Raw genomic sequence first — 60,948 nt, 5'->3', positions numbered from 1 at the left:
CAAATGATTTGCAATAATAGTGGCAAGACCATTCAACAGGAAGGCGACAGTCTTTCCAACAAATGTGACTGTGAAAACTGGATGTTTGCATGAAATGAACACAGACCCTTATACCATACACAGAAACTAACTCAAAATGGGTGAAGGATCTAAACGTAAACACTTCTGGGAGAAAACATAGGGGAAAAGCTTTACGACAATGGATTCAACAATAATCTCTAGCATATGGCACCAAAAGTATAGGGAACAAAAGAAAGACAGACAAATTGGACTTAATAAAAATTAAACATTTTTCTCATCAATGGGCACTATCAACAAAGTTAAAAGGTGTGGCGCCTGGGTGGCTCAGTGGGTTAAAGCCTCTGCCTTCGGCTCAGGTCATGATCCCAGGGTCCTGGGATTGAGCCCCGAATCAGGCTCTCTGCTCAGCAGGGAGCCTGCTTTCTCCTCTCTCTCTGCCTGCCTCTCTGCCTACTTGTGATCTCTGTATGTCAAATAAATAAATAAAATCTTTAAAAAAAAAAAAAGTTAAAAGGCAACCCACAGAAAGGGAGAAAATATTTGCAAATCATATATTTCATGAAAGATTAATATCCAGAATATATAAAGAATTTTCAGTAACATTCAAGAAGCCAATAACGTAATTCAAAACTGGGCAAAGACTTGAATAGATATTTCTCCAAAGAAATACAAAGGGCTGATAACCACATGAAAAGATGCTCAAAATTGCTCCTAATTAGGGAATGAAATGAAATCAAAACCACATCCATTAGAATGGGTTTTATAAAAACAGAAAACAGCAAGGCAAGAATGACATGGAGAAACTGAACCCCTGTGCACTGTTTGTGGGAAGTAAAATAGCACAACCACTGTGGAAGCGGTATAGCAATTGCTCAAAACTTTAAAGATTTTATTTATTTGAGAAAGAAAGAGAGAGCACGTGCATGCATGTGCCCGGGGGTGGGAGAAGGGGCAGGAGGAGAGGGACAAGGAGGCTTCTCCCTGCTGAGCACAGACACCAACACTGGGGCTCCGTCCCAGGACCCTGAGATCACGACCTGAGCCCAAATCCAGAGTCAGGTGCTCAACTGACCGAGACACCCAGGAGCCCCATTTCCTCAAAAAATTAAAGATGGGATTACCATACGATCCAGCAATTCTTTTTGGGGGTATATACCCCAAATAATTGAAAATGGACTCAAATATTTGTACACCCATGTTCATAGTGGTGTTATCCACAATAGCCTGCGAGTGGGAGTAACCCATCCTCCATCAATGGATGAATGTGGCGTATGAGCAATGGAAGATTCCTCAGCCTTGAAAAAGAAGGACATTCGCACACATGCCATCACATGGACGAACCCAGAAAGTGGCCTAAGGCAAAAAAACCAGTCACCCAAGAACAAGTACTGTACGATTCCATTTATATGAGGTACCTAGAGTGGTCAAATTCATAGGGACAGAAGGTCAAACAGAGATGACCAAGGCCCGGGGGAGGGGGTGAGCAGGGGGAAGGAGAATGCAGAGCTCGTGTTTAGTGGGTTTCAGTTTCACCCAATGAGATGAAAAGAATCCTGGAGATGATCGCACTACAATGGGAATGTACTTGATGCCACAGAACTACTCATTTTTATTAAAATGGTTGGAAAGAAGAACCTGCATGGCTCAGTCAGTTGTGTGTCTGGCTCTTGGTTTCCACTCAGGTTGTGATCTTGTGGGTCATGGGATCCAGCCCTCCATCGGGCTCCCCACTCAGCGCAGAGTCTGCTTGAGAGTCTCCCCTCTGCCTCTCCCCCCACTCATGTGTGCTTGCTCTCTTTCTCTCTCTCTCTCAAATAAATGAACAATCTTTTAAAAAATGATTAAAAAGGTAAATTCCCTGCTGTGTATATTTTACCACAATGAAAATGTGATCAGGACATACTGTTCTTTCCACCCAGAGCCCCCTCCCCGGCCCCCCGCGTTCTTCAGGGTGCTCACTCCATTGTCTCTCTCATTGATAAGTGCTTCCGGATGGGACAGCCTCCTGCTCTGGATGGTCTGTGTGGTCGTCTCCCATAGGCCTGAGACCACAGCCCGAAGGTTCCTGGGTAGCAACAAGGACCCCTCCCCCAGGTCCCAGAGTCCTCTCCCCACCAAGAAGTTAGTTGTGCCTGAGGCTCTGTCTGGAGTCCTTTAGCCCCTTCAGGCCTACAGATGGGTGTGTGTGGGGGGGGAGGGGTGTGAGTGTGAATGTGTGACCGTGTGAGAGTGTGTACATGTGAGTGTGTAAGCACTTGGGAGTGTGTGCACTTCCCTGAACCACCTTGGTTCCAGATTTGGTCACCGGATCCCACGGAGAAGATGTTTCTTTCTTTGCCAGGCAGGCATGGCCAGAAGTGGCCTCATTTGACTTCTCGGGAGAGGGCGCTGGGCCCATCCCTCATTCCATGGCCTTCTCTCCTGGCTTTGGAAAGTTTTCTGAGCACAGTATTCCGGGCAGCTCCTCTCAGACCATGACACTGAATTATGGCTTCAAGCAGAGAGGGAAATTTCCCCTGCCAGGGCCCTTGTGCTCAGGGTCTTTCCGGTGCTCTCTACCCCGAAGGCCTGCCAGCTGCCTAGTGACAGCAGAGAGAGAAGGGAACTAGCAAAATGCTTGGCCTTCCTCCCACTCCTTCCTTTTCCTCACTGGGGCCCAAGGGGCAGGGGTCAGCCCAGCACTAAGCAACCTCCTGGTTGGGCTGCCCTCTGGCCTTCTGTCGGAGGGGAACACGGGGCAGGTGCACACCTCCCTCCAGCAGTCCCCCCAAACATCCAGCCCTGGGCATCCGTTCCCAGATAGGAGCCCCTAATCCTTAGCCTGGGGTCTCCAAGAACAACATAGGTGGGGGTGAGGGGTATCAGGACCCAAAAAAGAGAGCTTTATCTTTTTTGGCTGGGAAGGGAAGGCAGGACCAGCTGTGTGTGGTGCTCAGTATGTAGGAAGGACACTCCAGCTGAAAAAGTGGAGTGTCCTTGTCAGGGAGGCTGGGATGGAGGCCGGGCAGCGATCACAGGCACAGAGGGAGGGGTCTGGGCATTTTTAAGGAACTTGTGTTGGTTTTTATTTTAAATGAAGGGATCTTTAAAAGTGATCCTAACCGCTTCTTAGGATTCTGGTGTTTTCTTGGTCAGTCCGGGCTGTGCATTTCGGGTGCTTAAATCAAGTATGGAGGCAGCATATCCAGCAAGAACTAGCCGTCACTGGCAGCCCAGCCAGCACGGCCCCTGGGGCTGGGTGAGCAGGGCAGAGCCGTGGAGCAGGACGGGGAGCTGCAGAAGGCTGTCACCTCTCAGGACACCCCTCCCTGAGCCCTTCACCTCCAGGAGAGCTCCTACACCGGCTCTCATCCCCCCTCACTTCCAAGAGCTCCCAGCATCTCTTCCTCCATCCCTACTTCCGCAGATTCTTCCTCATTTGTCACGGAAGCGCAGGCCACAGTACCATTATCCAATGTGCAGCATCCTTCCCCATGAGCACGGACGCTTCACGAGACTGAGGCCTCACACAGATATTTGTGGAGGGACCGAGGAGCGCTGTGGAGTGGTGGATGAGTGGCTGTAGGTATGACAGGTCGTGTCTGTCTGCCCCAGACTCAGCGGGACAGGCTCCATCTGGGCCGCCACCGCTGTCCCCAATCATGGTGCTGAGTTCTGTGTCGGTCTCTAGGTCCTGGAGGTAAAATGACCTGTCTCCAGGTAAGGGGGCTCTCTTTGGCAGACACCAAAAAAGGGCTCTCAGCTGCATGGATCCTGAGCAACACCAGATAGCGGGATAGAAATCAGGATACCTAATGCTGTGCTAGGCATCTTGTGGGAATCGTCTTGTTTCTTCTGCAGGATGGACCTCAGATGGAGATGCTCTGGTCAGCCCCCTGGGACCATTCTGGGAACAGGCCCTGACAGTTTAAGGCCACACAGGCAGGGTGGTGATGCTCTGGCTGCACTAGGCTGTCAGTGCTGAGGATATTTCAAAATGGAGAAGACCAAAGGATTTGTGTGAGGGTTGGCACAGGGGGTATTGGGCCTGGAAAACCTGGACAGACTCCCATGCCAAATGGTGGTCCCCGGGAGGCAGAACGCTTGGGTGCCGGTCCCGGCTCAGCTATCTGCTGTGCTCCCAGGGCCTGTCCCTTTCCTGAGCCTCGGCCTCCTCATCTGTATAATGGGACCATGCAGGAACCTCTCCACAGCGTAGTGCCAAGCATTCAAAAGTCCAACACCAAGGCAGGGGTCACAAGGCTGAATGGGAGATGGGGACTTCCGGCCAACAAGAAGAGGCAAGGGAACACAGAGGACTCGAGCCCCCAGGGCCCATAGAGGCTGAAAGGAAAATGAGTTCGACAAAGATAGAGCATGTCCCACAGACCATCCCCTTGGGGCTCCTTGTCACGCTGCTCCTGGGTGCAATCTCCACAGAAAGGACCAGCACAGCCCCAAGAAGCAGACAGCCCCCTGACCTGGTGAATACCCAGGCCGGCCCGCGCTTCCTGTCCACACAGGAATACGTTTCTTTAGTTTTATTATTACAAACACACGATGGCTCTGCCACACCTGGGAAATCCTGGGCTCTGCATGCTCTCTCTCTCTCTCCCCTCCCTTTCCTACCTGGACAGGGCCACCAAGAAGCGTCCAAGCCGCGTGCAGGCACAAGACATGTCTGACAGAGCGATTCAACTCATAGCTTATAACGATGCCATTTCTCCAGTTGTGAAAGAGCTTTACAAAAACTGTGCCAGGACTCCCCCCACCCACCCCCATGATGCTGGACTGCCTGATCTGTGTTCTGTGAGCGCCACAAAACTTCAGCCCCCTTTTTCAGAGCACTTGGCACAGGCGGGAAAGTCCACATTCAGGACAGGTCCTTTTCAAAAGCGACTATCGGGCAGGGACATCCAGGTCTCCACAAGCAGTGGGTTAACAAGCCATGTTTGGGGAAAAAAAAAAAAAAAAAAAAAGACATCTCTTTCCCTCCTCCCTCCACCCACCCAGGGCTCAGATCTCATTCTGGTGCAGCCCAGGTACACTGAAGTGTGATATTTGGTTTCAGAAACATTCAGTCTCTTTGGTAAACTCAGAGAAAGTGGCGGTGAGCTGCCGATGTGCGTTCTTCCCATGTCCTCCGCGCTAATGTTTCATCCTCTCTAATAACCGCTGATACACGGGGGCTGGAAGAGAGAAGTTTCCTAAGTGGAAAGGATGCGTATCTGTCTAGGACAGAGCCACGTGCAGGGCCATTAGGTCCTCCGCCTGCTACCCTCCCCTGCCCCCCTGCTTTTTGGTTTGGGAGACGTCCTGTCTTACTCCACAATGGAACAAAGATCGTGATGTCTCGGTCCATGATGTAATGGGAACTGGGACTTCTGCCATCTACCAGCTTTGACCTCAACCACCATGTGCTCCTGCTAACGGCACATGCAATATTCCCAGGTTCCCAAAGCCAAAAACTCACAGCAACCTTCAAAGGCTGGTGCTCTTAGTATCTCCATCTCACAGAGATGGGAACTGGGTGTTCTGCGTCTGACCCCAAAGACCACACTTGTTTTATTGCACCATGGCATTCTCATCTATATACAGCGGATGGCAGGTTTGTGCCTGCGCAGGGGGGAAGGCCCGAGCACCTGTACAGAGGACTTTAAACCCAGGCCAGACTTACCTAGTTTCACAGAGGTCCGGGCGGCCTGAAAGAAAACACCAAGTGTCAGGTTTCTAGTGAAAGTTGTACCTGCCCCGGCTCGTGGCCCCATGGCTACCCCTACTCAGAAAAAATGCTGGGGGTGAGGAAGAGGAAGGGGAGTGTGTAGCTACTGGGTCCTAGAGGGCCCTCAGGTGGTCTTGGCAGCCCCAAACACAGTGTAAGCCCCAACCAAGTAGAGTCTGGGATAGATATTTCTGGGAGACCCCAAAGCCAGGCTTCCACCGAGAGTGCAGCCTAGAGTTTGGGGAGCTGGGGCAGCATAGTGGGTGGCCCTCAAGAGTAGGAGCTCAAGGCCAAGTCCCCTTCTCAAGGGTCACAAAGAAAACCTCTGTCCAAAAGTAAAGGACACATTCCAGCTCCAGGACTCTGGGTAACAGCACCTCCAGCAGCTTCTCTCGAAAGGCAAACTTTCTATAAGGTGCCCAGGTTCCTGAAGGGCTCCACCTCATGCAAAGTAGCAAAGGAGACTGAGTGGGGCTTCTAGGCCCTGGGCAAGCTGGGGAGCAGAAAGAGAAGCGCAGGAAAAATCGGAGACGTTCTAAGGAGGAAGCAGAGCTGAGGCAAGGAAGGGAGGTTCCCCCAACACCTGCCCTGTATCCAGATCCCACACCACTGGCTCAGAGAGCCCCAGCTTTCCCCAAGACAGGCCATGCCATGAAAAACAGAAGGGGATTTAGAGGTCCAGGCTCAGGCCAGGCAAGGCCCGGTAAGGTGAATCCGGGATGGGTGGCCTTCCTTGGACAGATGAATTCCAGAGCTTTATCTGTCCTCACCAGCAGTGGCTTACCCATGGAATGAGGGTCAGAGACCTCAGTTTAAAGGCCCCAGCTTTTGCTCACAAAGGAAATAGGGGCTGCCAGGGCTCTTTCCTCAGAACTCCACTCAGGCCAGTGCTAAGGATGCCTGTATGGAAGTGGGGAGAAGTTTCACAGAGTCCTGGGAAAGCACAAGGAAGGAAGACAGGAACCCGGAGAGCCCCCTGAATGGGCCCAAGCAGAGGACCCACGGCTGCTCCAACCACAGGCAAACCTAGAGGCATCTCACCCTGGAATATGCTGATGCCTGTTTGAAGATTTCAAGTGCAGAGTCTGCAAGTTCATCCCCTCGCTCCTGAGGTTTGATGGCTGGAGACAAAAGAAGATGCAACACTGGTGAAAGCAATGCTCTTAGCACAGCACTGACAGCAAGCAGGACTGAGGGGCACTGTTGGGCTTGCTGGTTCACGTTCTCCCATGGATTTTTTCCTTCATAACTTTCTCTAGTTCACAGCGGAATGTGGCCCATGGGGAAAGAACGCAAAGAAAGGTGAGTGTACAGTGCAGACGGAGGCTGGACCCAAGTTCAGTCTTGCTGGAGGTAAAGAGAATTCCCATCAGGCACGATGGCCTAAGACATGTGGGCTGGGAGTCACGTTCACCACATCTATGGGTGACAAATAAGTGGGCTGTGTCTAAGTGGGGCTAAGACCGGCAATTCAGCAAAAAGAAACGTGTCCTCTAGTTTCTAGCGCAGCACAGTGGAAACCCACACTCCCTAATTCACTTTTCAATCAGCTGCAGCGATACCATCCATGGAGGCCCTGGGTGGCATGTCCCGTGCTCTTATCTTTCGTTTTCCTGTCAAGCACCAGCTGCCATGCGTGCAGAAGGGTCAGCTGCAGGCTGAGGGGCATGGGCTAGATTAGGACCTTACCTGGAGGCTGCAGGACGCTGGAGATGGCGTAGACCACGCCGTTGGTGGCCATGATGTCAGCTTCTGCAACTGGCTCCTTATTGACATTCACGATGTTGTTTTTCTGGGAGAAAAAGAGACGACACAGACCGCATGGATCTTGCTCACTCAGTGTGAATTTCCTGAGTGCTCCCAGAGGCCAGATCATGTGTTAGACGTGAGGGATACGCTGGGGAATGGAACGGCCTCTACCAGCCACACGCCTTTAGCTCAGTGGCCGCGTTCTAACATCGGCATGTGGCTCAGTGCAGTGTCATCTACAGAAGAGCGCCCCACGCTGTCACGTTGTCCTCTCAGCACTGTGGGCTGAAGAGGGGGGTGTTACCACCCCACTTAGCAGAAAAAGAAACCAAGACCCCCCTGGGGTCTCCTTTAAGCCAAGTAGGTGTGGGACAGCGGGAAACAGAAGCCAGGCCTCCAGCGTCGGTGTAGGGCTCCTTCCACTTGTCCTCAGTGGCCCACCTTTCTTACAGGAAATGCACCCAGGTGTCTACCTCAGTCCTTCCTGAACAACTCATGGTCAGACCCAAAGGGGAAGGGGGAATGGAAGGCTGTGATGGGACCCCAAACTAGGAGTCAACAAGTCCTCATGTTCTGTCTCCCTCCTTGTATCCTCAGGCTCCAGAGGGAAAGTGGTAAGCAAAGGGATGGCTGAAGGTCAGGAGAGAGGGGCCCGGCACCGAGGCTGGGCTAGCCAGATTCTGGAAGATGGGTGGCTCCACAGGGAAGTCCAGTGACCTTGGCTGGTACAGCCAGGCAGGCCACAGGCAGCTTCACTGAGCTTGGCTGCCCATCTGTTCTCTCTCTCCAGTGAGGATGTCCCCTCAGGCAGCTTCAAAGTGGAACACGTGTCATCAAGGTGCAGAGCCAGGGGTAGCTCGCGACCGCGCATCTGAAGAAAAAGCCGCTAGGGACAGTCTGGGTCATGGTGGGGCTTGGTGAGCCCCCGATTTGAAGGGATGGGGTGAGAAGGGGACTGGGGATTGATCCCTCAAGATGCATGAGAAATTGCCCATCATCTTCTTAAGGGAAGAAAGACCTACTGGCCTCTCCCCTATGCCAGTCAGACGCTTGATTCCCCAGCAAATCTAGACGTTTCTATTTGTGTCTAAGCACCATCTCGCCTGATTTCCCCGAAGACCCTTTTCTCTTTTCTGTTTTTGGGCAGGATGTCCTCAGAGATCCAAGGTTCACCTTCGAGACTCTATGTGTGTATGTGTGTGTGTGTGTATGTATTTGTGTGTGTGTTTATGTGTAACCCTGGCCCAGGGGTTGGGAGGTGCCCTGGGGTCCCAGCATGCACAGCTGGCCGCCTAGTTCTCAGGCACACTCACCGAGCTGACTTCTAGCTTGTCCCCCTGGAGAGACTTCAGCCGCACCAGGGCCCCGATGCCCCCACTGACCAGGATCTCGTCGCCAATGTGGTATTTCAGGATGTTGGCCAGCTCCTTGGCATTGCCTGCAGGTTTGTGGGAAAGAAGGGAGAGCAGAGTTCCTTGTAAGCCTGGTAACCAGCTCCGCCGTCTAGAAGGGCCGGGAGGGGAGGCAAGCGGTGATGGCCGCGATGTAGAACTCTGCGACCAGGTGAGGAGCACACGGTGGGTGTGCTCAGCCCATTGATGGGCTGCCTGCCGGAGGCTCTGGGGATAGAGGCACACATCTGTAGCCGTGAATCTGCCTCTGTAGTGGGGAAGGCGGGAACGGCTGGGTTAAGCAAGAGCTCTCTGTACTGCCGAGAAGGAGTTAATCCATACTCCTCTGTGAGTATGACTCATTTTTCCATGAGCTAAATATTTGCTTGGAAAGTCAGGAACCTTTCCAGCACCGGCATCTGGGACATTTCATCATCAGCGTGGCTCCCGACGGTTATAACACAGTAGTGAAATATTTACACATTCTGCCCTCAAATGCATATTCTGGGGCAGCCGTTTCCTGCAGGGAGAACTTAAAAGACTCAACAGCTGCCGTCTGGGGGGGGGGGGGCCCGTGGAGCCGATGAGGTCAGGGCTAAGGGGGGCATTCCCTCCGCAGCATCCCTCCCTTCACGTCTCGGCATTCCTTCCAGCCCACATCAGCTTCTCCACCAACTGGGGAGACCATCCGATTGCTCATAAAGGTGCACAGGCATTTTCCAAATTAAGTGTGGGAGGCAATTCTTCGAGTTGCCAGCTGTCCTCTCATTTCCATCACGGCTGCCCTGATACTCACATTCCCAGCCAAGTGGCTAGATGTCCCCCAGGGCTTCTGGATGCCTATTTCTAGCATCTTGAAACTAAGAGCGGAGGAAGTTTTGAAAGCATTTTGGAGAGTTCACTTAGGTACAGACAAATCCACATTAGTGCCGCGGAATGGAGCCACCAGGTATCATGTGGTTTCCAAACACCCCACAACTTGGCAGATGGGAATTCCCATTCTATAGAAATCCCGCCTGGAACTGATGAACCATGCCAGCCCCCAGGGCAGGGGGCCTCCTTCTTCCAAGACATCTAATACCTGGATTGACCTCTTGCGCCTGGCTGGCCCTCTATCCCCCAGGAGCACTGGGGGTCTTTTCCTGCCTGCAGGCCTGGCAGAGGGCACATGTGGGAAGTTTTGTCCAAGCCTCCTCCTGCACAACTGAAAATGAGAGGGAAGTGAGCAGGCTCACGGCCATCTGGGGAACATTCCACTCCTGCTGGGCCAGGAGAGGCTGGAAAGTTTATGTTCAGAATGAACTTCTCTCCTTTTCTCAGGAATATACATCAGCATCAAAGACACAGGCATTCGTTTGCAATCAAGACTATTAAACAGGACACAAATTCGGCCCGCAGCTGCCTGCAGCCTGAACTTTCTGAATAGAACGTTCCTTCCTGCCCTGGGGCTGGAAGGAAGGTGTAGATGAGGCATGCCCAGAGGGTGGCCCAGGACCTTCCTCCTCCTTCTCTTCTCTAGCTTCCCTCCTCTTTCTCCTCAGGTTCACCTTTGTGGGAGGGCCCAAGTGTGCCCACAGGCGAGCACCAGAGCTCCACACGACACCCGCACCCCGAACCCTGTCATCGCAGCCATCACCAGGGGAGGACGTGTGCCCAGCACTGCCGGCAACACCTCATTGACTCCACACTCCACACAGCAAGGCACCCTCATTTTTCTAATGGGAAAACGGAAGCTCTGAGAGGTTGAAGGACTTGCTAGACCTAACTCACCTGGTGAATGCCAGAGCCAGGAATTAAAACTGCTTTTAGGTGATCCAGGAATCTAAGCCCTTAAGCACTGGGGTTATCTCTCAAACATCCTCAGCTAAATTTCTCAGGGCCAGGAAGAGCTTCTCTGGTAAAGCGTTGGCCCTGAGGGACATTTCACACAGGTAAATGGCTTCATTATGGCTGTCCTCACAGGTTCTCACGGGGAAGACATGTCTCAGTGACGGGGCTCGTTGTTACCCACTCAGTGTCTCTCTACTCTTCTCTGCCTTGCATGGTACCCAGGGAGACTGACCGCTGTGACGCACGCCATCCAGGGTCCCTTGCCACCTTCTCATGGCTGACAGGAGGCCCACGCAATGGGCCTGTGGGAGGAGAGGGAGGCTGAAGGACTCCTGGCCCCCTTGTCTTGGCTCTGCCCGCAGCTGCATGTGGGCTCTGGTTGCTGTCCTGTGCCCCTCCCCTGAGCTCTGGTTCCCCGTTCCCTCCTCCCCCTGGCCTTCCCCAGCCCCGGGCCTGCGGTGGGAAACACTTTTCCCTGGGTGTCCTCATCCTTTGCTGGTCCCTTACTCCTGCCCACACTTCTGCAGTCTCTCCATTAGGTTCCTTTCAGTCAAACCCTTGGTAATGAGCCCCCTGTTTCCTGCTGGTCCCCTGACGATTCCAGTCACGTCAGAAACTATGCAAAATATACTTCGCTTGGTCTTTACCCAAGAGTTTGTTCAGCTCTTCTGGTGGCATGGCTTGGAAGGCCTCATTTGTAGGAGCAAAGACTGTGTAGACCCCTTCCCTGTTGAGCACCTCCGTCAGCCCAGCAGACTGGATGGCGGCCACTAGCATGCTAGGGAGACACACAGAGAAAATGTCACCTGCCTGTGATAGGGAGGGGATACCCACTTTCCCAAATATCTCCCCACTGCTGGGAGGCAGACCCCAGAACTAGAATTTACACCCCCCTTGCTGGTTTTCACCCCTTGCTCATCATGCACAAGGAGGGAAGACTCCATTCTGCATATTTTCTCCATAAATGTTCAGCTCCATCAAACAGTCAGAGGTCAGAGGCTGGGGGTGGGGGGAGCAGGAAGGAAGAGGCCAAGCCACCAGGTCCTAGGGATGTGATTCAGGGGAGTGCAGGGGGTGGGGGCCTCCTGGCTCCGGTGTCACAGCACCCAGGGGTAAGCAAGCAGGTCAGAAATGGAGAAAGGGGGCAAGAGAACGAAGTGACACAGGGAGCTTGAGAAGGAGCAGCAAGGAGTCTTCAGTGGTCCCAAGGAGATATTGTGCCGACTGAGACTCATCCCACACTCAAAACGGGGTGCTCTCAGCTTACTTGGGACCTCAATATGAGAGTGTGGTATCTTTCTTGCCCTTCATATGAAAATGCAGCCCCCTCTCTGTTCCCAATGATGTGGGGATTACAGTCCCAGAAATAACCCTTCTTCTCAACATAAGCTTCCAGTGTGAGCCTCGCCCTTCCCAGATCCCCAGGCTGGAAGGTCACCAGGACACCGCCAGTGTTCATGGAACCCCCCAAGGCAGTAGGGAGCTTGACAGATAGCTGAGACCCAGCGTCCTGACCCTTGGCAGAAGTCTTCCATGGCATGAGGCGGGTTACCTGAAGCGATTGTCCCCCTTTAGGATGTCCATGACAGTCCCCATCGGGGGGGTGAGCATTCGGTCCATGGTGAAGAGCGTCCCATATCTCCCCCTCTTGTCGTGGGCAGCAATGCAGCTGTTCTCGATACACAGGCTCTGTATACCAAAGAGGGGCAGACATAGGTCATCCACCCTAATGAGGCCTCCTGATGTGCTCCAGGCACACGCTGTGTCTTCAACCGCACAGAGCAGTGAATGTGTGCTAGAGCGGGTCATTACAGGGAGGATAAAATGTCATGTTTTCTCCAGGAAAGGAAAAATAAAAATAGTGTTCCTTAAGGAGAAAGGGCCACTGGGCCCCACTGGAGTTACAGAGAGGCCCCACGATGAGACTGTCCCAGTACACGTGAGGTCCATCGGCAATGATGAGATCAATAGATCAACTCTACTGAATTGTTGACTTTAACAGATGACAACTGTCTTTAGTCACTGGTACTGGCAGGTCCCAAGGAATACACCTGTGTTGTACTGTGCTTTCTGGCTGAGAGTCCACAGTAACCGTTGAGTTTGAAGATAGAAAACAGACAGGAGAAGGGAAAAGAGAAACTTTGGGACCAGGGAGAGCTGTGTTTCAGTTCAGAAGGCTTCTCTTCGCATAAGCTAAGGATTCAAAATCTCCATCCCTCTGCCCCTGTTGATCACACTGAGCTCGATGTGGACCACTGCCTACCTAGTCAGCTATATGCTACATACCCACATATATAAAATTTTTTTTCTTTAATACAGCTTCCATTTCTTAGAGCTGAGGCAAAGAAAGAGCATGATTCAGGAGCCAGAACTTACATTGCGATAAACAAAAACTCTCAGTTTTTTGCCACCCAGAGTGTCCAGGGTCTGTCCATGATACAGATACTTGGAAGCTAGCTGGTCTTTAACCATGTGATTCAGAAGCAAATTCCTTGTATGTGCATCGATGTTAGGGGTTCCATCTGCAAGAGAAGGTGGGTTCGGTCCAGAGGCATGCTCCAGAAAGGAAGAGAAGGGGAGACAAATGCAGTGGGAAGCCCAACCCTCCTTGCACTTGAAAATGGGAGATTGAGAAATCCAGGGAGGCTGCCAATATTCCTTAACATCTGGCATCTTCTGAAAATCAACCAAACACAAGAGGGTCTAGATAATTGAGGGTGTCTGGAGTTTTGCCCGTGGAGGGAGGGGGAGGCACAGACACCCCTTGGCCCTGTCTTCCGCCTTCCCCTCGGCCAAGGCTCAGCTGTATCCTCGCTCTGACCTTCTGCCGATCACATGAGCAGTTGATTCTGCGAATAAAAAGGCGCTCTCTGGCCAGCTGCAAACTCTTGGATTGGATTGATTTGAAGACCAGACCCCCAAATGCATTCTCTGCTCTGCCAGATGATACAGCAGAGCCCCTGAGGTTTCGGGTGAGCCGGTGGAAGCACTAACGCTGGCGGGGTGCTGTCCCTCTAGGAGGGTGCTGTGGAGGTGACCCGCTCCTGGGACTGCCCTCACCACGTTACCTTTGAATACAGAATTCATGGGGGCCAGGAGGGTCAACTGCTCCTTTCCGGAGAGATGAGTGCCAAGGCCAGCCTGTCTGAAAAGGTCAACGGCTGTGGAAACATCAGACTCCGCAGCCAACTCAAACAGCGTCTTGGCTGCAAGGAAAGAGAACGCAGGTTCAAAAGTTACAAGTGCTGTTTTCATTTATCCTCCGTCCACCCCACAGCATGACGCACGCCAGCAGGAATGTCATCTCGTGAGTCAACAGCCCTCTCAGCCCCGCAGCGGCACAGCGGGCTCGTGTCATCAGGCCCGTGGTCCCCTAGGTCTCCCTGGGCAGGGCAGGGAGGTGAGGAGTGGGAGGCAGAGGCCAGTCTCTGTCGTTGCCTTCAGCCAGGGTGCCGTCTAAGGCCTGCGGCAAGACAGCGTGGTCTGTGTGGTGGCTTCTGAGGGTCCCATGATGCCAGTGACCACACCCACAGAAAGCTCACTTCTGGTTTGGTTTTCTTCTGTGAAATTGCTTCACTTCTGGGCAACCGACCTCCCTGGAATTCCAGAATGGGGCTAGCCTGCTGCACAAAGCCCAAGCCAAAGTCCACTCTGTCATTTCTCCCAGGCTCAGTGAGATGGCGGGTGCTCAGAGGCCAGCAAATGGCCCTCTGCGCCCAACCAGAGCAGGCTGATCTCCTGAACGGCTTCTGGGATTGAGTCAATCCCTTCCCGGCTCCCCTCAACAGCTCTCTGATGCCTCCAAAGTGACGCCTGGACACCTAGGCTTGCGGCTCAAGATTCTTCACAGTCTGGCCATGACCTGCCAGCTGCACAGGCCCTCTCCCCTGAGGGGCTGTGAGCTGGGTGCTTGCAAGGAAATGACCCCCACGATCTCTGAATTCCCCCAAGGACCCCAACTGCAGATGGCAGAGGGGCCAGCAGGCCTGGCAGGATCATGGCCTTGGAGGCCTGGCTCACCTGAGTCCGGGATGAGCAGCTCATCAATGTAGTGGATCACACCATTGGTGGCCAGCGTGTCTTTATTGGAGATGATGGCCTTCCCATTGATGGTGAGCATGTCCCCGCTGCAGCCCACCTCCAGGGTGGTGCCCTCCAGGGTCTCCATGGACATCCCTGCAACGATGGCTTCTGCACACATGGCCGACTTCAGGATGTGGTTGTTCAGCAGGTCTGGGGACCAAAACAGACACAGATTAAGGGCCGTGCTGGCTCTAGGCTAATCTCAGAGGCCAGCTCACAGCCACCATGACTGTGAGGATTCTGTTCTCTCTGACACGGACCTGGAGATGAGGCTGAGGACTGCGCCACCTACGGCCTCCTCTCCTCCTGCTGCTGTCCCGAGTCAGCAGGCAGACTGCCTGAGTCTGAATCCCAGCTTGGCCACTTACCCGCTATGGGGCCCTGGGCAAGTCATGGAGCCCCTGGGAGCCTCAACTTCCTCCTCAGGTCGAGATAAGCCTAGCATTCATCTCCTGGGGATGGTGTAAGGAGGACCTGAAGCCCGGAATGTACCGCACCCAGCCCAGTGCCCGACAACACAGTCAACACCCAACAAACATTCGCGACTCCCTTATTAGCACCTGAACTTGAGACTGAATTCTATTAGTGTCTGACCCTCAAAATGAGTTTACCCTCAGACTTTTTATCTACTGACCTTTAGAAAAACCTGAAATTTGATAGGGAAAGATGGAAACTGTAGCAAATGAGAGTTCTAGATTATCTGCGCATTTTACCTGTTTTTGTTCATTTTACCCAAGGGCCCACTAGCTGCCAGGATCTGTCTTCAGGCTCAGGGATGGTGCTCCGTCAGACACGGTCTTTGGCACTCCCCTCACTCTACCCGTAAGTCATAAGTAGAGTTTATTTCCTTGTCTGAGTGGCTCTCAGGGACAGGGCAGAGGCTGGGGGTCCTGAGGAAGCTGCAAGGAGCAGCGGGGGGACGTGACCCCCACCAGGCGGGGCAGATTCCTGGACGGCCACTCCCCCAGGTCACCAGGGCCCTTTCCCTTACAGTCTCACCGCAGAGGCAAGTTTCAATCTGTGCTGAGCGTGGGAACCCAAACCGCACCGTCACGGACAGGAGGAAGCTCAGAAGGCCTACAGAGGCACGAGGCACGGGGCTCCCACAGGAGTGTCAGGGGCCTTGAAAGCCATTCGGCTGGCGGGAAGGGAAAGGACAGGCAGGCTGCCATGGAAACGAGGTCTCGGGGATTTAGCTTCTAAGGGAAGGAAGGTAAAGGCTGGGTGGGGTAAGGGTGACCTGCTAGGGCCACGGGGAGGGAGAGCAGGGCCAAGGCTGGAAGCCAGTCTTCAAACAAGGCACGCCAACCCAAGGCTACTTCTTGCCTCTCTGCCAAGCCACCAGAAACAGCCGAGCCTGTGAGGCTGGACTCCTGTCCCTCTGCCTTTGAGCCAGCCAGTGACGCCCCTATACCGAGGGCCTGGTCTCACAGCAAACGGGTTACTGAGCAGGAAAAGGCAGTGTGCAAAAGGAATAAATTACGGCTGCCTTTTCTTACAGCAAGAGTTCTGATATCTTCAAAGATGAAAACGTGTTCTGTACAAAAGCAGTTTAAGGGAGAACACAGCTCCAAATAGAAAGTTCAGTATGCGGAGATGCGCCCACGTCCCAGCTCCTTTGGGAAGCCTCGGGACCCCTCTGGCAGCACGTGCCCCACCCCCGCCCTCATGCCCACCACCACGGGGGCGTCTGTGTCATAGCGCTCACCGCTTCAGATCCCACGACCTGTTTTTAATTCCAACCAGGCTTAAACTTCCTTGCAGACAAGCCTGTACCACATTTCCTTTGGGGACCTGGGTTCATGCCACAGGCCAGGCACGGAGGCACTGTGACATCTGGACACAACGGATCCCCATCTGTGCTTTCAGAAAAGTGCCCTTGCCAGCCCTGCGTGGCTGAAGGGAGAGCATTTTGCACTTATCGGGCCTCTGAAATATAGTAGGTATTTTAAATCGCACAGTTTGAAGGTGAGTTGAATAGACTCCAAGGAAACGAAGTCATCCCTAGATTGTATTTGGGAGTAATAAGTGTGTTTGGGTACACAGAGGACCAGGGGGCTGCTCCTCTCTGCAGGAGATGCAGGGGTCAGTGGCCGAGCCCGGCCTTCATTCCCCTCCCCTCTCACATGTGCTGGGTCCTTCCTTCTCCTCCAGCAATAAATCAACGTACCCCTAACCAAGCAGCTCACTGAGGAGGCGTGGAAGGACCCAGCTCTGAAGTCAAGTCAACTCTAACTGGTTATTAATTTCATTTTGGATTATCCACGAGGTCCCTGGCCAGACAGGAAGAGTTCAAGGGTCAACACGATGGCCCCATTCTAAGGACGCCAGGACCGGCCATCTCCTCCCCACACTTCCAAGCTGCTGCCTGCTTGGCAGACTTGCTCTGGTTTTGAGCATCTTTAGCTCTTTCTGAGTCTGGCCAGGGCCTGCTTTGGACCTCCAGCCTTGCCTTGTTCCTCAGCACAACTGCTGCCGGACAAAGGCTGCTGGGTTCTCTCCTTGTCCCTCTGACCAGGTCTCTGCTCTGGCCTCTGCAGAGACAGGGCCCGATGGGAGCAATGGGACAGGATGGTGCACAGACTGTACATCTTGTGCAAGAGCAGGCCTCGGGTTCAGTGTGGCCGTTCCAACGGCACTCAGGGGTGCTCACCTCTCAGGGCTTCTGGGTCACCTAGGATCCTGTTCAAGGTTTCAGCAGGGATCTTCTCGAAGGCCTCGTTGGTAGGGGCCAGGAGCGTGAACTGGCCATCCCCTTCCAGCACGGTGTTGAGCCCAGATGCGGCCACAGCAGCCTGCGGGGCAGGGAGAGGAAGGAGAGTTGCCTGAAGGCTCTGGGAGGCTCTGTAGACAAGAGGCAGGCGCCGCCTCACCAGGCCTCCTGTGAAGCGCTTCAGACTCCTAGAAGAAATGACAAGACGCCAAAGCTCACCTCTCTTGGTGTCCTCCGGGGACCTTGTCAGGACTGAGCCCCCACCACTCTGGCCATTTCTCAATGACTTCCTCTGCCTGCGGCCTTCCCACCCCAGGCTTTGGCCTGGCCATTCCCTCTGCCCTTCCTCCTTTCTTGGCTTCTCTGACTCCTATCCCTTCACTGGGACTTGATTATAGTTATCGCTTTTCTAGGTAGCCAACTTGGCGTTGCCCCCATGACCATCCTCCCCCCACCCCGCCGCTGCCCTCAGACCAAGAAGAGTCCGTTGTACGAATTTTCAGCTTGTGTCCTCCTTGCGTAATACTTAAATAGCTCTGGGCAATGCTCCTTCTGTGAGCTCCAGGAGTGGAAGGATAACATCACCCGTTTCCACAGAGGAGTCCTAGGATATTCTAAAAGCAGAAGGGGCCTCCCGCTGCCCCGGGGTTGGGGATACACCCCTTGGCCCCGTCTGCAGCCCTGCAGGCTCTGGCCCCTGCTGCTCTGCTGCTTCCATGCCACACACTCTCGTTGTGTACATTTCTTTGTTCTGGCCCTGCCCGCCTCCTTCTTACTATGCTTGCCCCGGAGCCTTTGCCCTTGCCTTCTGCTCTGCTCGCTGTGCTCCGACCCCTGCCTTTCACGTAACTGGCCATTCTCATCCTCCAGTCCTCATATCTGAATTCACCTCTTCCAGAGACACCCTCCCTGACCACCCAGTGCCAACAGGGTCCCTCGGCTCACCACTCCCCGACTCCCCAATGCCTAGCCCTGTCCATGGCTACCTCGTGTGCATCTGGTCTGTCTCTCGGGAAGAACGAAAGTGCCACGGAGGACAGAAATTTGTCTGTCTCATTCACCTGTATACCCCCGGCAGGTAGAACACCGCCAGGCCAGGAGCGGGTACTGAAGTATGTGTTAGCGGAAGGAAAGATGGGTGTAGGGAGGCCCCAAGGGGAGGGAGAAGAGAGGGAACATTTGTCAAACCTACAGTAAGAGGATGTTACTCAGTGGGGGTTATACATGGTTAATCAAGAGGTGCCACCAACTTTGTGGGGACGTATCATTTCCTCGCAGACCCCTGACCTTGAAGTGACCCAGAAGGAGAGCTGAGAGAGCAGGGTTCCCTGCAGAGCCACTTCCTGAGGCCACATCCCTGCTGGGCCAGCCCCAGGGTGTTTGTCTCTGTGTGTTGGAGATCTCCAGGGGAGGAGCCTCCGCAACCCCCCCTTGGTATCCTTTGTGGTCAGGAAGTTCTCCTTGAATCAGGGCAAAAACCCTGACGGGGCAGCCTGTGTTCACTTCCTCTGAGCAGCCACTGCCAAGAGCAATGCCAGCTTGCCGCTCCAGTCCGAAGACAAACTCATGCTGGGCAGGGCTGAAGGAATGGTGTTCTGTGGCTGCAGAGTGGGTAGAAGCCAGGCCAGAGGTCAAACCCAAACTCCCTTGACCTCTCTGCTTGTCTGGGATCCAAGGAAACCTGAGGGTGGCTGGGACAGGGGTCCCCTGGAGACACACGGTCCAGAAGGTCATGAAGCCTGGCATTATTCTAGTCCTGCATATGGAAAGTGCCCCTGGGGAGTGGGGGAGGGCCCTCTTACTGCTGGAGCCCAGAAGTGCAGGCCCAGGTAGCAGAGGGCTCAAAGGGACCTGCGGTGCTACAGACTACGGGACTTTTGGGGGGAGTCACAAAAGGACAGCCTTAAAGAGGAGAGGATGGGCAGAGGGAGTTTCCCAGCAGTGGATTAAGATGCTCCCTCGTGGTCAAACTCAGTAATGAGTGGACCATTTGCGTTCATGGGCTCTTAGAAGAACAGACTGTATGTCTCCTAAATGCCCATGAAGAGACACCCTCTGCTTCTCCTGTGGAAGAAGGCCCTTTTGAGAGGTCCTGTGTCCCCAGGCGGGGTCCTCTCCCACGGCAGTCCCTCACCCGAAGGGTCTCAAAGGTGTCTTCGATCTCGATGATCTGCTGGATGTTGTTGGTGACGGTGGAGATGACCTTGTCGATAAGGTGCACTACACCGTTGGTGGCGTGGTGGTCGGCTTTCAGCAGCCGAGCACAGTTCACGGTCACGATCTGTGCAGAGAAGAAATGAGGATGACCAGTTCACCTACTGAGGGGTGGGCCCGAAGCCTCAGCAGGGGAAAACAGGGCAGCATGTGGGTTCCACAGCCATGGAACCGGAGGGCCCAGGAAGAAATAGGTGCAGGAGGTGGGGATGACCTCCAGCATACCTCACCCCAGAGCCAGCCCCACGTGCAGACTGGGCCTGGGCTCAGGGTGGATACAGGGCAATGCTGGGTCCCTGGGGACTCCCTACCCCATTGGGATAATGGTGGATCTGGATGCCTGAATTCTGGTACATGGAGGTGAGGGCCATGCCGTGTTTCAGCTCATCTGTCAGGACCCGTCTGTTGACCATGTGGTAGCGAAGGGCATTGAGCAGCTCGATGTTGACGTTGCTCACCAGGGAGTCCAGTACTTCCTGGAAGGAAGGCCAGAGCGGCAGTTAGGGGGTGGTTGACCACAGGAGCAAGAGGTGGCTTCCTGCTACCCTGGGAAAGTTACTGTGGAAACCAAGGACCCCTCCTCAGTGAACATAACGTCTAGACAGTTGGATAGGTGGGCACAGGAAGCCATCTAGTGAGGTATAGTTTAACTCAAGTTCCCTGACTTCATCTGAGGCCTCAAGGAAGAAGCTTCGTGCAACAGTGGAAAACCGCTATACAGTGTCTCACTTCCGGCCCACCAGCCACCCCTCTGGGAAGTAAGGTGGTCATCTCACAGCTGGCAAGGAAGCCCAGGCCTCGTTGCTGGGGGCGAAGATGGTGAAACTGCCGGGCCCTTCCATCTCGGGCCTCAGCTTCTCCGTGCGGTCCGTGTACAGCTGAGTCGTGGTGGATCCAACGACGCCCAGTGTCTCATAAAGGTTCGAGAGAGGTAGGGCTGCAGGGGCAGAGCACAGAGGTGGGACGGACCTGTGGAGCCTGCCCCAACCAGACCACACCTTCCCTGGTGTGCAGAGCGCATGAGACCTCTGCAGGACAGGTGTGTGGGAAAGCCCAAGGATGGCCACCATGGGCCAGCTGAAAGCCTGTCACTTTATGAGTGACAAGTTGCTTTTTTTTTTTTTTTTAAGATTTTATTTATTTATTTGACAGAGAAACATAAGCAGGAGGAGCAGCAGAGGGAGAAACAGGCTCCTCGCCAAGCAGGGAACCTGAAGTGGGGCTTGATCCCAGGACCCCGAGTCCATGACCTGAGCCAAAGGCAGACTCCCAACCAACTGAGCCACCCAGGTGCCCTTGTCACATACTCCTTAAAGCAACTCTTTAAAGGGGTCAAATGCCTCCCTGCTGAGACTCTACTAATTGGTCATTTTTCATCATTTTAGCCACAGGAAAATGAAGCTTCTGTTCATAGACATATAAGATTATTTATTTATTTATTTGGCAGACAGAGATCACAATTAGGCAGAGAGGCAGGCAGAGAGAGAGGAGGAAGTACGACTGCCGCTGAGCAGAGAGCCCGATGCAGGGCTCAATCCCAGGACCCTGGGATCATGACCTGAGCCAAAAGCAGAGGCTTTAACCCACTGAGCCACCCAGGAGCCCCTGTTCACAGACATATAAAAATTTGAAAGAGAGAGCACAAGTCAGGGGTGGGGCAGAGGGACAGAGGATCCCAGTCAGACTCCCCACTGAGCTCAGAGCCCCATGCTTGCTCTTAAGGACCCAGAGATCATGACCTGAGCTGAAATCAAGAGTCAGTTGCTTAACCAACTGAGCCACCCAGGCGTCCCGTTCATAGATGTTTACATAATACCAGCAGGAATATACACCCAAAATAGATATTCTAGTTACAAACTGGGCTTTTTGATTTATCTGGTTGAAACTGGTTTCCTAATGGCCTCTACTGGAATGAAAGAACATTACAAATCTTCCAGGTTCTTTGTCTATTTCCAAGCAATAAAATGTTATTTCCTAAAAACCCAGAAGTGGCCCGAAGCATAGAAGGCCTTCCCCTCCCACAGGCCATTCTCCTCTCCCCACCACATAATTCCCACCTGCCCTTCCACCCCCTTATGACCTTGGCACCAACCAAACTGTCCTTTCAAGTCTGTCCCACATTCTCAAGGAATAATTACCAAATTTCAAAGTTTAAACTCCTCCTCCGCATAGTCCCTGTGGGGGCGGGACGGGGGGTATGCTTAAAGGAAATCCTCTGATAAAATTCTTAGGTGCCTCGGTCTTTGGCTCCTCTGGCCAGGCGTGGTTCTCTGTGCTGGTTCTGGGAAAGCCTGCCTGGTTGGCCACCCTCCTCCCAATGGACTCCAAAGGCTCAAGTTCCAACAGAGGGAGGAGGGGGTGGCTCGGTGCCCCAGCCCCGCTCTCCAGCTGAGCGGATCAGAAATGCTGGGTGTGGTTAGAATCCCTCCCAGCCCAAGACAACAAGGCCAGAGCCCAGGCCCAGCTGCTTCTGCTCGGAGGCGAGCATGGGCAGGTTGAAATTGGAGTCTGCCACCAGCCACGTAAGAAGGTCAGCTTGCACAGAAAGGAGCAGTGCAGGAAGCTCCCTGCTCCCAGCTTCCATCCTCTGGCTCTCGTGTGGCGCCCCGAGCCAGAGAACATGCAGGGAGGGTGTCCCTGCAGCCCTGTCACCTGTACCCCCCTGTGGATGGACTCTGCTGCCTGCTATGTGGGGGCTCCTTCCTCCCTGCTTCCTCCCCCTCCCAGCACCAATGCCGCAGGCCTGGCTTACTCACCTGCGGGACAGCCCTTCTCTCCTGGCACCTTCTCGTATCCAGGACAGCACTCATAGCTGATGACTCTGCAGTGAGACAGACAACACACGTGAAGGCGACACAGGGCTTCCCTCCTCTTCGCTGTCCTGGGGAAGTGGTGCCTCCACAGACAGAGGAAGGGAAAGGGTGGTAAAACACCCTGCTCTCAGAGGAGACCATTCAATCAGCTGTATTGGTGCATCATGGTGTTTAGGAGCAAGGAGCTTGTCACTCGTCCTCAGCTTTGCAGAATGTTCCCAAGGTTGCCATCCGTACAGCAATCCTGCTGGGACTGCGGCAGCACGTTCCGTAGGGGGATTAGAAAACACCCCCACCAGGAATTTGACTCCAGCTTCACTCACGGTGAACCCCATGGTCGGCGTTCTTGAGAGGCAGTGGGGAGCAAGGGGGGTGCTTCCCTGGGCCTGCTCTGGCTGACGCTGCCACTAACCTGCTGGGGCCTCTGCTGCCAGCCCTGTCTCCTCCCTGGGTCTCTGTGCCCCCTCTGGAAAACCTATGCGTGTATCCCGCAAAAGTCATTGGACTAAATCTCCCGTGCTCATCTAGACTTCTGATTTAATAACCAAGAAGGACAGCATAGAGATCATCATCAAGCTTTTCCGTCTTCACAATCAAACCTTAAAACTTTTAAAATTAAGACAAAGCTCCTTTGGGGTGTTTTTTTTTTTTTCTTTCATTCTTTAAATTAAAAACAGAATCTTAGTAACAACAATGCTATGGTTTCAAATTGAAAATGTACAAAGGATGACATAGCAGAGTGTGCCCCATTAAACCTCGCAGCCCTCAACCATCTCATCGTCCTCCCAGGAAGCACCTGCGACTGCCCGTTTTGCTTAATGCTTTGGTATCTGGATGAAAATGAGACTGGCACTCTACAGTGTTAAACTTTGAAATCATTCGGCAGAAAATCTTAAAACTTTCTCTTCGCCCAACTCAGGCCAGTCCATTATGGAACATCTGCCATCCTCTGGAGGTCTGAAACACACAGCTTCAGTGAACCCACTATTCTGGAAGCCCAAAAGCCCGAGTTTCAAATCGTATGGCAAGGAAGTAAGTGATCAAAAGGCTTACAGCTAAGAAAGACTTGCTTCTTATCGACTCCCCGGGTTCTGTGTAAGGCTAGCCCCGCACAGGCAGGGTGAACACAGCCTTCTTTGACAGCCTTTGAACCAGGGCCAAGTGGCCACGTCCTGTCCCTTCCCTTCCTGTACAGGGATTCACCCTTTTTGGGACAGGAGACAACTCGGGCTTGAACTGCAGCAGGTTTGCCCACAGAACTGCCTACCACAGGGCTCTCCCAGGATGTTTAATGACCTTGCCGGAAGACAGGCAGGCAGAGGGGGAAGAAACAGGGCTTTGGGGCCAGGCAGGGTGCTCTCAATGCACCCAGGACATTCTGCTCTTATTAAATGACTTGGAATCATCTCAGGGGAGCCCTGGTGAGTCATGAGAAGACACAGCCGACTTCATTTGTTATCCAGGGGGAGTTTCAGACACTGACTGGCTAGGAGTCTCAGGCTGCTGGGGAGCTATTGGAAGCATTTTGCCAGAAATGGGTCCTCCAGCAAATCGCTGCGGAGTGACAAGTCATGCGCCTCCCTCTCTGCCCTGCTCCTTGCTTCCCTCCGCCCACCTCATCCTCCTTTTCTCCAGCTTTCCCCCATCCTGGTCCTTTCTAACCTTTCATCTCCATACCCATAAGGGCTCTACTTATAAGGGCTAAACAGACTCAGGACTTCCCTTGACTGACCCACAATTTTATTTTTGGAGACTAAAGTCATCTTCTGCCATGAAAGTCAGATTTGACCGACAGGCAACCTTCAAAGGCAACATAGTGTCATGGAAACAATGAGAATTAGGGAACTTGACTTGTGACCCATTGGTAACTAGTAGAGTGACCTCAAAGGTACACTTTTCTCTCAGGGTCTCTGTTGCCTTATCTGTGAAATGGGGTGAGGTTAAACTAGATGGTCTCCAAGGTTCATTCCAAACTCACACTCATGATTCTAGTCACTAGGATTCTTTCTAGGGGGCAGAGAAACTGTCTTTCAAAGGACAGTTTCTGCTGGCTTCTCCCAGCTAATCCTAGGGAGAGCTCCAAGCCTCAGGCCCATAGATCCAGTGGACACCCATGCGTGGGATCCCAGGGCTTCTCTGATAAATACCAGGGCTCTGGGCCTGGCGCTGCAGAGGTGGAATTAAGGTCAAGTCTGCCAAAGCTTAGCATATTTCTAAAAGTGCCTGGCTGACACTTCATGGAACTGGAGAAGCACAGTTGGAGGATGGGTCTTCTCCTCAAAGCCCTCCTCATCTCAGGGGTCTCCCGTGCATAGGGGTGCTGCATACTCTATGCCTTGGAACTCCCAGCTGGGCTCGCCAACATTTCTTCTTCCAGGGTGTCAGCTTTTGAGTTCTATCTCAAATCAAAACAAAACGAAACAACCTGAAGAGAGCTCCACAGCTCAGGCGGCCTCACCAGAATTTCACTGAGGACAGAGAAAGCCAACTCACCGAGTGTGAACTTTATAGTTTCTGCGGCTCCATGTGTCTGTGCGTGGGGTGGGAGTAACTGGTCGTGGGGTAGTGGGGAGAAGAGGGGTTGAAGAGCTGGAGGAGGAAGAGATCTAAGCAGACAAGTCTCAGCGTGAAGAAAGATACTTAGGTTAGAAAACTGCAAGGGCTCTCAGGGGCAGAAGGGTTTCTTAAGATCACAACTGGGTAGGGGCAGACTTAGGACCCCCCCCCCCCAATTTCATCAGGTCTCATCCCTTTTCCATTGCTCTTAGCAGCATACAGGGGGCAAGCAGAGTAACCTGACACTGAGAGGACACAGGTGCTCTCTTTGGTGTGGAGGACAGAGCCCTCCACCTCGTCAGCCCCCTTTCCATGTGGGCTTTGCACCCGTGTCCCACAGCGGCTGGATGTGGATGGCACAGGGCAGCGCACAGAGGTTGGTCCACCAGCCGAGGGCTTTTCCCTGGTTAATGAAGTGTGGCTCTGCCAGGAAGCTTTCTCCTCATCCCCCACCCCACTTGCCTCTCTCTCTCTTCTGCCCTCCTCCTGCCACAGTCTGGCATCCTTGGCACTCCCCAGGTACGAGGACATCAGCCATGCCTCTCACCCCCAGCCTGGTAGCCTTCTGGGCTGAGATGCTTCCTTGGCCAGTGGTTTCCCTACTGTCCCCACAAAACCAGGCCTGCTCAGAACCTGTCTGCATGGCAGAGAGGCAGAGGCAACTGGAAATTACAGACTGAGAAGACAAGCCCATTGAGATGATCTTGACCAAACCTTTCTGGATGAGCGGTGCCTGCTCACAGCCCAGTGTGCTATTCCCCTTGGCTTTGGCTGAGGAAAACATGGGTGCTGTGAAGAGATGGAGCTGGGGGCCATCACAGCCTTCTCTAGGATGAAGGCAGGAAGAAGGGAAAACACAGGAGCCTTCATCTCTGTCTCCCCAGTTCCTTGGCCTCCCCGTGCAGAGAGAACCGATCTATTGCTCTCTGAATCGCATTCCACCAGGGAAAGCTGCTCTGATGAGAGGCTCTGGGCTTCTTCTTGACCCAACACAGTCAGTAAGTAAAAAACCTCAGAAAAAGACTATCTCTAGGACAATGAGACATGACTATTCTTTTTTTGGTTTTCCCAATCAGAAGAACCATTTGAGGAAGAAGGTGAGGGAAGGTGACCAATCTAGAAGGGCCTTTAAAGGAGGAAGGAGAGACAGTGTCAATCCAGGGTCTAAAGATAGAGGTGGCTAGGAGGCTCTCTGCCAATGGCCTCCAGAGCGTTACTCACGATCAGATACAGACAGAAGCATTGCTAGTTCTTTCCTCAAAATGATTTTCCAAGAAGTTAATATAATAAATTAAAACAATCACTCTCTCCAACCACACTTCACAGTTCCGGCCGGTTGTCATGGCTGTAAATGTCTAGGGACGAACCAGACTCTGGAAGTAGGTGGAGCAAGGAATGCAGTCTGAGTGCCAGTTTCTCGTGACAGAAGGTAAACCACTCAGCGGGTCATGATTTCCAAACAGAGTCGCAGAGCAAACACAGCTCCATATCGTCTAGACACAAAGCCATCCCCCATGGACTGCTGACCTCGCCTGGTTCCTTTTCTGCTCTCCTGGCCTTGGAAACTAAGCTGAGCTTTTTTGAGCTTCCAGCAGAAAGTCCAAATCTTGACCTCTCTGATGAGAAAGGGCTCAGTTGGGTACCTGGGTGGTTCAGTCGGTTAAGTGGCTGCCTTCTGCTTAGGTCATGATCCCAGAGTCCCAGGGTCGAGCGCCACATCAGGCTCCCTGTTCAGCCAGGAGTCTGCTTCTCCCTCTGACTACCTCCTCTTGTGCTCTATCTCTCTCACTCTCTCTCTTTCAAATAAATGAATAAAATCTTTTAAAAAGGTGGGGGAGGGTGCTTGCTTTGACCTCATGGCCAGCACCAAAGGCCCCATCATTAACCAGGGTCCAGCTTGGTTCATGAGAAGACAGAGACTTTAAAAAATGTACTCACATGTTTGGTGACAATCTGTGTGTATGGAGTGGGTGCACACATTGTGGGGGCGCCTGGACACTTACTGTGTCTCCTGAGTTCCCATGCCCTTTTATCTGACCAGGAGTCCCCTTGTAGCAGGGAGCACAACGATCACCAGACTGGGGGTGAGCAACCAGAAGGTGGCTGGTGAGTCTAAGCTAAAGGGCCTCTGTTGCCCCTCAGGAGACCTTGTCTCTGGGACCTTCAGGCAGAGATTTTAGGGCTGTAGAGAGCGATGTGGGACAGGTCACTCAGGCCCTACAGGGCTGCTCGCTTGTGGATCTCCCCATGAGACTAACAATAGCTGCTACTGTTTACTTTCCCTGGAGACATCAGGCCTGCCCCACTTCCCAGCAGATGACTTTGAGCACATTCCTTAGCCTTTCGGAGTCTCAGTCTCCCCTTCTGTAAAATGGGCTAATAATAATACTGCTCTCATAGGGTGACTATGGGAATTTAATGGGTTCACATATGAAAAGTACTTCACAGATGCTTGATATTTACTAAGGGCTCAGTTCTTGAGCTTTAAAAAAAAAAAACACTGCAGGTATAAACTTAAAAACTGTAGTTAGATTAATAACTTCATTGAAATCAATATCCTGCATGAGACCACTGTTTATGACGGTGTGATAAACAAATTCCCCATAAAATGCAACCTACAGAATGCAACAGACAGGGCCTACATTGGTTTCCCATTGTTCTGGTAACAAATAATCCCAGATTTAGTGGCTTAAAACAACACAAATTTATCATCTTACAATTCCAGATTACAAATCACAAAGCGGCCTTAATGAGGCTGAAATGAAAGGCTGTATTCCTTATTTCATTTCATTCATGAAAGGCTCTAGGGGAGAATGTATTCCTTGTCTTTTCCAGCTTCTGGAGGCTGCGTGCACTTCCCGGCCTGCAGTCACATTACTCTAACTTCATCTCCTTCTCTGACTCTGACCTACCCGCCTCCCTCCTACAGGACCCTTACGACCACATACCAGATAACCCAGGATAATCTTCCCCTCCCAAGATCTTTAACCTAATCATATCAGCAAAGGCTCATTTTCCTAGTTCCAGGTTCAGGGATGAGATGTGGACATCTCAGGGAGTTGTCATTCTGCCTACCCCAGGGCAGGACCCCAGATGCTGCATGGATGCACGGAAACAACAGAACGAATGTCAGCTAAGCTGCCACCTTGGAGGTAACAGAGTGGGACAGAACCTTCAGGCAATCCTGCGCCAGAACACCACTAAGGTGGTGTTAGGTGGATGTCAAATCTGTTATTCTGAAGCACATTATCCAGAGGGTCCCTGATGGCTGCACAAGGAATAGGAAAGAAGGAAGGAAGTGCTGCTCCCGGTGTGGGGAGAGCCTGGCATCCCCGGCTGGCTCCTCACCATGCTCGTGGGAACAAGGCTGTGGGGGACAAGACAGGGAGGAAAAGGAGGGCTCTTCTTCTGCTTCAGAACAGATGTCCCTGGGGGCCCTGCCAGCATGAGACCCTCTGGCAAGGGCTTGGCTGGCTGAGGGACAGGCTCAGCCATACCCCAGTGACCTCTGCCAGAAGTTGAATCTCTACGCTTTAATGTGGAGCTGGAGAAGTATGAATATCGAAGCCCTTGGGCAGAGCAAGGCCGGCTCCTAGAGGAAGGGGTGTGTCCTCCTGCCAGCTCATCTTAGCTTTGCAGAATGGCTACTGAGCTCATGAATGTGTTGCTGCTCATGAAACCATTTCAAGACTTCTGGAACGGACAGCTACCGCCCCTACCTGCTTGTTCCCCAGCTGGCTGTGCCTCTGCCACGTGTCTGATGTCTGAGCCCCAGCGATGACTATTACCTCCCTGTGATGTCAACTCCAACACGACTTGGCGGTGAAGCAGGCCTCCTTCTCGTGGGGCTCACACAAAGGAGGCCTGTCGGGAGGCAGCAAGGCTTCCTGACCACAGTTTCCTGCACCTCGGCTCAAGCTGCTGCACAGAAAGTTTTTATGGTTACCGATCAGACTGGGGCCTGGAATCACAGAATGGGACGCTGGCTCTGGCCAGGCCCTCTTTTGCTTGATTAGCTATCGTATCACCCTGAAGCTCTTTGGGATCTGGAAGAAAAGCCAATGTGAATTTCCAACTAATAAAATTCACTCGAGTCGCTAAATAGGGGCCCGCTGGTAACCGCTTCCTGTAATAAAATCCATATGGCAGGCTTGACAAGGAGCACCAAAGACTCAGGTTCTTCTCTCTTTGGAAATGCAGAAAAGCCACTGTCAGAGGACAAGCTAGGGTCCTGTGGCCAGCCCCCTCCCTTCCTCCATGGAGTTGGGAATCCAGGGCCTCACTGAAGCAGAGACATAGCTCCAGGCACCTGGATTCTCTGTGGGACTGGACACTGCCAAGTCTTCCCCTCATGGCCCTGGGCTTGGTGCCACTTGTCTTCTTTCAAATTTAAATTCTTCTTCCAGACCTGGGCCCTTAGGCAACCTATGTTGCCTCCCGCCCTGGGACACTTTGCTTTCTTGTACCCCAGCACACACCTCTGCTCCAGCTTCTTTCCTAGAGTCTTGCTGAGAAAATTCTCACTGCCCAGTGGACCCCATGCAGAGACGATCCTATTTGCTCCAACCGCAACTATGCTCCCCGTTTCCCAGTCTGGTCTTCACCCCTTCACCCCAATAAATGCACCTTGGGACCCATTTTCACGAGGGTGATGTCAACTCCAGCCCTCCCCCCACTCCCTTCCTGACCAGCTGTGGCACTGAATCTCTGGGGGACAGATGGCAGCTCGCTCACGGGCCTCAGGCCCCGTCCATGAGTGAAGGGCAAGGCTGTTCCATCTCAGCTCCCCGACAATGAGGATGAGTTCCCCTTTCCCCCACCCCGAGTCCTCTGGCCCCCTTCCAAGTGAGCTCCACCTTCCCGATACTGCGTGTGATGTTCCAGGAAGGGACCCTCTTGTCCTGGATCATGAAGTTTTCATCAACTCATGCTTTCCTAGCCTCATTTCCTCTTTTGGAAGTCGCCCAAAGCAATGGCCACCTGGACGAATTGAAGGTGCCACACCAAGCCCTGGTGGCTTTGTCAGACCAGCTCAGAGGCCCTGATGAGGCTCTGGAGGCTACCTGACCCTGCTCTTTCACACCCACTGCCCAATGCCTCTTCACTTTCTCTCCCAGGCTCCCCCTGCGCTTACTGGTGAGACAGCAGCACTCTCTCAAAGCCAAGCCTGCCCAGAGGGAAGAATGGGTCAATACCGCTGAGCGGCCTGTGCCCCCTCCTGGCACCCAGGTGGAGAAGGATGTAGATGCCAAGAGCCAAGAAGCCAAAATGGCTCGTCACCAACAGTGGTGTCAGCCAGACAAGTGCCGAGAAACATTAACAAGTTACTGTTAACAGGGCAGGCAAATGCTTCCACACAAGGCCACCCAAAATACCACAGCCCGTGCCACCCCAGGGCCAGCTTGATGTCAGAAGTAGGTCTCATTTCTAGGGAAATCAGGACCAACAAAAATGGGCAATTCTTGAAACCTAGGACTCTGAGATGGAGAAGAGCTGTTTGCTTGGTACATGTCTTTGGTCACTTTCTGAGAAGCAATTACATGTGGCCTCGCTCTATGTTTAGTTAAGTAATTAATTAACTGAGTAGATGATATACACACAGGGGGAAAAATTAAGCAGCACTAAAGTCTTTTTATGTGTGTTTAGCTGGGGGCACCAAAGAAGAATGTATGGTGTAGAATTCGCATAATCTCTTTTTGTCCACAGCAGCAAGAATAACTGCTGGGTGTTGATTCCCAGAACCCAGAGGTGTGTCCTCTTAGCTCACTCAGCCTTTACCTTTGAGGTTGGGCATGGTCAAGTGGGCCAGCAGTCATGGACCCGCCCTACACGAGCTCCAGGGGGTTGCTGGTCTCTCTCCAGCTCTGCCATGATCCCCAGTTCCTCTTGATTTGTACCCAGAACCGAAGACAATCAGGGTCAGAAGTTGGACTATTTATTTTCTACGTCCGTTTTAAGGAAAGAGCATTTTCCCTTCCCTCAGCAGGTTATGGAGTGGGAAGAGATGTCTCCTCAAAACCCATGTCCCAGGCAATACATTTACAAATCCCTAACAAGGGAAGGAGTTCAAGACAGTGACTCGGAGGCTCTTAGCCCTCCTGTTCTGCAGACAAGAGGAAGGTCAAGCCCTCCCAAGTGGCAGAGCACTTTTCCTGTCTGCAACTGAGAGCCAGCTTTGAGATCGGTTGATTCTTGGTGCCCAAACAGAACTAGGTCACCCAGGAATTCTGTTCGAACATGCACGCCATTCTGTTTCCACCAGGTTGCAGGGCCCCTGGGGTCAATGACACCTCCCCGGATGCTGGCACCAGCAAGGCCTGTGGGAGGCACGCTGGTCCCCATGCCACAGGCACTGTCCCTTGGGTCCACAGGGCACAGATCTATGAGAGCAGCAGGAAGCCCTTACTAAGTAAGCACTTACTACATGCAAAGCCTCTCCTTCAGCTTGTGGCTGTGTCACTGCATTCAGGACTTGAGGCTATCCTGGATCCCATAAGGAAGTCCTTTCTCATCGGGCACACGAGGCTACAGCTGTGAAGCAACCTGCCCAGCTAAGGGGCAGAGCCAGCCCTGGAACCCAGGAGGCTGAGCTGAGGCTTTGCTGTCTCCTAACATGCCTATTTCTAGGCACACCGTCTTTTGGGCGTGTTTACCTTAGGACTGCAGAGCGGGAGCGGTGTGTAAGTTTGCCAACGGGCTTTCCTTTCTAGAGGTTCAGGCCGGGGGCACCTCCGCTCACTTGGTCCCACTTAGGAAGGAGAAGCACGCACACTCACACAAGCGCAACCCCCTGTATCTCATGCTTCTTATAATCCCACATCAGTCCTGAAAACTGTATCCAAGTCTTGTCAGGAACCTTAAAAATATAACCCCCCCCGCCCCCGGCCAGCTTACTGAAAAGGCCACTCCCAAGCACACAGCAACCTGACACGTCTGCACAGGCACCCTCATGACTCCTGCTGCGGCCTAACCTTCCAGAAGGCCGGCCCAGGCCCAGGGCCCCCCTGGCTGCCCTCCTCGCAGCGTGGCTACACGGTCTCGAGCGGCCACAGATACTCACGTGGATTTGCCACAGATTTTCCTCTGGTACCACTGCTTGCAGTTGGTGAAGTACTTCTTGTTGGTGCCAATGAGCTTCTGCACAGCACACACGTTGGGGCTGAGATGGAAGCAGCAGTGTTAGCAAACTGGGCAGCATGCCCCCCTACCACCATGTCCTCCCCCACCCCCAGTGTGGGCCCTCCTGGGTCATCAGAATGTTCTAGACATGAAGAAGGTATACAGTCATTTTAGGGTGTTTTTTTTTGGGGGGCGGATAGCTCAGGGGTAGACACCCTCTCTAGCAATGTCTAGGCCCCCTGCAAGTTTCCTACCATATTAAATACTGTCTAAGTGCATCTCACACGCTGACATGGTTTCATGTAAGGGTCCTTCTTCTACACAGATATTTGGTATGCATAGATAAAAGCATCTCAGAATGTTTAGGACACATGCGCCAGATGGAGACAAGGAGCAAAGGTGTATGTCTGCTAAGCAAAGCAGCTTTGAGAGAAAGCTCCCAACCTTTCGCTGTACCCCCAACCCTGGAGCCAAAATGTCCACAGGCTCTAACCCGGCCTCCCGGGACATGGCCAGCCTCACGGTCATGAGGGGAGGCCAAGGTCTGGACCTGGCACCTCCCAGGCAGTGCCACACAGACGTACTCTGCATCCCTAGGCCAGAGGCTTAGCTCTGAACACAACCAAACTGACTGTGGTCAGGACCTTCTTAGGAGATGCTCTTCCACTTGACTCTCTCTGTTATTCATACTCAGGCCCCATCCGAAGTCCGCTGTCCCCAGAAAACCTTCCTCCAGGGCCCCAGGGGACACTCTTCTGTGCACATCTGACCTGGAATATAGCCCTTGTTTGATGCTTGCTACCAAACAGAATCCAACACTGATCAGAGAGGATGTATCTCCCTGCCCTCCAAAGAACAGGGTTCCCTGCCTTGTTCTTTCTTTTATGTCCCAGTTGGGGCCCTAGCCCTGCGTCAGGGTGAAGAGAGACTTCAGAAGGACCTTGTTGAAAATACTGCTCCTGGGACCACCCACTTAGAGGAGTCCACGGGAACTCTGGAGAAGCTGATGGCAATGTCCACAGTTCTGTTGAGAAGCCTTCCTTCCCATAGCCATGGGGGTTTGTTTTTATGTTTTTTTAATCCATGGACCAAGTCATGATCTGGGCCATGCCCAGGGCATGTGGTGGCGGGATTGTCATTAGGAGCCCGTGGCGAAAGGAGTCAGCTGTGGCTATGTGGTGACATCTGTGGGGGCGGGGGGGGGGGGTTGTCTTCCTGCCTCGGGTCAGGCTCATTGGCCAAAGCACAAGTCAGAGGAAAGCAAAGCAAAGAGTCAGAGGCTTCCAGAAAACCTCTGCGTCCTGAGAAATTCAGGTGTGACTTTTACATCTCAGTTCCTCTGTTACTTTAAAAATGCACTCCGTAACCATACTTGCTGCCAGGAAGACACGGCTCCTTCAGTGAGAGCTGCACCTGCCATCCCTGGCCTGCTGGCTGCGGGAACATGGGCAGTTCTCAAATGCTCAGAGTTGGGTTATTGTGTAGGAGGGCACACTGACACTTTGCTTCTCTGCTGTCTGTCTTCTCCCATGTGGATGTCACCTCTTGTCCAGTTTGTGGCTCAGGGGACACAGGTGAGTGGCCCAAGTAGGCCCACTACATAGCAGTGAGTCGACGTAGGGGGCAGGACAGGGGAAGTTAAGGGTGGAGAGCAAACCCCAGGCCAGCAGGGAGGTAAGCCCACGTCCCCTTAGCCCTAGCTGGGTCCCTCCTGAGGATTCTACCGGAAGCCCCTTTGCCCCTCTGTCTGCTGCCTGAGATTCACAGGTTACAGCCGTCCCCACATAACCCCGGGAGAGTCCCCATTGGCCACACTCCAGCCCTAGGTACTGTTTATTGCTGTACAATCTCAGAAGCTCTTCTATGTGACCGAGCAGGAAACAATTACTGTCGATGAATTCCCTGCAACTTTCCGTAGGCGGTTGGCGAATCTTCAGTGAGTCTCTTGTGGATGTGGTTCCAACATTCCTCTGCGGAGTGAGTTTCCACCGCTGCAGCCCTTTGAGATAGGAGCGGAGGCTCACAGCAGGGTGGGAGGGGTGGGCTGTATACACAGGAAATCAAGGCTGAAGTCTAATCGAAATGACCTCGCCATTTCTGGGCCTTCAGCCTTCAGCACCACAGCTCTGCTGTTCCAGTTGGATTTGAGAATCAAGTGCTCCAGGAAATCCAGCCCAGTTGGGGAGGCTGGTAGAAGTGCGAACGCATTTTTATTTCTCTGTCAGTATTTTTGTCCCTCTCTATAGCAACATGGGTGCAGCCGGGAGTCAGGCGACCATGTCACAGTCTCTACGCTCCCAGTAGCTCTCTGCACGGGAACTAAGTCCCTCCCTCCCACTAAGCTGCAGTTTCTCCATCTGTAAAATGGGAACACAAACTACAGATCTCCCATGTGGTGGTGAAGATGCAAGCAAGCGGGGTGGGGGGGATAGAGCGCTGTGCATGGGTGAGGCACACTTGCCAGCTGTGCGTCAGGTCTTGGAGAACACCGCGTGGCCTTAAAACAGCAGAGATTTTTCTTCCCTTTTCACCACTTCTTACTGCAAATGGAGGGTTGGGGCTTGAACAAGGTCATGCGTTTTGCACAGGGCGCCACACCCATGTGCAAGGCCACACAGTCCCGTGGTACTTCTGGGGGCACGATGGTCACAGTAAATGCAACTGTGCTTACAACCATTTTGTTACAGTTCATCGGCTAAAGGCCCACACTTTACAGCGGAGGGGGTACAGGTGTGACTTCTCAGACCATACTGCCAATCACAGATCTCTGCAGGCCTTTCCCGAGACACCCCAAGAACCAAAACAACAGGATCAGCCTGCAGAGGCACGGGGAGGAGGGGTGCAGAGGAAGTTGGTCTAATATCCAAAATTCATATTAAGGAGCACTTGCTTTGCATAAATAAATAAATAAATAAATAAATAAAATAATGCAGTATTTTCCAGGTGGTGAGTGTCTCTTCTGGGCTCCCAAGGCAAGGAGGATTTCTGCAGAAGTGATTCTTGGTGGAAGGATGCCAATGCCCTTGGGGAAGCTTCATGTTGGTGTGCACAGAGACACCATTCTGGGGGGGCAAGACTGCTATCCGGATCCTCTCCTGACTTAGTGGCTAAGATACAGAGGGAACAGAAACTTCCCAGGCACACTGTGGCACCCAATCAGAACACGCTTCTTTAGCAAGAAAGGCAGGAAGACAGAGGTGAGCTGGGCATAGACAGTGAGAATGCCAGGGACACCCATTTGGATTTTAAGCCTCAGAGACCCCTTAACTTTCTGAACTGACCCTCAGCCTTCTGCACACACAGCCCAAGCCCAAGGTGATTCTCCCCTTGCCCTAAAGACCCCTGGACACTCCCTGGTGCTCTGCTCTTTCCAGGAGGGCACTGAGGCTGCGGCTCACCCTGCAGAAATCCCCCTCCCCACAGTCCTGTGAACCTGATGGGCCAAGTAAGCCCATATATAAGGCCACAGGCACGGGATACAAGGATGACTACCCCTGAAGGGGGCAGCCTGTACGCACCCCTGGGGTCCTCCTCAGGGTGGGGAGCCACGGCTTTGTAAGGCCTCTGAAGTCAACTCTAGTCACCCTTAACAGTGAGTTTTGACTTGAGTACACATCTGCCCGGTCATGTGGCAGTCTGGGCCCTACTGAGTTCAAATCCAGACCCAATGGCACCTGAGCTCCTACTGGGGCCCAGGGACATGTGGGCTACCATGTCCTTTACCCACATAGAGTTTTACCTCATTGTGAAAAAAGAGTTGGCTGTAACTCTTTTCAGGTCGGCTGGAAGCTATAGCCAAGCCTGGTTAAGTGTGAGGCACAATGGTTTAGTTTGGGATGTAGAAATACTAGCCATCCCGGTCTGGGTCTGCGCCGGGATCTTTACCAGGTCGGACCCTCTGCCTGGGTTTGCCTCCTAAAGCCAACACATCCGCAGTGTCTCAAAGGACTGTCCACAATGATAACGTCCCACACTTATATTCCCAGCTATTGTTTCAAGGCAGATTCTAATCTTGGCTCCAGGGTCTAGTGCAGGACTGCAGGAAAGTGAAGCATCCTCTCCAGACTCAGTTTCCCAGTCTGTATCACGTGTGTGAGGGGAGGAGATGCCACACTGCCACTGCCGTGCCTTGTGGTGGGCGCGGAGCCTGGCCAGGTGAGCAGGAGCTTCCGGGCTTTGGACACTGCCAGCTTGCATGGCCCTGTGCCACGTGTGGAGACGCCCTCTGGAAGGACCTGGCCTCACTGGAATCTGCACCCGGCTGGGTGGGCTTCCTCTCTGCCCTGTGGCTACCTTTCCACCGTTATTCTGGGCAGAGCTGCCAACTCCCCCCCTCCCCACCCCCTTCCGGGGAGAGGAGGCTGAAAGCCCTGGCCGTCTATCTGTCCAGCCCTCTCGGTCCGATGGGGAGTGTTGCTGGTCAGCTCGCCCGTCCCCTCCTCTGCAAGTAGCCTCTCCTGCGGGCATGCCCTCCAGGTCCCCCACCCCGCTCTGTACACCCCGTGCAGGGCCTGTCCCTCCGGGTGCCGGCGCGCCTCCTGCTTTCCGTTTGTGCTTTGTCCCGCGCGCCCCCGGCCCGTCCCACGGCCACCCCGAGCGCTGCGGCCGGCTTACCCGTGCTGGCGGCCCCGGAGCCGGCTGTGCTGCAGCACCAGCTGGTACGGCGACTTGGCCGGGCCCGCCAGGGTGGCGACGGGGCCCAGGGCCAGCGCCAGGGCGAGGGGCAGCAGCTGCACGAGGAGCGCCATGGAGCGGGAGGACGCGGACATCGGGGAAGTGAGAGCGCCGCTGCCTAGGGCCAGGTTAAGTAGGCGGCGAGCTGGAGGGAGCGGCCACGAGGGGCGGGGAAGCCGGGCGCCCGCCGCCCCCGCCTCCCGCCCGCCGCCCCCGGCAGCGCGGCACCCATGAGCGGCTCCCGCAGTTCCCGCACCCCCGCGCTCCCCGCGCGGCGCCCACCCCAGGGGCCAAGGCCCCTCCGGCGGGCGTGGTTGGGTGGTGCTGGCGCAGGGGCGGCAGGCCGGCTCCTCACACCTCCCTCTCCTCCAGGCCTGCAGAGCCCCATCCCTGAGATCCCTCCCTGACCTCTGGCTGCAAAACTCTAGGGGAGCAGGGCACTGGTGATGCCCTCCGCACTCCCTTCACACTTGTCTGTGTTTCTGGGATGTTTCTGGAACTGGCCTCACCCTGGCTAGCTAACTGAAAGACAGGAAAGGAGTAGCACTTGGATTGACAGAAACCAAAAAACTAAGCTACCCTCAGAACCCCCAGAATAGGGTGTTGGGGGGTCTGCTCATCTTGGTGCACACTCATTCGCTTTCCTTAAACCTCTCTTCAGTACTCTGGGCCTGAAGGACTCTGCAAAGAGATGGAAGGGACTAGATTTCTGCCTTGGAGGAGCTCAGAGCACCTCTGCAAATAGTCACAGGGGAGGGGCCGTCAGTATTCACCCAAGCACCTATTAATCACCCACTAGTTGCTCCCCCCACCCCCAGCACTGTTGGCCCTGGGGAGACAATGAAGGCCTGGTGATTGACATCTGGGCTCTTTCTGAAAAAGCTCACAGTTGGGAGATCCATGAGCCAACAATGTGCCATGGAGAATGGCAGCTGGAGCCTTGGGAGCCCCAAGGAAGCACCTGGCCCTGTGGAAGTGACATCTGGTCTTAGACCTGAGGGTGAGAAGGAGCTGGTCAGCAAAAGGGGGCACGTGTTCAGGGAACTCAAGTTGTCCTGTTGGCTGAACAATGGGGAGGTAGAGTCAAGGAGAGAGGAAGCTGGAAGACTGTGCTGCAGGGCCCAGACCCAAGCTAAGTGCTCGTGGTGGGAAAACGGGCAAGTGACATGATCAGTGTCAGGAACAGGCTGAGAGAACCTCAGATAAAGCAGGGCCACCCTGGAGGCAGGAATGTCAGGTGACTAGGAAGGGGGCACATGAGAGCGGGACCATCCATGGTAGAGATGGGTATGCAGAGAGGGGGGCCAACTCGAGGGGTGTGGAGGAGGTAACCGACCCAGCAGGACCTGGAGGCTGTACGTAAGGAGGGGTGGGGGAAGAGGCAAGATGTCTCAGGTGCTCTTGGCACACACATCTCGATGGGTGGGGACGCCGTTTGTACAATAAGGGACAGGGATGGAGTTGCAGGTTTGCCAGGAGAGGGGAGGTCTGACGTGCTTGTGACTGATTGAGGTAGAGTGTCCCACGGACAGCAGGACGTAGGCTGTGGCTCTCTGGGAGGGTGGGGGTGGAGAGTCACATGTGGGAGTCACCCTGGGCACACATGAAGCTGAGGCTGTGGGAGAGCATGGACTCTTGGGGAGGGCAGAGAGAGCAGGAGGTGGGTGATGGCCGTGACGGTGAGGGCGCAGAGCAGCCACAAAGCTGGTGATGGAGTGGAAGGAGATGGGGAGCGCGGGGCTGTCCCTGGGCAGGGGGGCCGTCAAGGAGGGGCTGTTCGCAGTACTGCTGCCCACATGACAGACCCAAAGAGCCTGCAGTGTTGCAAACAGAGAGCCACTGGGGACTTGGCTGTGGGCAAGAGGATGGCTGAAGCCAGATGGGGTGGTTTGACAGTGAGCGGGTGGGGTGGAGATGCGAGTACAGAGCATAGACAATTCGCTTGAGAATCTTGTCTGGGAAGGGAAAGGGAGAGTCAGGATCGGGGTCAGGGGAAGACAAAATCAAGAAAGGCTCAGACATGTTAGAATGCTGATGGAAAGGAAAAAGAAAAAGAGGGATAATCAGAGTAGGAGGTGCAGGGAGAGTCATGGAGCAGAACAGTTGAGGGGATGGGGGCAGGGGCACCTCCTACTTAGGACAGTAGAAGCTATTGGGGGCCTGACGTGGGAGGACAGATTTCAGGGAGACTTCAGGGTAGCACTGACTAGACTTGGAAACCCCATGGGCACTAGAGAGTAGTCGTGAGGCAAGTGAAGAGGCAACCAAGGCTTGTAGCTGGAAGGACTGGATGTATGAGGAGCACACGGGGAAGGTGTATTGGGGTGCCAGTGGGGAGGCACCCCACTGGGAGGCGTGACCCCGGGTGTGTTCACATCGTGCCCCCTGAGCCACCTGCATTTCCAGGTGGAGAGGTCCTGGAAGGAGCTGCCTTCACAAGGCTGGAGTGCTGGGGAGAGGCAAAGACAGGAGATGCACCTTGAGTCACCACACTAGCAGGTGGTGGCCAAAGCCAAGGAGTAGACGAGGTATCTGGGGGAACCTCCGTTGGAAGAGAGAAGGAGGAAAAGCAAGGAGAGGGGAAAAGAGGAAGCAGATCCAAGCCCTGGGGACGATGCATTTGAGAGGCTGAGGGGCAGGCAAAGAAGGAACCCAGCAGGGAGACCAAAGGAGAGGAGGGTTTCAGAGAGCCCCATCATTGCCAGGTGGGGCGGAGAGCTCCGGCGGGATCCTATCACTGAGTGGGTTCTAGCCTATCACTGGCACTCGGGAAACCAAAGACCAGAAGGCTGTAGAGAGTTTCCTGGAACCCTAGTTTATATCTTCTGCATTGAAGACTAGGGAATGAGATGGGGTGGTCTTGGCCTGATGGCCTTTCTCCCCACCCCCATCTCCCCAGAATGAAGGGGTGGGACACTCACTGTCCTGGCTAGCTCTGGGAGGGAAGGCTCTGTCACTTTGAGGAAAATATTCCTTTGCCTGTTTCTACCCAGATGAGGCTCAGTCTGCTCGCTGGTGAGCACTGTCAAGCACATACCTCAGTCAGGAATAAGTGAACTTTCCCGAAAACAACCTTCTGAGAGAGGAGAATGTCTCTCCTGCTGCCTTAGATTCTGGGTTCGAGTCTCCAGGGTTTAGCTCCACTTGATCTGTGAATTCTTTCCCTCATCGTGGGTTTTATTACCATTTCCTTTTTTCCCCTGCAACTTCTGGGAAAAAATCCAGAGAACAGGATAGGAAGAGCTATTTTGATGATTTCCACATCAAGAAATCCTGTGTGCTGACTCTCTGCTCAGCCAGGGGTCACACAAAGAGAGAGGTGTCTTTGGCAACGACCCCACTCAGTGAGTCAGTCTGGATGGCTGCTCGGATCACCAGCTGGGAAGGCTGCATTGGCTGGGCTGAGGTCTGAACACATGGCAGCCTCCATTAACAAGCATCTGAGCCTGACCTACTGGAAAATAATTCCTTTGTAAATGTGGGGTAACAATAGGAAGTTTCTGGGAAGGAAAGCGGGGAAGTAGCCTTTGGCGATCTTGCTTGACAGTTCACCTTTGTCACTGGAGTCCCCACACCAGGTCCCCCGAGTAGATAGCCAGCCTTGCCTGAGTAATGGCATCGGGACAGCAGAGCTGTGGAGTTCAGGTGCTGGAGGCAGGTGGCCTGAGTTCAAATCCCAGTCCTCCTACTTATAAACTGTGTGGCCTTGGGCAAGTTATTCAACTCCTCTGAGCTTAAGTTGCTACTTATCTCATAGACATGCTAATAAAATCTGCCTCACAGGACTTCAGCGTAGATTACATTACATAACTCAAGTAAAACGGCCAATAAATAGGAGTTGCTTGTTCTCCCTGGTAATAGTTCTATATAATAGAAGCCACTGATTAGCAAGAATAGGAGCAATCATGTGAAAATGATCATTTAATTAATTTCAAGAAGAACATTTCTCTGTTTCAACAAGACTGCTTGGCCGAGGACATGAGGAAGCCTTCAAAGAGATCCAAGCTAAGGCTTGAAATTCCCCCCGGGGGGCCAGAGCCCTGGCAGCATGTGGATTGTAGGGAAGATGCCTCCTGTGTATAAGGACCCCAGGACCCCGCCTTCCCGGCCCAGCTCTCCCTGTAGCAAGATTTATGGGCTTTGGAGCAAGCCAGGTAATCTCTGTAAAACTTCCCTCATCTGTAAAACTAACATTCGATGACTTGAGTTTTTCCATGAGCTCAGTAAGAGATTACAGCGGTATTTCATTTACTGTTTAGATGTAGGAAAAAAAATTCACCTTCATGCCCACCACTGTCCCCTCCAGAAAACCATAAAACACAGAGCCCCGCGAATGTAAACATGTTCTCCCACCAGAGATAGCTGCTCTGGGAGTGTTTTTGTTCTACCGGACAACATGCAGCCGGCGGGAAAAGCAAGGGTCCTCCATCCCCGCCGACCTGGAGCCAGCCAGGGCTCACACAGCTCACTAAGAGACCGCTCACTTGGAAAGGATTTTCTTTTTCTTTCCATGTCAGAAAAACCGAAGAGAAAGAGCGGCTTGTTTGGAACAATAATTACTAGACTTTTTCAGGCACTTTATAAAAATGACTACTTTCACATTCTGTGGCTCATGTAACATTCCCCCCAAACGGTTTCGTTTTTGAAAAATCACTCTGTTGTGCTTGACAACAGGCCTTAAACATCGGGATGAATTCGTGGTTTCCAACAAGTTGGCCACAAAGAAAACCGACAGAAACTGGTTTGGGGTCTGCCGGTGGGAGAGCTGGCGTTGGCACCCTGGCCAAATTCATACCTACCTCTTGCCATCCTCCCCAGGGTCCCTGGTGATGCCCGTGCATCAACGCGGACAGACGAGATGGTCAACATAATGTCCAGAGGACACTCAGCCTTTCTAACCTGCCACCTTGTAGCGAATCAGCTCTTAAAATTCAGTACCCTTAGACTTGCTGGGGAGAAGGAAGGATGGGTTTTGGCACGAGATATCTCACTTAAAAGAGTACGCGAATCGCATTTTGAGGAAAGTTTCCATTCTTTGTACAACACACAGCATTTAGAACAGTACTTTACACACAGCAATTATCTATCCCCCTAACAAACAAATGCACAAAACAGCCCTGTTTTCAAAAATTAAGGGGTGACTGCAGTGCCATTTAGGGAATTCAGATTTGGGTTGTCAAGGGTTTTCCACGACGTTGTCACTGAAAATGTGTGCATCTTGTTGGTGCACGAGGATCTTAGAGCCCCTCTCCCACTCCCACTCTCCCGCCCCCCATCCGACTCTGCCTTTTAACAAGATCACCAGGTCATTTGTGTGCACAGCCAAGTCTGAAAAGCACAGGCCTACAGGGTTTTGGGTGAAACAGGTAAAGCTCAGATAAGTTTCAACTACAGTTCAACTTATGGAAAGCTTTTCAAGAAATACAGACACTGACCAAAAGAAAGAAACCTGAAAATGTTTACCAGTGACATGAGCCCATTGAAAATGTGGCCTGGTGCTGCACCGAGGCCCAGGTGACTTTGTGAACGAAAGTCAAGGTGCTTGGGTGACTGGCAGGTGTACCCCCCTCCCCCCACCTCCAGCATCGTCCAGCCATTGGATAGTCAATGTCTTCCACCACTGAACAGGGAAAAACAATTGTGTTCTGCAGGGTCACTTGCAATTCTTCTTGCCTTTCAGAGCCTGCAAAGGGCACCCAGGTGGTCCACGGGTTTGCCACAGCCAGCACTGAAAACAAACCTGCGGCTTCAGGCTCTACATTTGATGGGGGCAGAAGAGCTGTTGCAGCCCTCAAATGGCATGAGGCCCCCAGTGTTTACTTTCCTAAATGACTTGCTGTTTTCACAACTTCTCCAAACACTGGCTTTCTTAATCAGGGCTTGCCAAACGCTACTTGTTGGTTAGAACCCAACTTCATTTTCCAGGGAAATGGATTTTTCACAAGAGAGTTGCTCTGATTTGGCTCGTATAAAAATGTCCTGGAAAAATAATCCACAGGCACTTTTGAGGTTGCTTCAATCACCTGACCTCAAATACTTTCGAGGATTGTTGCCCACAGTAGGGAACTTGAGACAAAGCAGACCCATGCCTTTCCTCGGTGTCCCTCAAGTTTTCCTGCTTGGAGGACAAAGGCCTCACGGAACAGACACCACCCAGTGGCTATGCATTCCAAACTCCAGCGAGCCCCCATGGCTCTGCTTCACTACTGTGCTCTTGCCAAGGGCACTGCCCGGGGCTGGAAGCCCAGCAGGCACTTTTGCCTCTCTCCTCATCCTGCCCCTCCATGTGCAAATGTCCCCCAGATCCTCCAAGCCTTTCTTCCACACCTCTCCCAGATGTCTCTATTCCTCCCATCTAGCGCTCCAATACCCCACTGCCTCGCCTCCCACCAGCGGCAGCCCCTAGCCAGCACCCCAGCCATCTGCCTTTCCCAACACTGCCTGTCTTATCTTCCCCAAACATCCCTTCTCCCAAAACATTGCTCTCCTAGGACACTCCCAATGGCTTCTAATGTTTATGAGATAAAATCCAGACTTCTCTGCCTGTTTTCTTTCATTTTAATGGGCATTTTTTCCTTTCATTTTAATGGACCCCCCTTTTTTTTCTGGTTAAAAAAAGAATGCACGCTGATGATACAAAGTTTGGAAAATACCGAAAAGGCTAGATCATAGAATAAAACGGATCCATCCACCATCTCTACACCGAAAGGTACTTTTGATGCATTGCCCTTCTTCAACTGTGCCTGGCCTCTACAGGTCTCTGTAGAATTCCTCCTTGTGATGGACTTTGCCTGCTTTCCCACGGTCCTGGCATGAGCCCTGGCTCCTGTGGGACACGCAGCCCACACAGCCCCGCTTCTGCTTTCCCTAGGCAGAGCACTGGGCTCCTCTTGGCCCCCACTTTCCTGTACCTGTATACTCTTCTGCCTTTAAGAACAGCATTGCTACTGAGAAGCTGTGTGCCCCCAGCAGTTCCTTAACCTTTCTGAGCTGTTGTGTAATCATCAGGTCTTCCTTCCTTGGCCTTCCCACTTGAGGGAGGCTCTTCCTTCCCATGTCGACTGGCTATTAGCCCTTGGGTCTGCCGTGACACTTGTTACCCAAGTGTTTACACGTGCGCTTCTTTTAGAACTTCAGCATAACTCAGCACAGTCAGCATTTACAGATTCATTAATTGACTGCTGTCTATGTTTTAGAAAGGCCAGCCTGAACCCCTTCTGGTGCAATTCCCACCCATTGCAGTTGACTGGTCTGGGGAAGGCGGGGACTGACACCGCTCCACGTGGCTGCTCCCCCCACCGACAACTAAGATTTGCCAGTGTTCTGTGGCCCTCTGGGTCAGGCAGAGACCCAAGGGGCTAAAAGAACAGTGGTCCTGGCTCCCCTCCCCGTCTTCCCCAGATGGGGTGGGTGTTCAGTCCCCACAGGAAGGACTCCGCTTCTCTGGGGCTGGGTGCTCCCAACATCAGATCCTGATTCTCTGACTGCCCCCCCCCCCCCACACACACCCTTGGTAAATGCAGAGAAAGCCTCCACTTCCTCAGCCCCATGCTGTGCAAGCTTCAGAGACAGAAAGGGGAAGAAGTTAGAGCCCGGGCCTTTCTGAGAGCGTGTTAAAAGCACCTAAGAAGGGGCGCCTGGGTGGCTCAGTGGGTTAAAGCCTCTGCCTTTGGCTCAGGTTGTGATCCCAGCGTCCTGGGATCGTCCTGGGATCGTCCTGGGATCGAGCCCCGCATTGGGCTCTCTGCTCGGTGGGGAGCCTGCTTCCCCCTCTCTCTCTGCCTGCCTCTTTGCCTACTTGTTATCTCTCTGTTAAATAAATAAAATCTTTTTTTTAAAAAAAGTGCCTGAGAAATGCTCTGACCCTGATCCACCCTGCCTCAACAAAAATGACTCTGGACATTGGAATTCATGGTACAGAGGGTGATTCTACAGGCCAGACAGCCTGAGCGATAAGAGACACAACATTCTGCCTGCTGGTTTGCACACGTTGGAACATGCCCCTTCTCAAGATCAGCACCTTCACCCTGGTATGAAAGGGCAAAACTTCCCCCCACTTGAGTGCTCCGTGATACACACCCCGACTTCCCTGGACCCTCCACTCTGCTCACGCAGCAGTCGGGCTCAGGGCCCGTCCCAGAAGACGCGGCCCAGAGCACACCTGTCAGCCCCAGCCGCCCCTCTCTGCTGCTGGCTTCCCCGCCACCCCCAGCCTTACCCCAGCATCTCCTCCTCAGCCTTCCACCCTGGGGGCCCCTGACCTTTCCCTGGAGTGGGATGGCCTAAACACTGTAATTAGAGGAGCCCTGGAAAGAGGCTTGGATTGCTGCTTCTAAAGACAGCAAAAGTAGGGAGGAGCCCAGGGTTCCTCCAGACGAGGCTGTGTCTGGGAATGACCATGAGCTTCCTGGCGGCAGGGAGGCAGTCCGAGGAGGAAAGCGTGTCTGAGCATGCATGCACCACACGGAACACAAGCCCACGGACGCAGCTCACCGAGGGCAGGTACTGCTGTAATTACTTTCCACCCATGAAGTCATTTTGTCCTTAAAATAATCCTGTGGTTTGGGAATTTTTCTTGTTTTACCGACGAGGAAGGCAAGGCTGGGAGAGGTGAAGGGACTTGCGGGAGAAGCGATGGAGCTAGTAAGCTTTGAACAGAGGCAGCCCAGTTCTTGGCACCGGCCCTGCCTACACTGCCGTGTGCTGCCCCTTGTTCGGCAGGGTGGGCTGCACACTTTTTGAGAGCCCTTGAACCTTCTTTTCTCTCCCTTGCACAGACGTTCATTGAGCAAACCCCTGTGGGTTTCTGGTGAATGAGGCTGTTTGGGAGAGGAAACTAGTGACCCTCGACCACTCCCCTCCTGCCCGGGGGACGGAGACACAGGGGCCTGAGCAGCTTGCACCGCTGTTTACTCTCACGGGAACTTCAGCGTTCCTTTGAGTGGATCCACAAGAATTCTTCAGCCGTCCTCCGCAAGCTTACCGTTAGGCCCCTCCCCACCTGCAAAAGGGACCATCTGTATTTACCGCTGGGTGAATCTAAGTGAGCCAGTGTTTCCGAGATACAGGCCGGGGGATTCTCAGCCGGCTTCTGCCGTGGCAACTTTCGGCTCCTCCAAATCACCCAGTGGCACAGTCCTCCTCTGAGGAAGTCTCCAGAAGGGAGGGAGTTAAACCAATAAAAATGCTACTCTGCCGGCATGGGCAGGAGGGGGGCTGCTTTCTTGAATTTGGGTGAAGCACATCCCAGTCTTTTCCCCCAGGGTCTAGACCTGTCTGCAGCACTGACTTTGGGCTCCCAATGGCCTGGAGCAACCCAGATGGGACCTTCTCCAGCTGCACCCCAATTTACCCTGGGGTATTCTCTAGGTTCCCACTGCTAACTTAGGGTCTCAGCTCACGTGGACTCTTAAACGTACTGCAGCAAGCACTTTACTTATCCAGACTCCTCTTTGCTGCCTTCTGTGCTTCGGCAATGACCTCTGCCTGACTCTGGTTGGCAAGACGGATCATTTTCTTTCCTAATATATTTCACACTGGGGATGGACTGTGTATACTGAGCAGTCATTGTTTCTCTTAAAGTATGGTAAAAGTGGGTAAAATAAGAAGTGAGAGGTAATTTTTTGGGTTCTTGGCACAACCCGCCATGTGACAACACTTCATCCAGACTCACTGAAAAAAACAAAACAAAACAAAACACCCCAAACTTCCCTTTGATACCTTTTTAAATTAGTGCTCCAACCAATTATCCGTGCCTGAGAATTCTTCAGACGAATGGCACAGTCCCTTGAATTAACATTTAATACAACAAAATCCCAGGACAACAGAAGAATCAAAATGACCCCAGCATCTGTACAAAAGATTTGTCTAGATTAATGAGCACATTTCTGAAGTCACAGTTGAGCCACAGTTTGAGTAAGTCCTGTTGTTCTACCTCATTTACCAAAAAACGCTACTGCCGGTGTATGGACAATGGTGTTGCTCCAGAAAATGGTCTGGGACTGATTCTCCACTCACAGAACTCAGGCTACAAGTTCAGCAACAGGTTGCATGTGGCAGTTCCAGAAATGACTCAGTCATTCTCTGTTCGTGAGGCACTCAGTCTGGTGGGGGAGCTAGGCTCATATACAATGAAATAACAGCTTAATACATGGATCCGTGGACAGGATTTCCAAAGGAAAGTACCCAACCACACAGGGTGTGAGGGGGTGGTGGTGGCTAGTCAATGGTGAGGGAGTACGGCAGGGCAGTGGCGGGGGTGGGGGGGGCGGTTGGGATACTTCCCAGAAGAGGTGATTCATCATTTGGTTGGGAGGGAAGCCAAGTCAGCAAAGGTAGACTGCAACTCATCAAACCAAAAACCAGAGGCAGGGTTAGTACCAGTGACATACATATTGCTAGTCTAGGTTTCTGGTTCTCGTCAGAGCTCTATAGTTCCTGGGACATACAGGAGCCTAGAAGAATTGCTTTCTCATGTATCCATTCTTAATGGCCAAGGAAAAGGCCATCTTGATTATTCTATTTAGAACCACCCCCCACCACTGTATAGAAATCTACTACATATCTTAAGGCTTGATATTTGGTCCTTTTTACAAAAAAACCCATCTTCGGCGTGGACATTTTCCAAACTTCACAACCGATCAGCACTCTGGAATGTGCCCCAGGGCCATGCAAAGACAGGTCAGCCACCTTTGCAGTTTAAAGGAGGTACGTGGGGGGAAGCAACAAGCATGAGTGTGAGTGTGTGTGTCTGTGTGATGTGTAAACAGCAGACTCTATCTCTGTGTCCAAATCCTATGAGCACAAATCCTAGTGAGCCCTGGAGACAGATGTGGCTGGGTCTGGCCAAGTCAGAGAGAAGCACGAAGCTCGAGGCAGAGCTTAGAAAGGCTTGGCTTGCTGATTAAAGTCCAATACACTCTGCAACTTCAAAACATGTTTATTTAGATGTAAAGTCTTTCCAAGACCCCATAAATAAGATCTTGGCCCGTTTTCAGAGCGTATTGTGACTGTCGTGGCCTCTTTGTAACTTTGGTGCCTGTAACTTTCTGCTGGGGACCTGAGTGGATCACCCCACACCAGTAAATTAATAAATAAAGCAGCAGAAAGGAAGACGGCAGGGTCACGAAGTCCAGGCTTTCATGCCTTTTCTTTCTTCATAACTGTTTCCAGATGTGGGGCTTGGCGCCATGCCAGCTCGGTGACAAGAATGAATGAAAGTCCTTCCTCCCCAGCTAACAGCAGGCGGCTACTGGTCCCGGCAGGATGGCCTGTTTGTGTTTGCGTTTCAGAGGGACTCCCTTGGCTGGAAGCATGGCCCTTGTTGAGTGGGGTTGCCTGAGGCTAAACACGAGCACCTCGGTGCAAGGCGTCTCCTGAAAAAGGTGGCGGGGAAAACTGCACACTTAGAAGAACAGTCCTGGACCATGGGGAGAGACAGGACCTGGATTTTGGGTCCCACATCCTGGCAGTAAAGAAATGGCATACATTCGATCCATAGCAGGGGACCCTGGGTTTACCATCGATGAAATGCTTCCTCCAGAGCTGCTGAGGAGACAGGAGCTGCTGTGCTCCCAGCTTCAGGGAGCTCACCGGCTGAGATGGGGCACACGCCCACCCAGCCAAAGGAGTAACCCAGGCCAAAAGAGAATTGTCAGGAGAGACATCCTGGAAAACTCACACGTTCGGGGTCTCGTAGAGGACAGTCAGGACTACTTTCGGGAGCAAAAAGAAGAGCTCCTAGAAGTGGCAGGCTCCAGCATGGTTCAAGTGGCCAGTCCCTGTGTGTGGAGGAACTTCTCCCTCAACCTCAGACCTTGGTCCATGGAGCAGTCAGGCTGCCAGGGGTCCCAGGCCTGGAGGCCAGGCCAGTAGAGCTGAGGGCTCTGGCCTTCTGCTTCAGTCTTCTTCTGACTTTTGGGGAAGTCTCCTTCTATTGATTTTTTATTTGCTAGCCAACCTGCTCATCACAATCACAAGGAAAATAAACTGAATTGCTCAAACTGGAAACATATAAATTAGTCGGACATCAACGTGGCCTTCTCTAGCACACAAATAGGGAGTCTGTTTGCCTGTGTGATGGTATCAGTGAGCACTCCAGAGCCAACCATAAGAATGCACTTCATTCATTCTAGAACACAAGTAGCTCTTTACTTGTGGATTTCCAAGAAAATCTTGCAACTGGGAATGCTCTGAAAAGTCGCAGAAAATCTTGGCTTTCATGCCTCAAAGGACATCTGACCTCAGCTGGTTTGGCCTTGCAGAGAGCAGAGCTTGTTTCTTGTGTCACTTGCAGGAGTTAATTTTGCAGACTGGAACAGAAAGCCCCAGAAAGTACGAGGGTGAGAGAGTGGCCAGGGTCACTTTAGGGAAGCAACAAAAGAGGCTGCGTCTGTCTGCTGGGGATGGGATCTTTTTGGTCACAGAGCGAGAGCGTAAATGGACAATCCTGTTCTCCCGTCCTGGCTGCTGACTCTGTGCCCTTCTCAGGTCTTGGAATGGAAAGGCAGGCTGAGACAAGCCACACATATCCTCCATTCTACAGGCCCAAAACCCCAGCCCCAGGGCTACTGGGTGTGTATGCCACTTGCAGGTGAAATGCTGCTTACATAATTTGGATTTGGAACAATGCATGAAAAGATATTTTAGAGCATGGATTCCTGGGGACTCATATCTTAGGGGCCAGCAGACAGGGTTCTGTTAGCCCCTTTCCTGGCCCTGGCTAGACTGGGTTCCATGCAGTGCTGCCCAGACCCAGGGATGCATGAGATGAGCCCTAGGAGGCAAGAAATGAGCAAATTTGGGGATAAATACAAAAGATGTAGAGAATTCTTTGTGTTTTCCAGAAGCATACCATCAACTGGGAGGGCCAAAAAAGGCAAGAAATCATGCTTTGGACTGGGAAATCTTCAGCTCTGTGGTCAAGTTTACTAAGCTTTCCTGTTCTCAAAGCTCAGCACACTCTGTCTTACCTCCACGATGATGGACACGTTGCTCCTGCCGTCTGGCTTCTACTTGTCCATTTGATTTTAGTTTGGATGACATCTCCTCCAGGAAACCTTCCCTTCTTCGATAACCCTTTTCTGGGCTGGCATTCACCCTGATTTCTTCTATACTATGGCACTTGTCAGTGTTGCAATTATCTGGTGATACGTAGACTGCAAGTTTGGTGAAGACAAGGAAGTGCCTGCCTCACTCATGTCCCTATTCCCAGCTTTCGATCACTGATTCACAGATCTCTTCGTGGTGACCTGGTATGTAAACCAGTCAAATGATCATAGGAAAGAGATGTCATTGTGCAGCTTTATCCCTCAGAACTGGCATGCCGGAGGGGGTGCACTGTGATGTCTTCTTCGAGGAAGCTGGGGCAGGAAAGATAAGAGGAGGCATGGAACCTAGTTGCATCAGGCTACCCCCCACCCCAATCAGGGTGTTCTATTCCATGGGAATACAATCTGCGAATCATTAATGAGGCGGAAGGGTGCTTCTATTCAGGGAGCTCCCACCACAGGCCAAGATGGTTTTCCAGATGCCAACCATGTTAATAATATCTGCCATTCATCCAGAACTGGCTTCAGGCCAGGCCACTTCTTGGGCTCTCTCAACAACCCTGCTGAGCAGAGATGGCTGTTCTGTTTTTGCAGATGAGGGACTGAACCTCACAAAGGTGGGATGGGGCCAATGTGCATGGCCACTGAGTCAAACGTTAAAGGTGATATTTAAAGATTTTAATTGTACATTTAAATAACTGCCAAAGATGCTAGAGTATTGTATTTTGAATATGGACATCCCATTATATTTTTGTCCAGTTTGGAAATATAGATTTAGTTCATGCAATTTATGGAAAATGCCTGCTTTCTATCACTCTACCCCTTACCAGCCATGTGACCTTGCGGTAGTTATTTAACCTCATCTAAGTCAGGGCTCTCTATAAATTGGGAATAATAGTGGTACTGAATTATAGGGCTGTTGGGAGAATTATAATAAGCTGACACATATGAGGTGTTTAGAATAAGGATTGGTCCATACTGCTAAACAAGTGTGTGCTATTATTATTACTATTATTTAGATTTTTTACATGATCTAATTGCAAAGTCATTTCTCATTGTCAATATTAACCAAAGCTGACTTAATTATGGTTGGAAAAGTATCATTTCATTTTCTTTAAAGATTTTATCTATTTGAGAGAGAGAGGGAATGAGCAGGGAAGAAGGAGCAGAGAGAGAGGGAGAAGCAGACTCCCTATTGAGCAGGGAGCCCAACATGGGGTTTGATCCAGGACCCTGAGACCATGACCTGTCCTAAAGTCAGAAGCTTAATTTACTGAAATACTTAGGCTCCCCTGAATAAACACATTGCTGTGGGCCCTCCTGAGAACCATCTCCCTTATGGGTTCTGACTCTAGCAGAGACAGAGAAGTCTCTATGCCCATGAAGCCAGGTGCAATATCGTCACTACTTCTTGCTTTGATCTTGAGAGCCTGCATTTTCTATGGCCCCTTCGGTGGGTATCTTGGGGATCTTTGTATGTGGCTGCAATGCCCCACCCACTGCAAGCCCGATGAGAGGGAAATCTTGCCTTTACCAAATGTGAGAGAAGAGACAAGGAGGGAGAGGGAGGAGGGACCTAGGCAGGTCAGCATGGAGGAGGTGATCCCAGGCAGATCTGCTGTGGGAGAGCACACTTATGGAAGCTGAACAAACGGAATCTGGTACAAGCTGTGCTTGTCCACACAACCCCTGGGAGGTCTTCCTCTAGCCCTGAGGTTATGTGTGCTTTGTTTTATCTAGATATACATTTATTTATTTATTTATTTATTTTATTCATTTATTTATTTTGAGAGAGAGAGAGAATGAGCAGGGAGGGACAAGGGAGAAGGAGAGAACCCCAAGCAGGCCCCACGCTCAGTGCCAAGCTGGACACTGGGCTTAATATCACCATCCTAAGATCATGATCTGAGCTGAAATCAAGGGTCAGACACCTAACTCACTGAGCCACCCAGGCGTCCCCCTGTGATTCATTTTTTAAAGTCCCCACATGTCCCTGAAGGGCTGTGACCACAAGTGAACAAGATTGCCTTCTCTCATCAAGGGCCAGCATCCCAGAACATACCAGAGGGAAGAGGTCAAATGTTCTCTGCTTTTCCTCCCCAGGTTAAACAGCAGACAGGTGCTCTGCATGGCTAAGTCCTGTAGACCCTCTTGCTACTCCAAGAGTGGTCTATGGACCAGAATTACTGGCATCACCTCAAACTTCTAGAACAAGCCCCACTGAATCCAAATCTGCTGCAAATGAGCCAATCTTTACCTTGGCAGCATCTTAGAATGGGGAGATTTGCGCAAAACCCAATGCCACCCACCACACCTCAGACCAGTTAAGCCAGAACTCTGGCTCTGTCGTCCCAGCCACACTTTTTAAGCTCCCAGAGCCATTCCCGGGTGCAGCCACTGCTGAGAGCCACTGTCTCAGTCCTGTCCACATGGCACAGCCAGGCTGGGCTCCTCTCACCTGGGCCACTGTAGCTGCCCCTGGCTCTTTCCCTCCGGAGGCCAGACCCTTCCCCACCTGACCCTGACAAGTCTTCTCAGCCTTCTCTCTAAACGCTCTTCCTTCCCCAAGCATGTTTCCAAGTTTCCCACGTGCTCCGTTTCTAGCTGTCTTCCACTTACTTCTTGTCCAAATCCTGCCCCTCTTTGGAAGTGCATCATAACTATGCCTTCTTCATCCGAACCCTCTGCCTGGTGGTGATCTCCCCATCATGGTCTGACTTTCACATGGCCCTTCCTATTTTCACACTGGATGGCCTCGTTCCCCGTTCTTCCTCACCCCCTTAGGCTGGGAGCTGCCATGAGGGTGAAGTGGGGCCCATTTACTCTTGTTCATCCTGGCTTGTGGCTCAGCACCCAGGGCTACTCACATACAGCTGCGCCCTCAGGCAGAGGCAGGCCCAGGAGAACTCCACAGCCTGGAAAATTCAGGCAGGGCCTGAGAGCCCTTCAGTCCTGCAAACTGTCTCCACCCACCCTGGGGACTCTTGGCGTGGAAATTTGTTTCATTAAATTAAAGCTCTTTAAAATTACTCCTCTAAGGGGAGTGGGCAAAACCCACATTAGGCAACTTGCTTTGGTCTCTGCAACATAAAAGCTGTCTGGAAATCCACAGTTTTCTATCATTTGTAGTAATGTTAATACAGAACTTCAAATGTGGGCCCCCTCCCTTCTAAATAATAGCCTTACTCTTTGGTGGGATAAGCGAGGTTCACTACCACAGCCAGCAGAAACCTGACCACCAACTTCAAAGGAGGCACTCTCCAATCTCTCCTTCCAGCTCCCTCTGGCAGCCTGAGCCTGGCCTCAGTTCAAACCCATAATAAATGTTTTTTTAATGCAGAGACTGCATTAGCATTTAGGCTTGGACTCCTCCTCTGTTTTCCCTTCATGCTATGAAAATCATTCAGTGATTTGCTCAGGCAATGAACCAGATATTTAATGTCTAGAAACAGGATGCAGGGAGAAGAGCTCCCCCTATCATCACCGCCTCCATGTGCCTTTAAGTGGGGCTGACCTGTGTCTTCCTCCCCAGGGAACTGGGGCCCCAGCAGCTGCTCCTTTAGTGTTGGATCACTTTCACCTTCTGCCCTTGCCATGCACCCACACACCTTTTTTTTTTTTTTAATGGAGGTATAATTGACATGTAACCTTGCATTAGTTTTATTTGTACAACATAATGATTTGATACATCTCCCAAAATGATTACCATGGTAAGTCTAGTCAACATCCATCACCATACATAGTTACACTTATTTTTCTCTTCTGATGGGAACTTTTAAGGTCTACTCTCTTAGCAACCTTCCAATTTGCAATCCAGTATTATTAACTATTGTCACAATGTTGTACGTCACACTCAGTCCACACACTCAGGACTTTATAATGGGAGATTTGTAAGTCTCTACCCCCTTCACCCATTTTGTCCTCTATCCTATATCCTCTACCCTACCCCCAAGTCTGGCAACCACCAATCTGTTCTTTGTAGGATTCTACATATAAATGAATCATACAGTATTTGTCTTTCTCTGTCTGACTTACTTCACTTTGCATGACGCCTTCAAGGTCCATCCATGTTCTGGCAAATGACAGGAATTCTTTTTTTTTTTTTTTCTGATAACTTTTTCTAATATTCCATTGTGTGTGTGTGTGTGTGTGTGTGTGTACCTCCCCTTTTCCTTTATCCACTCATCCATCAAAGGCACATCAGGCTGCTTCCATATCTGGGCTATTATAAATAGTGCTGTAATGAACACGGGGGTGTAGGTGTCTTTTCAAGGTCATGATTTGGTACCTACTTTCTCTAGGGCTCTGCAAGCCTTTTTTTTTTTTTTTTAAACTGGGTTCTGATAAGCATCAGTGTGGGTCACATTCGAAGTTCATTTTTCCTCTAAGATCAGTATTTGTACTGACAAGGTTGCAGGCACCTGGCAGAATTTACTGAAGAGCCAGAAATGTCTGCCTTCTTATCTTCTTAGCACCAAACCATAGATCTCAAGAGAAATTTGAGGTGTTCCTTCCTTAGTACACACTACTTAAGACCGGAGAATATTTAACAGAGTTAAAAGTGAGTCCATCTCTCCATGTCTCACCTGGGTACAGGACGGGAAGGCAGCACCCCACAGGGCCCCAGATGAGAGCAAGGCAAATTTACCTTACATATGTAAAGGATTTGCTCCAGTGTTAGGCCTGGACCAGGTTGCAGAAGCTGTTGGGAGGTGTCCTGAGATCCTTGGGGACACACACCCTTGGATCACATCTAGCTGAGGAAAAGACTGCAGAGGGGCTAGGGTAGGAGGAAGGGACCTTTGAGGAGTGCAGCCTGCCTCATTCTGAGTCAGGAGAAAGGGCTCATCCTTCTCCAACTTTTGCTTAAGTGTCTGTTATCTCCACGGATGTTTCCAGCACACTGTACAACTTCTGCCCCACCGCAAGGCCTCACTCTCACAAGGTTTCACTCTCACATGGGAACTGCAGCTCAGGGTGTGAAACCCTTGAGCCCTCTGAGCCAAACGCTGAGAAGCTTTTGTTTGCACCTGCCTGTACCTTCATCTCATCACAGGTAACAGCACAAATGTCAAAATTCTGAACAGCCCCTCACTTCCAAAAACTCTTGAGAAAAACGCCACCTCAGAGTCAACCAGGCCCTCAGAGACTTCTATTTCGACTTCAGAATTTCTGATGAGAACTGCAATTTTGCTACTTACTGGGGAAAGCATGAATTAGACACTTGTAGTAAGAAGAGGAAATGGCTTACCAAATATCAGCGTTAATTCTCCAGATTCTGTTTTATTACGCAACACGCTACTTCCTCTTCCTCAGTGAACATGAACAAGCAGTTGTCTGAAATATTAAATAGACAAAACCACAGTGAACACTAACTAATAAATCCTAAAATTATATGTGGGTGCTCTTCACGGGCAAAGACAAGCATATGGCGGGATTCCTGTTCGTCCCCCGCTCCCTGCATCCCTCCCAGGTCCTTGGAGGAGACTCCAGGAAACCATCTTCCAAGTTTGTTTCTGAGTTATAAAACCAAAAGCCGATAACAATAAATAGCTAGCTTTTAAATCTTTGGCTGCAACCACACAGGGTAAATGAGTCCCTTATTCACCTAGGGAGAATCATCATCAAGTAAAAGATCCTCTCTTGTTCTTGAACCATGACTTGTTTCAAGTGCATGTGTTCAACCCACATTCAATGTTCTCACATATGTGAACACTTAGACTTTGGAGACATTTCCCGTGAGCTGTCGTTGAGCACTGCCCTTCTATTAAAAAAAAAAAAAAGGATTTAAAAGATTATCAAATAAAAAATATTTCAAAGCTTCGGACAAATCCTCTTATTGTGTTCATAACTACTTTCTATCTCTTATAATAAGGTTCGATCAAGCAATACTTTTGGCTTGATTTTCCTAAATGCTCAGACCTATTTTATGTGAGGTATGAGTCAGGGCGGCACGGCTTTCATGGCTCAGGACAGACGCCCGGAGTGAAGACTGAAATGGCTCTTAATTTATTGGTGATGACGGACTCGGAATGAGACATTCATCCAAGTGAAGAAAAACAAAATAGGAAAGTGTTGCCTGCCAATTTTAAATAAAAAGAGCTAACTGTCTTATACAAGAGTGTCACTAAGAAGTAGGGAATCCTGGCAGGGCTGGAAAGAGCAGACATTAGCAAGGAGTTCCGTCATGAATGAAATAATTTAAACTCTAGGGTGAAATGTGGACTTGGGTTTCAGGAAAGAAAAAAAAAATCGTGTCTTTCCTATACTCAATATTGTTTTCTATGTGGTACATTTTGTGATGGCAATTTCATTAGACAGGGAAGTCCCTGATCTCCTGAAACGTCTATTGTAATGTAAACACGGTTTAACATATGTGGGAGGAGACAGAAATGAATGATGTATTTCTACTAGAGCTTTTGCACTGTGATACCCCCATCTGAGGAGAGCTTCGTTTCTCCCAGACCACTTGATAGAAATTTTGTGTTTTCAAATCAAGATATCAGGGCGAGGAAGAAAGAACCAGGAAGGAATGAGGAAGCAGCAGGAGGAAAAAGAGAAAATTGCAAAGTCTCAGTTGATCTGACTCAGCACGGGGCTCCAGAAATATAACATGAGTTACATACGTCCTTTTAAATTTCGTAGTAGTCATATCAAAAGAGCAAAAAGAAACAAGTAACATTAATAAATTAACAAATAAAAGTGCACATTTTATTTAACCTGATATATTTAAAACATTATCATCTCAACATGTATTGAATATAAAAAAATAGTTGGACATTTTTAATCCCCCCTTTTTTTTAAGTAGGTTCCATGCCCAACATGGGGTTTGAACTCACAACCTTGAGATCAAGACCTGAGCTGAGACCAAGAACCAACTGAGCCACCCAGGTGCCCCTAAATTTCCTTTTTAAGTTTCATATCCAGTTTTCGAAATCCCGTGTGTATTTTACACCTAGTGCCCATCTCCATTCAGACCAGCATACTCTACGTGCATAACAGCCACACGTGGACAGGGCCCACCACACTGGACAGCGGAGATCTAGGTAATGAAAGATCAAGAGGCGGAGTAGAAGTAAAGAAAAAAGTCCATACAGGCTGTGGGGAGGTCAGGCACTCTGGCAAGGGTAAAAATTTTGAAGAAATTCATGTTGGAGCAGCTGTGATCTGTCAGGTGTAAATGAACAGAGTTGCCGTGAAGCGTGTACTCAGATCTCCTTCAGGATTTTCAGAGTAAAAATGGAAAAACTTGAGCAACTTTGAGATTCATTTGGCTAGATAATCTGTTTCTTGAGACTGGACCATTGGTCCTGGCTTTATCAAGGTTTCTTTCTTTCCTTTTTTTTTTTTTTTAAGATTTTATTTATCTGACAGAGAAAGACATAGCCAGAGAAGGAACACAAGCAAGGAGAGTGGGAAAGGGAGAAGCAGACTCCCCGCCGTGCAAGGAGCCTGATGAGAGGCTCTAATCCAGGACCCTGGAATCATGACCTGAGCCAAAGGCAAATGCTTAACGACTAAGCCACCCAGGCGCCCCCTATCAAGGTTTCATATCCAGTCATAAATGGAAGAGAGCTAAAGGAAAACATGGGTTAGAAAGATGCAGGTGGTTGAGGGCAGAAGCCAGAGATGTTTTATTATCCTGATCTGCAACAAGAAGACCTGTCCCTTGTCTGGCACGGATCACCACCAACGCAGGAGGCCACCAAGTCAGCATGTCAGTTGTGATAGCATACTGGGGTTGTGGAGCAGTGGTCGCAGAACCCTTTGGGGAGACAGGCATGGCCATGTGGGAGAGCTCCTGACCTGTGGGTGTGGTTTGTGCAGTAGCAAGGGACAGGGACAGGGTAAAGGAGCCTGCTGCCAACATGCTGCCCTTGGGCATGCACTACAGGTGCATTGCGACCAAAAAGTGAAGAGGAGAGACTGCTGCTCCAGCCTTGACATGTGGCTGGAGCCCAAGAGCCAGGGTAGCCCAGGGCTCTGAACTCATCCTATGTCACACAGGAGTAAAAGTCATCCCAAATCAGCAGGTCAGTGCCATTCTGGGGCCATCTTGTGAGATTCCATGAGAGAAACACCATGCTGCTCTGGGAGAGTGAGCTCCTACTCACCAGGCCAGCATCGTGGAACTGGTGCCCGTCCACAGGGCCCCAGGATAACCCCATGGATGTGAGCCCTCAAGTTCCTCAGAGCATCTGGTAGAATCCATGTAGGTGGAGGAGGCTCAGAGGCCCTAAAGGGAAGAGAAGAGGACCAGAGCTCATACAGATGGGACTGATTCCTCCAGCTCTGGTAATTTCAAAGAAGTTACTCCAAAGCATGGCCCCCCTGAGGCACAGGGCCCAGGACAGAGACTCCACTTTGGACAAAGAGCATTTGGGAGGAAGCTCTGCTAGCTTAAGGGAAAATGAAGTCAAAACAAAGAAACAGAGCAAGAGAAGCCAAGCAACAGACAGTCCTGCTGACACTGAGCCCCTCAGGTGAGTTCAACCACTGTCATTATCAGATTATTCCCTTTCTGACTTCAGCTAATTTGCATGGGGTCTCTGTCACTTACAACTGAGAGGTCTGGCCAGTGTGGAGTTGTTCAGTGCCTTCAAGCCCGAAGTTGTGCTTTCCATCCTCAAGGGAGCCAGTCCCTCTCTTCTATAGGTCCCGACATGCACCAGAGGGCCCAAGCGAGCAAGGTTGGAGCAAAAGTGCAGAAAGTCATCTCCCTTCCTTAAAAGCAGCACAAGAGCATGAAAGGTCATCCCCACAGAAGGATGAGACTCTGGTTTTATCACGAGAGCTTCTCAAAATGCTTCCATGAAGAGATTTGTGCCACATTCCTCCACCCAGTTCAAAGCACCTAGTGGATTCACAATGCATTTAGACTGATCTGGGCCATCTGGCCCAGCCCGTCGCTTCTTTAATCCCACCCCACCCACTCCCCTCTTCCAGGCTGTGTTCCTCAGCCATCTGGACTTCTTCCTGTTACTTTAACATGCCAAGCTGAGTTCTGCCTCAGGGCCTTTGCACTAGCTGTGTCCTCCATCTGAAATGCTCTTTACTCTCTCTTCGTTTTACCCTCAGATCTCACTTTAAAGGACCTCTGGCACTCCTGTCATCATATTTTCTTTCCTTTAACACTGCTGCTATTTGGGGGTTTTTGGCTATTTATTATCTGTCTCCTCATTATAGTTAAACCCCTCGTGGGCAAGAATCTTATTCGTCTTGTTCACAGCTATATCCCCGGGATCCACCTGGCACTTGGTAGATGCTCAGTAAATATGCATCAGTTACAGAAACTGAATGCACACAGGCTGTCTGGGTGGACAGACACAGCTTGTCTTCTGGGGAATGCTGTACTCTCAGTTCTTTAGCGAGGTCTGGAGCTGACTTCTTTACAGAGCTTCACCACTCAGTGCTGAGCACATGGTCTGCGTGGGTTCTGTCCGAGGAGAGAAGTGGACAGAATTCTCAACCTGCAGGAGCACAGACTGATGGAGAGACAGACCCATGAACAAACACTAGACAATGTGAAAGATGCTGTGATCCAGCTGGGGAACCAAAGAGAAGGCCACGATCTTTCCGTTGGGCCCGAGGCCTTCAGGCAGCAAAGTCAGGGAAAACCACAGAGAAGGAGCTTTTGGGATGTGTTCATTTCCCTCTCTTGCAACACCTCACAGCTATGAATTGTAAAAACGATTCTCCCCACTCTGGTCTCTCCCTCAGATATGGGTATGAGTGAGAGGCACCAGTGTGAGCTATAAGTCCTTGAAGAAGTACACCAAATACAAGGGAGAGCTTCTGGTCATCTATTCTGTTTGTGTGTCAACAGCCAATTAGATTATTTATGCCCTAGAAGTGAATTTCACGTTAACCTGAATATCTGGTTTTGGAGGTGTTTTATAATCTGCTAAATTAGCTAACTGCCCCTCCTATCCTGTCTGGGGCTAGGGAGCTCTCACAAGAGAAAGGGTAGATAGAAGCCAGGCCTCCCGCTCAGGAAGACATCCAGCCAGCAGTGTCCTCATGGGAAGAACAGTCCCTGAGGCCCCAGGTCTTCATACCACTGCCCCAAGGTGGCGGTAGGGGGAATGTCACCCCTAAGAGCAGCCTCCTCAGATAGCAGTTCCTCCCCACTCCCTGCTCTTTCTCATGGGTGCTGACTCACCTCTGCCTGTCAGACACTAGAATATGGAATTCTGACTACAGGAAGGAAACCTACCTGGAGCAGAGGAGGCTCCAGGATGGGTCCTGAGGTCTTTGCACACCCTGATGTATCAGAGCTTACTCACTCGTGCCCAATATCCCTTGTCTAAACACAGCCTGACAAAAGGCTCACAGCTCATTGTCAGAATGAAGCAACGCCCAACTCTTTATGGCTAAATTATGAATCAGTTATAAAAGGGAGAACAGACTCCTCACTTTTCAGATGTGGCCTGACATCCTTTTTCTGATACACCGAACAACACATGCACACAGGCAGATGATTCCAACAGACAAGACCTTTGTAAACTGCACACTCCTATCATTTACAGGCCATTTTGTGTCTGACGAAGAGACAGGCAAGAGAGGCTAGAGCTGAACCCTCCTGGCAGGATGCAGGGCACTCCCAGCTTGGAGGCTGGACTCTGGAAGGGGTCTGTACTTTCTTCTTCTTTGGTCCTTGGAGGTGATCCATCAGCCAAGGATAGCCCATCCCTCCTTTCTACAGAATTCCCACTGAATCACAGCAGCTGAAAAAGATGATGAACATTAAAGGTGGAGGCATATTGGAAATGTTCTAGACCAATCCCCTCATCTGTAAACAAGTCCAGAGAGCTCCAGAAGGGTGCCCTGCCTTGTCTGAAGTCACAGAGCAAACCCATGCTGGAGGTGGGACCTGGAAGCCAGAGTGCCGGAGTCCTGGCCCTGTGTTCCCAGTGCAACCGTCAAAACACACCATCTGGGATTGTGGCTTATTTTCCACATGTATCTGTTCTAGCTCCTTAAGGAGACCTAATATCCAATGGCTGCTTACAGTGCTTTATTCTTTGGGAGCCCG

At 51.6% G+C, this 60,948-nt stretch overlaps 1 protein-coding gene across 1 annotated transcript; it reads right to left on the bottom strand.

Annotated features, from left to right (window-relative positions):
• Positions 1-4,526: 4,526 nt before the first annotated feature.
• TGFBI (transforming growth factor beta induced) lies at positions 4,527-36,986 on the bottom strand. The gene is made up of 17 exons (XM_059174639.1): positions 36,805-36,986; positions 32,132-32,230; positions 22,459-22,523; positions 20,479-20,639; positions 20,014-20,178; positions 19,623-19,769; positions 17,429-17,570; positions 14,713-14,925; positions 13,761-13,898; positions 13,069-13,214; positions 12,245-12,381; positions 11,340-11,470; positions 8,785-8,909; positions 7,412-7,514; positions 6,764-6,843; positions 5,678-5,702; positions 4,527-5,189 (listed from the first exon to the last, which is right to left on the bottom strand). Exons 1-17 carry the CDS (start codon positions 36,957-36,959, stop codon positions 5,149-5,151), a joined length of 2,073 nt encoding a protein of 690 aa, XP_059030622.1. The 5' UTR covers positions 36,960-36,986; the 3' UTR covers positions 4,527-5,148.
• Between the last annotated feature and the right edge of the window lie 23,962 nt (positions 36,987-60,948).

The sequence above is a fragment of the Mustela lutreola genome, chromosome 5 (genome assembly GCF_030435805.1).
Source record: "Mustela lutreola isolate mMusLut2 chromosome 5, mMusLut2.pri, whole genome shotgun sequence".
NCBI classification, from domain to species: Eukaryota; Metazoa; Chordata; class Mammalia; order Carnivora; family Mustelidae; genus Mustela; species Mustela lutreola.
The sequence above is the reverse complement of the archived record's forward strand: the minus strand, read 5'-3'. Positions and strand labels throughout refer to the sequence as shown.

Bases quoted from the DNA above. Each gene is read 5' to 3' on its own strand.
- TGFBI (XM_059174639.1), bottom strand. From the start codon at position 36,959: ATGTCCGCGTCCTCCCGCTCCATGGCGCTCCTCGTGCAGCTGCTGCCC. The intron at 19,770-20,013 runs GTAGGGAGTCCC...TTCTCTGCACAG, and splicing joins TCCACCATTATCCCAATGGG to ATCGTGACCGTGAACTGTGC. The intron at 17,571-19,622 runs GTGAGGGACTGC...CCTGCCCCGCAG, and splicing joins ACACCTTTGAGACCCTTCGG to GCTGCTGTGGCCGCATCTGG.